This window comes from Dermacentor variabilis, chromosome 2 (assembly GCF_050947875.1).
Source record: "Dermacentor variabilis isolate Ectoservices chromosome 2, ASM5094787v1, whole genome shotgun sequence".
Classification (NCBI taxonomy): domain Eukaryota; kingdom Metazoa; phylum Arthropoda; class Arachnida; order Ixodida; family Ixodidae; genus Dermacentor; species Dermacentor variabilis.
Genome location: NC_134569.1, coordinates 96325685 through 96382137, shown reverse-complemented (window position 1 = coordinate 96382137; position 56453 = coordinate 96325685). Strand labels below are relative to the sequence as shown.

Sequence of the window (56453 nt, the reverse complement as noted above, 5' to 3'; positions counted from 1 at the left end):
GCGGCAGAAAATTGTACACTTAAAAATATATATATATATATATATATATATATATATATTCCTTTCGTTCTTTATATATATATATATATATATATATATATATATATATATATATAAAGAACGAAAGGAATGAGGGAAAGAAAAGGGAGCTTGTAATATTATTGACAACCTAATAACGAAAGAACTAAGCAGCACAATGAAAAATGAGTGCTGTTCCCTAAATTTATCACAGCCAATAGATTCTAAAGCTCCCTTTGAAACATTCGTTGCCATTGGTTGCAATGTCCTGAAATTATGGATGAGGTATATGATTCTCAGTATTTTCCGTCTCGCGCAGAACGGAAATTTCGCTGTATTATGTAGAGTTTAGGTTCATCAAAGTTATGACCTGGCTGGTTGAAAAGCTCGGCGACAGCTTTGGGAAGTTTTTTAGCTGCGTCCGCGCGATGTCTATTTAAAATCACTTTCACGGATTGTCCTGTTTCGTCGATATATTGTTTCCTACAGAAAGAACATTCAACCATATAAATTACATCGGAACTAGTGCAAGTGAAGCTAGTTTTCAGTTCGTCTGTATAGCTATTTGCGGTGCTTTTAATTTTAACGTTACTTTGAAGGTGCTTGCAAGTTTTGCACCTAGGGCGAAAACATGCTTTTATTACGAGTGAATGATGTTGGCTGACTTTTGCATGCAGAAACGTGTCTTTAAATTTTCTGTTGCGGCGTTAGGTAACCCTTGGTGTGTCCGGGAATGCTTTTTTCAGACGCTCGTTACATGATAATATTGGGTGGTATTTTCGTAGGAGGCTGTTTATGTTCGGGAGGTCATTAGAATATCTTATTATCAAGGTTGGCCGTCTCTCAAATTCTGGTGTAGGTTGTTTCTTTGCTGATTCGGACTGCATCTCTAATCTTGACACGACGTCATAAGCGCGGCTGAGAGGAATGTGTGGATAGTTTCATTCCGCAAGCGTAAGTTTAATGCCATTGATGTTGTGGTGGATATAATCGTTGTCTTCGCTACAGATCATTATTCGTTTCGCTTGTCCGACAAAAATTCCTCGCTTGCAGTGTCGCGGGCGATTACTGGTGTAGTCTAAGTACTGCTGGCTATCCGTTGGCTTCCGGTAAAGGGTCGTTCTCAGTTTTCTATCTTTTATGTAGACCGTCGTGTCGAGAAAGTTTATTTGGCTAGAAGGGTGGTGAGCAGTAAACCTAATACTCAGGTGAAAGCGGTTGAAATGGCTATTTAGGTCGGTTAATGTGCTTGCGCCGTGTTCCCATATTATAAATATGTCGTCATTGCGACAGAGATAGGTGTGGGGTTTTAAAGGGTATTATTTTATTAGCTTTGCTTCAGCCTGTCCCATGAAAATCTTGGCATACGTAGGAGCGACTGGTGCTCCAATGCTTTTGCCGAAAGTTTGCACGTAGTGAATAGAATCGAATCCGAAATGGTTCAGCGTGAGAACTAACCCAAGAAGTATTTGGAGATTAGTCACATTGGAGGCTCTTTGCAACTTTGGAGGCAGGCCACCAATAATGAGCCAGGTAAATCCAGGCTACGGCTTCGAAGACTTGCTTATTTGGTGCAGTCGTGAATGACACAGGTTTGTCACCATCATGCACCCTTCGATGTGTTGTTTCGCTCCACTGCCAGGCATGATGTGCATATCATGCACATCATGCACATCATCATGGAAAAGCAGGAAATGTTAGGAGAAGAAAAAGACGGCAGGACAGGAAGGACGCTGGTCCCTGTTCACCCTGTCCTATCGCCGTTTCTTCTCCTAGCACTTTCCTTTTACACCAAGCGCTGGAAATGCACTAAATGTAAAAATTCAAACCAGCCCAGCTCTCTGCCCCAAATGCTGGCATGATTCGCGTTGCACAGTAAGGGTGTCGTGACGCCAGCACCAGAAAGGATTTCTGCAATAGGTATGGCGTCCACGGCGCATTGTTTGTACTTCAGCAGTTGCATATGACGTATTAATGGGGTGAGGGCATCGTTTTATACGTGGTATTAGCGTTGGGGTATGCGTTTAGAAGTGGATCCCGTTATGCCCTTGTGCGAGGTTAAGCGCATCGCATGAATACAGCCCAACAAAGCAGTTGCATCGCTTTGCACATTGCTCAAAGCCGAGGGGCGTCTACGACTCGCATCTCCTTTGGCGTCAAGGTTGCCTATACCAGAAGCACACAGGGGTCACGTGACTCTTTGTTGTCTGTTTGCGTGGATCAAAGCGGAAGTGATGGTACACACCTCTTTACGCCTGAAGTGAAGCTCACATATATAGGCGCATGCAACGGTGTACGTACGCCACGCATACATTTGTCACTCCGCGTTATGGGCTCATGATCGACCGATACGAGTGAGTCAAGGTTGCCGATTGTCGCCATTGCGAGTCAGGTTCATGGAAATTGGCGCAGTGGTGTTACGGCACCGGAAGCTGCGGCCGTGTAACGCACACTTGTGCGCGTGGCTTTGCACGGGGCGCGTTAATCTGCATGCGATGCGCTTCGGCGCCTGTGCGCTGCCATCAACACGGTGAATAACAAACGAAACGAGATTGTTGTCGCTGTCACAGCGATCTGCGCGGCTAACGGAGGAGCTCAGCTGGAACACAGAAGGTAAGTGGGGTCCTTCTGGTCAGCTCTCCATGGACTGTGATGCGCGGCCTGCAGTGTCATTTGGCATCACTGTAAAGGCAGTAATCAGTGTAAATGCAGAATCAGTGTAAGGGCTTAGTTTATTTTATGTTAGTAATGCGCATTGAAATCTTGATTAACTACTTTTATTTGTTGCACGAGGTCGCGGGACTGAATCCCTGCCACGGCGGCCGCATTTCAGTGGGGGCGAAATGCGAAAACACCCGTGCACTTAGATATAGCTGTACGTAAAAAAGGACCCCTGGTGCTCCAAATTATTCCGGAGTCTCCCACTATGACGCGCCTCATAATGAAACCGTGGTTCTGGCGCGTAAAACCCCATAATTTATTTTTGTTCCTTAGAGATATTGATTGTGCTTCATATTGTACCGATGTTGAATACAAAAATGCGATAGGTTGTTCACATTGCTCTGTGTACCCCCCTCCCCTATGTTATGCCTAAATGGCGCTGTGGGTATGAAAGTAAAATTTAAAAAAAAATCGGGCCGAATCATTCATATGGTGGCGGGTCAGTCAGCCAAGCTATATAAGTGATTAGAGAGAGATAGCAAAGAGAGGAAAGGCAGGAAGGTCAACCAGACGAGCGTCCGGTTTGCTACCCTACACTGGGGGAAGGGAAAGGGGGGAACAGGAAGAGGAAAGCGGGATAGAGGGAACACTGTCTGTGCACGTAGCAAAGTGCTTGGAAATCAGTCAAGTCAAAGCAAGTGCTCCGTCGATACGTTCTTAGCTGGTGATGCACGTTGAAGGTACCAGTGAAGACCAAGGATCCGGTGGGCGTCAGCAGTACGTTGCAGTGCGTGGCAGTATATTTTTAAGCTAAACCCCAGCCGTTCTGACTTCAGTGCGAATATAATGATGCGGGTGAGCCATGATGCTTACTCAAGAGTTGCAAGTACTGAATTGAGAGCATCTAGCACTTGCATTGCACTTCGCGCTGACGGAGTGTGCAGGTTATTTAAGAGTATTCGAAGGGTATTCATCAGAGACCGGAGCATCATAATGACTTGCCGGTCTTCTTCAGGCTATTTCTCAGGAACTCGCGCTGTTCGCTCTACAGCCGTGCGCAGCTGTATCACTTGACGTGGCTCCGGCTCTGGTTGTGGCATCAGCTGCGGCATCGCCTCCGGTTGTGGCATCGGCTGCTGTATCGCCTCCGGCTGTGGCATCTCCTCCGGCTGTGGCATCGGCCGTACCACCGACTGTGGCATCGGCTGCGGCATCAGCTGTGGCTTCGGTTGTGACTTCCGCTGTTGTTCTGGCTTTGACTGTTGCTTTAGTAGTGAGGACCAAGTTGTATTGTTCTCCGCCATGGCCTTGTCCGATTTAGATTGGATTGCCCCAGGCCTACGGGGCAGAGGAACAGGTGATGTCGGATGGGGCGTACTCTTCATAGAGGTATCAGCGTTCTTTGAAGTCCGGCTGCGTCGGGAACGTCGCTTTCTAACGGCCGCAACAGCTTCCCGACGAGACGAATGGTCTCTCGCCATCTGCTTCAAGATCGCCTTCTTAATTTTGGGGCAGTCCTTCGAGGAAGCATCATGGGACCCAAGGCAATTGGTGCATTTGAGAACGGTGGCTGCACAAGAGTCTGCAGCGTGGGGCTCGCTGCAGCGTGAGCAAACTCTCGTGTTCTCGCACACGGCACTCACGTGTCCCAGCCTCATACAGTTGCGGCATTGCAGTGGCCTTGGGATGAATGGTCGCACAGGGTGTCTAAAGTGGCCCACCTTGACGTGTGAAGGGACAGTCTCGCCCTTCAATATAATTTTCACACAGCGGGATGTGCCGAGGCGATACACATGTGTTATGGCGACGCCATCAACGGCAGGCTTCACTAGGATCGGCAAGTCGGCGCTGGAGATGGAGACGTCCACATCGTAGATGACACCAGTAGTTGAACCACTGTTCTGGTGGATGTACGAGCGGAGCTTAACGCCACCTAGTTCTGTAACTGTAGTCAAATTTCTCAGCGCAGTCTCATGTGTGACGTCGATAGCCAACACATTTTTTCGTGTGTTGACTCTAACGTCTGCTATCTGATTTGGCGCCACCGCTTCAAGTTGCACCGATACGGACTGTCTGTTGAGTCGCCTCAGGTTGTTGGTAGCGAGTTCTGGTACAAATAGAATCGTACTGACTGCGGTATTCTGAGTTGGTCCTACCGTTGGCGTGCTCGAAGACATGGATGCCCTGGTGGTGTGTCTTCGTTTCCCCTTGCGGCTCCGCACAAGCTCGAAGGCGTCATCGGAGAAGTCCTCACTGCTGAGCGAGTAGACGCTGGTGTCATCGCCGTCGGTGTCGCTCTGGAGGCCGGTCCGCTTCCTAGACGCAGCCGCCGCTGAAGTCGCCATTCCCGGCAGAGGCACGGGGACGTCAACTTGCATTCGCGCCACGAACCATGCCGACTCTCCAAAGATGTACGCAGAAATAAGGAAAAGACAGCTGAGCTAGAGAAATGATTAGGTTCCCATTATAAATCGTACATTCACCCACAAGTATGCATCTATATATAATTTTTATTTATCTTATTTCGAAACGATGGTGATCACGGCTTGTTCTTCGGCTCTGCGCACAATGCATGGTCTTCCCATTTTCCCCATTTTTTTTTTGCTCGAGTTACAACTGTTGCAGTGGTCTATACCTCTGCAATGCACGATCTGGTTGTTGCACACCTCGGCGGCTACCGCGGCGCACATTTCCGTGTTTTCCCGCCACAACTGCCGCGCCGTTGTACTGAGGGCAGACGACAGCAGAACTCAGCCGGCAGCAACGACGGCCTGAGCGGGCGCACTTCCCCACTGCGCAGGTGCGGCGCGCTGTGAAATCTCGTGTCCCTTTTCCCTTCTGCACCGTACTATCGTTCGCTATCTTTTTTGTTCACTTTTCGGACGTTAGCCAACCCAGATACTCCCCTACGAGACCACGCAGCGCAGACATCTTTTTTTTTTGATCGCTTCACGGACGTTAGCCAGCCCAGATAGCCTCCCCCCCCCCTCCCCCACTACTACCCCCTACGAGACCTGCCTACTACGAGACCACGCATACGGCTCGTTCATACAGGTCCGTCAGATAAACAGCTTCGCTGTAATAAAGGGTATCATGGCTGGGGTATCGCGAAAGATAATGTTCCGGACGGCACAAGCTTTTATGATGAACATGTGCTAAGAAGACATGCTACAACTTATGAAACTAATCGCCTGTCAGAAGGCGTTTAGGAACGACTTGAAACGTGCAAGTATTAGCTGGCAGTAACTTTATATGTCTAATAAAGCTGAATAGGAAGTATAGAATAAAGGAAGTACAAACCTATGCTCCAAACTCCAGTCACGATGATTAAGAAATATAACAGTTTTATGAAGATGTTGAATTAGCGTTGCGAAAAGTGCGAACTCAGTATACTGTAGTCATGGGCGACATCAATGCAAAGGTGGGAGAAAAGCAGGCTGGTGACCAAGCAATTGGCAATTACGACGTGCATTCTAAGAACACTCTAGGAGAGATGTTGGTAGAATTCACGGAAAGAAATAAGCTGCGAATAATGAACACCTTCTTCAGGTAGCGTAGCGACAGAAAGTGGACCTGGAAAAGCCCTAATGGTGAAACAAGAAATAAAATTGATTTCATACTTTCTGCCGATCCCAGCATAGTGCAGGATGTAGAAGTGTTAGGCAGGGTAAAGTGCAGTGATCATAGGTTAGTGAGGGCTAGGATTCACCTCAATTTCAAAAGAGAAAGAGCAAAATTGGTCAAGAAGAAACAGGCTTACGTAGACACAGTAAGGGTAAAAGCAGACTAATTCAGTTTGGCACTTGCAAACAAATATGCATCCTTAGAACAGAGAAATGATGATGATGACATAGAGATAATGAATGAAACCGTAACGAGGCTGGCTTCAGAGGCAGCAATTGAAGTGGGAGGTAAGGCAACAAGGCAACCAGTAGGCAAGCTCTCCCAAGTAACAAAGAGAGAGAAAGAGATAATATTTAATGGCTGAAAGGTGGAGAGGTCGGCCTGAGTTAAATGCCTTTAGGCTGCTACTCCACGCTGGGGAAGGGGTTTGGGGAATAACAGAGATAGGATGTGAAGAGGAAGGATGGCGGTGGTATGGTGAATATTATGAGGGCTGCACAGCACAATGTTTCTGTGTAATGCGTACGTGTACACTTCACAGCACAGCACAGTCATCTTCGCGGGCAGAGGTATAAGTTACTGCAGCGTAGCCAAGAGACTGTCTATAGCGTTCATAACTTTTGCCGCTGTCAGCGGCAAAAATTATGGACCTAGTAAAGAAACGACAAAGAATGAAAGTGTCCAACTCAAGAGATCATACAGAAATCTCAGAACTGTGAAAACTAATCAACAAGGAGAAAATAGGGGATATTCGAAATTATAAACTGAGAAAGACTGAGGAAGCAGTAAAATATGGACACAGCATGAAATCAGTGAGAAAGAAAATTTGCGTGGGACAAAACACGACTTATGCACTGAGAGATAAGCAAGGTAATATGATCAGCAATCTCGAAGATATAGTAAAAGCAGCGGAAGAATTCTATACTGACCTGTACAGTACCCAAAGCAGCCATGATACCTCCATTCGAAGTAGTAATGAACAGGCTACAGAGGCTCCTTCTATAACTAGCGATGAAGTTACAAGGGCCTTGCAAGAAGTGAAACGGGGAAAAGCGACAGGAGAAGATGCACTACCAGTCGATTTAATCAAAGATGGTGGAGACATAATGCTTGAAAAACTAGCGGCCCTTTATACGAACAGTCTATCGACTTCAAGGGTCCCAGAGAACTGGAAGGATGCCACCATTATACTAATCCACAAAAAGGGAGACGTTAATGAATTGAAAAATTATACCCCAATTAGCTTCCAGTATTATATAAAGTATTCACCAAGATAATCTCCAATAGAATAAGGGCAACACTGGACTTCTGTCAACCAAATGAAGATGCTGGTTTCAGGAAGGGATACTCTACAATGGATCACATCCATGTCATCAATCATGTAATTGAGGAATCCGCAGAGTGCAATAAGCCTCTTTATGTGGCTTTCACAGATTACGAAAAGGCATTTGAATCAGTAGAGATACCAGAAGTCATAGAAGCATAAAGTAATCACTTACGTAATCATAACGTAAAAACTTACCTAAATATCTTGGAAAGTATCTACAGAGATTCCACAGCTACCTTAACTATCCCCAAGAAAAGTAGGAAGATACCTATAAAGAAATGGGTCAGACAAGGAGACACACTCTCTTCAATGCTATTCACTGCGTGCTTGGAAGAAGTATTCGAGCTATTAAACTGGGAAGGCTTAGGAGTAAGGATCAACGGCGAATATCCCAACAACCTTCGATTCGCAGATGGCATTGTACTGTTCAGCAACACTGGGGACGAGTTAGAACAAATGGTTGAGGACATTAACATAGAGAATATAAGAGTGGGGTTGAAGATTAATATGCAAAAGACAAAGATAATGAGCAATAGCCAGGCAAGGGAACAAGAGTTCAGGATCGCCAGTCAGCCTCTATAGAGCCCGTAAAGGAGTACGTTTACCTAGTTCAATTACTCACAGGGGACCCTGATCATGAGAAGGAAACTTACAGAGAAACAAAAATGGATTGGACCGCATGCGGCAGACGTTGTCAGATCCTGACTGGAAGCTTATTATTATCATTAAAAATAACAGTGTACATCAATGCATGCTACCGGTGCTGACATATGGGGCAGGAACTTGGAGACTGACAAAGAAGCTCGAGAACAAGTTAAGGACCGCGCAAAGAGCGATGGAATGAATAATGTTAGGCGTAACGTTAAGAGACAGGAAGAGAGCGGTGTGGATCAGAGAGCAAACAGTGATAGCCGATACTCTACTTGACATTAAGAGAAATAAATGGAGCTGGGCAGACCATGTCATGCGTAGGTTAGATAACCGGTGGACCATTAGAGTTACGGATTGGGTGCCAGAATCGGTTGGCGCTGGACATGGGTAATTGGAGATCGCAGGGAGAGGCCTTCGTCCTGCAGTGGAAGTAAAATGGGCTGACGATTATTATTATTATTATTATTATTATTATTATTATTATTATTATTATTATTATTATTATTATTATTATTATTATTATTATTATTATTATTATTATTATTATTATTATTATTATTATTATTATTATTATTATATGTCCCGGAGGCATCTTTGGCGATTTTTACCCTTCACTAAACGACTGCCGTACGTTACTTCCAAGGCGAGTTGAGGTTGATTTCACTTACCAAAAAGCAATAGGCGAGAAGCATTGACAGTAATAAGTTTCTGAAATCTCTCTAAACTTTGATTAGAATGGTGCTTGACGCTTAAATTTTGGCAGTCTCTCCAGGGACGATGTCTTATTCAGTCCTATGAAGAAAAGTTCAGTGTTGTCGATTGCTCACACGGGTTTAACGCTTTGCTGCTTGTTGGGTTCCTTTGTTGCAGGTCCCAGAACAGAATTCGAAGGTATAACAGCTCGTCGACCCCCAATTCGCTCAAAGAAATTTACAGTCGAACGGCGTTCTGCAACTGAAGAAAGAAAAAAGACGCCATGGACAACGTGACCCTTAGTACGTCGGCCGAGCTGGTGGCTAGATTCACGTCCTACGATTACGCCGTGTTCGTTTGCGCTCTACTGGGCTCGGGCGGAATCGGTCTGTACCAGGCTTTCGCCGGTGGCTCTGGAGGCAGCCAGTCTCTGCAGGACATGTTGACCGGCGGCAGAAACCTGCCAACTGTTCCCGTTGGAACGTCGCTTATGGCGAGCTTCATATCTGCGGCCTATCTGCTCGGCAACGCATCCGAGATCTACAACGACGGCACCATGTATTTCCTGGTGTTCATTTCGTACTTTCTCGTGATTCCGGTCACGGCGCACCTGTACATGCCCGTCTTCTACAACCTCGGAGTGTGCACCGCCTACGAGGTGAGTCACTGTGCAGGCTTCAACTCTGGCTGTAGCGAGAACGGCGGACCACTACCTTTTTCTCATATTGAAGTGCTACTTTTTCTTAGTCGCCACGTGGTGCTGGTATACAACATCTTTTCTTACAACAGAAATAGAAGAAAGACGATGACGTGCGACGGATGTCTGGTCTGAGATAAATATGATAAGATATGATAACTATAGATAAGCTAAGAAAGATAACATGGGAAAGCGAACGTTTAAAAAGTGATATAACAACCTGACTTCTTCGATACCTTATGAAGCACTTCAGCTCGAGAAATGCGTAGCTGCGTAAATAAGTGCACACAAACACACACGCACGCGCGATAACAAACCAGCACGCGCACACGAAAACACGCACCCATAATAGTAAGAAATTGAAAAGGCAGGAGGAAGTTTAACAGCAGAGTAATTCGCGATGTTGCCTTCCGATCTGCTAAGCTTTTTATTTTCCCGATAGAGCGATATTTTTAGTTAGCAGTGCGTGCCATTAACACTTTCACAACCTACCTGTGATTCGTGTGCATACTGCGATTTGTGTGACGACATATTCAAATTTAGGCTTTTTTCCGCAATAATCGGAGCGAAAAATTGTTTAGATATTCATTTCTGCCTCATGACACGAAGCTATTGGTGTTTCATAGCGTAGAGGGCTGTTAGTTTGCAGCATATATGGCTGCAAACATAATTAAGAATGCTCTGCTAATAATTTAGGGGGGGTGTAAGAGCAGTAACGTCAACCGTTTAATCTAGCTTTACGATTTTATGGCATTAGCATAATTAGCATTTTATGGCAGTAGTAGTAGCGTACAGAGCTTGCTTTGTATACCGCTGCACAGAACGACATGCGTGTCCATACAAACGAAGCAGTTCACAGATCTCATCCCAACATTAGTATCCCGATATGCTTGTAAATGGATTGCGAACCACAAAATGAAGACCATGGGGCCAAACGTTTGCAAAGGACGCCGAATATTTGTAGTTTATTGTATGCCAGGCTGAACCGAAATTTACTGCTCGATTATAATTTATATCTAACACAATGTTTACCTACACTGCAGAAATGCAGTGTAGTGGACTGTTGTCAGCTATTGGTAAGCAACCTTTGCAGTCATTCAGGGACACGCGATAGGGACGTGGCATATAAATGCGCAAAATAAACTTGACAAACATGGCCTCCTTTCGACCCAACAAAATTTCTTGATGCAACAATGTGACCCAACCAGAGTTATTTAGCCTGGTGTTGCTCTGACATTCTTTACAACTGTCATTACATTCCCCGCAGTACCTGGAACTGAGGTTCAACCGAGCAATACGGTTCATCGCGGTGGCGATGTTCACTGTACAAATGGTAAGCATGTAACTTTGTTCGTGTTAGCTTAACAAATGGATATATATATATATATATATATATATATATATATATATATGTATATATATATATATATATATATGTGTGTGTGTGTGTGTGTGTGTGTGTGTGTGTGTGTGTGTGTGTGTGTGTGTGTGTGTGCGTGCTGGAAAGAGTGACAGGTGAGCGCGGTAGCGATTATGCGCCGGCACTGGTGGGAAGCGGACGACAAATGCGGCTCTAGCTGTAGAAAAGCAATATTTTGCTTATCAAGCCGATGTTCCTGCGGGTCATGTTTTATGAAACATTGAGTTATTTCTACAGTAATAGGTAGCGTCCGAACCTACGCCCCAGCGACTTCTCCCTCCAAATAACATACGCTGATCTCAAAGGTCATGGTTTTGCTAGCTGCATGCACCAGGCTTTCTTTCTTAGCCAGCTAAGCTAAGTGGCAGTATGTGCCAACAGGGCTCGCAGTGCTGACATCCATTCATGGCGAATTCATCGATGGCATCTTCCATCTCACTGAGGTCGCAGGACACGGCGTGCAAACTCGCAAACTCGCGCGCGCACAGCAACCCTCATGTGCGCCGCGATGCACGCAACTGCTGTGCTCCGTCTACCGCTTCGCTCGTTACCACGAAGGGAGCGTCGCTCGCTAGCGTGCACTTCTTTACTTCGTAATGTGCATAGAATAAAGCGCAAAAGCCGTATAATATACGAACTTCAATTTTAAGCAATAAGTATGCTGTACGTAATAAAAGCCGACTCACGTACAGTAATCTCATATACTCCATCCGAAGTACCGAGACTTCACCGCCAGGTAGCGCCACTACCTGGTTTTTGAGACTTTCTTTGCCAATTTAAAATTATAATTCCTACTTAAATCGCGAACATGGTGCTCGATTCTATCACTATAAATCGTGGTCGCTTAATTTCCACCGACGTCTCGCGACACATTCTGGCCAGTTGTCAGTCCTTTTATCGTGCCAGACCAACGCGAAAGGTCAAACAGGTTGGCGAATGGTGCTACACTGAGACGTGTGTGTGTGTGTGTGTGTGTGTGTGTAGTGATTTTTAGAAGAAAGGAAGAGAGAAGTGCAGTGCCGTAACTGTCTCTCAAAGGAGGACACCTCAACAGCACTGCACAGGGTAAGGGGAGTGGGGAGAAAAGGATCAGGAAGAGAAGGAAAGAAAGCGGCAAAAAAAAAGGACAAGGTTGAAGAAGGAGCGATGCGGGGCTTATAGCCGCGCTCTCAGCTGCGAAAGTCAAGGACTTTCGCAGCAACAGCACGCAACGACAGCCACAGACGAGGATTCAAGCTCAACGTATTAGTGCGTCAGCCTTCTAGGGCTACCTCCCTCGGAAATCTGTCCGTCTGTCTCCAACGTGTGACGATGCGCTCCACAGGTATATATGGGGTCCTATGGCTATATATGAGACTGCCTTATGACTACGTATATGACTGCTAAGATTTATGATTATGACTGTATATAGTGTGAAGGGGTATCAATAGTAACTAAGGTAAATAATAGAATAATAAGATTAATTATTTCCTAATGAGACTTCCTAATTACACTGAAGGCCAAGGAAGCCCAATGAAGACTGTGAACTAATTAATTACATTTCCAATTAACCTAGCCAAGGGTAGTTAAGGTTAAATCAAATAAGCCTAATGAAGAATAATTGATGGTGCTTAAGGATAATTAGGCCTAATTTCGATCTGGTAACATTAAATTGGTTAAGACTAATCTGGATTAATTAATGATAATACAGATGAATCCGGCCTTATTAGGATTAATTACTGTTACAATATTTCGCCCAATATGATTAATTTCGACAAATTGCGTTCACCAGTTAAGTATAGTTGCAACAGGTCATTCCAATACTTGCGGCACCTAGCATCACGCTTGGCACAGTGTGCCCCGGTGTGCGTAACTCGGCCACTCAGTCAATACTTCGCTGCATGAGTGCAAGATGAGCGACTAGAAATAATACTCACGCATTATCTGACAAGCCCCACTGGGGAGTTTCGGCAGGGATTTTTTGTTCGCCTTTGTGACAACGTTTGCGCTCGCAGATATAGGAGGCATAAAATTATTCAGTGAAAAGGGGGCATGACGACGCTTCTATTACGCCATACCCTACGTGATTTTGATAATATGACAGTCATAACACACTGCCTTTGAAAGAGTTCCTCTTTAATTGAAAATATATTGTTTTGTTACGGGTTCAAATATTTCCTTCACACCTTTAATGTACCATGGGTTCTCCATTAAAGTGAAAATAACTCCGCCGACGCAGACTGGGACCCGGTGAATGAACACAAGAACCAGATTCCGTACCCCATGATTAAGCCGTTATTGTGCCGACAAATATGTCTTTACTCACTTCATTGTCGGGAAGCTGTGTTCTGCAGCTGCTGTCGTCGCTGGGAGCGTTGTCAATATTTTGAGGTGTGTGTGAACTCTCGGGAGCAGGTCTCTGTCACGTTCAACTAGAGTGGCCGTCGCGTAGCGTGGCAGTTTTCTTTTAATTGCCTGCCATTCTGTCTTCTGGATCTCTACTCGCCTTTTAGCATAGGGGCATGTGCTGTTCTCATATTTTTTGCGTGAAATTTTAAAGCGGGTTTAACAGACTTAACGTAACAATTGTTGGCGTGCCTTAATTAGTCGGAAAGGTTGCAAGCTCTGCAGTGTTGTCCGGGGGCTTGTAGAGCGGCGCTCAAGAGAGACTCTCAGATCATAGAGGGCTATGCTAAGATCGTCTGTATAGGGAATGAACGTGGCTCGCCTATGGTAATTCTCTGTGGAACTAAACGAATAATTGGCCCGATATTTCCTTGCGTCCACCGTGCACCCGTGGAACTTCGCAGTTCCCTCCAAACTCGGTCACGTACTCGTCGTGGTTCGAAAACGAAACTCTCTTGTTTGTCTCGAGGGGAAAAATTAAATCGCGAGACTGACACTAGACTCGCTTTTGGCGATTTTGGCGATAATGTTGTTCAGCGGCCCTCTTATGGCAATGTGTTGTGGAAATTAGTTTATTTGCACTGCCAGCAAGAGAGCGTATATTTAGCGGGAGAGAAAACTGTGAATCACTGCGCTTTTTTGTACTTCTCCCTCGCTCGCGAAATTCGATCAAAAAGAAAGAAGGGACCTTCAATACGTGGCCTCTTCCGTGCAGCAATCGACACAATGCCCCATCTGCAACAATGACATCAAAGTTATTTGTATTTGGTTTCCCCGCGCTTGCGCGTGTGCGAATGCGTGTCTGAATGCGTGCGTTTGGGCGTACTTGCACGACGCTGAGCTTGAGTGTGGTGGTCGATAGGGTTCGATGTATATTGTGCCATCATTTCTCTCTTGTTCCCTGACCCAGGCTCTCTATTTGAGCGTCTCCCTCTACGCTCCAGCACTGGCACTATCGAAAGGTGAGTCAAGAAATTCAACTGTTTTAAAAGAGAAGCTCTGAACGAACCCAATACAAAACGTTTTTGTTAACTTTGTGCCTTCAGTGCAAAATACTTCCTTGTATGAACAACGGAAGACTGGGGCCAACCTTTCAACAGGGGCGCCTGTCTTCTCCAGGGCGACAGAAGATAAGTCCCCTTGTAGAAACGTCGTATAAATACTGAGGGCCAAATTCACAAATGTTTTTCGTTCGTAGGTGCTATTTGCCATTGGCCGGTTGCATTCGTTAATTAGGTGTCTAGCATCAAGGTTGGCTTAAGTTTTAACTTACGAACGATTTTAGAGTAAGAGGCTTTCCTTGTTCGGCCCACTACTGATCACTTCAGCTATTGATCTTCCTCTGAACCTGGGCCAGTAGTCATAAAAAGCTTGTTAGGATTGCAAATTGGGCAAGTTGGTAACGATTCATCTTCGCCATCTTAGACAGAGGCAAGAAAAAGAAAGCTGGTCCCTATCGTAAGTGGTACTAGTAAAGATGGATTGCAAACAAGGCTCTTACGCTATAGAGTTGTCCGTAAGAGAAAATTTCAGCAAATCTTGACGTTGCGCATATAATTAGCGAAGGCGATCGTTCAATGGTAAATATCACTTAGGAAAATAAAAATAAATGAAAGGGTTAACCAAGTGTTGACGCTTAAAAAGACACGCTCGATGTCTATGGTGATTCAAATGATTGGGTGATTAAAAGCTGATTGTATCTCTCTTCACTCATAAATATCTTATTCATATCGGAATTCGCGCAATATTACGGCAACATGGGACCCTATAACGTAAAACTATTCCAATCTGCTTTTATTGCGCTCTCCTGACGCCAAATTTACGTAACCACCGATGTAAGCATCGGGCGGTAACCCGAAGCGTTGTTTGAAAAGCCCAATCAAACGCGCTCCTCGTTTATAGGAGGTCACTTTTTTTTTTTCAACGCAAATGGCGTTGCCTACATTGAGCAGATACTCTTATCGAATTAGCTGAGAAGAGGCGAGGAGCACGCTCAAGTGGAGAGAGAGTTCGATAGGGCCGAGCCAGTACAGTGAAAGTAGATAACCGGATGAAGAGGGTGGTGCCGGCGTCTGGGATTGATCCGCTTCCCCTTATAGTTAGCTTGCGGTGGCTGGTCAAAAATCGCGGATGCGTGCAACGGAACGTTAAAAATGCCGCCAGAACGGATCCTCAGCAAAGAATAGTTGGCAGAACGAGGTTGTAAACATGACGAAAGTGCTCGAAAACGTTACACGGCCACGCAACAAGCTTTATTGTATGTAAGTATACCCATGCTCCTGGATTCTCCAAGATAGCACAAGGCTCGGTATGATATACCATCTGGGCCCGGAGATGATGAGCGCCTGCAGAGAGCTAGTGCCGCCTCGAGCTCCTCCATTGAAAAAGGAAGGTCCATGCGGCAATCACGGGAATGGGGGACGTCATCTCGGGCTGGAGGGTCTGGACGTGTCGCTTGGTCTGCCATCCGCGCACAAAAGTCTTCTGCGACATCGATGTCTTGCCGCCCTTGGAAAAGCGCGAGCGCCTTGAATGGAAAACGCTGTTCCGGAAGGCAATGCAGACCTTGCACCGTTTTCCAAATGTGAGACAGCGGCTTGCGGGGGTCGAGCGTCTGGCAAAACGTTGCCCAACGTTCAGACGCTAATCTATCCATTCGACGCTGAATCTTCTTTTGTATCCTCCTGGCTGTCCTAAGGTCATGGATTGATTTTGTGCGCCGATATCGACGTTCCGCCCGCCGATAAAGCCGCTCGGACAGCTCTTGAAGACACACAGGAAGAGGCCATATCACTTTCACGGTCCGACGCAGCCAGAAGCCTTCAAGTGCTTGCACGGGAGATCACGCTCTCTCTATGGTGCACACCAAGCAGCCAGACCAACCGCAGCAATCATCAACACGACCTGCCCTCATTGATGCATCTGTGTATGCCAACTGGACTCCGCCGAAGTGAGGCCACCCTGCTTTATCGCTTATGGCTAGGGGTGGCCTTCACGAAATCCTACTCGCTTCGCATTGGAATGGCCGACAACGCTCTCTGCAATGCCTGTCTTTGCGAGGAGACGCTGGAACACATTCTGTGCTACTGTCCTGAATATAATATTCAGAGACAGTCCATGGCGTCCGTTCTAGCGCACCTGGACAATAGACCATTGTCAGTTGCAACCATTTTCACATATCGCCGACAGAAGACATCGCAGCTGAAGGCGACGCAGGGACTACTTCGGTTTATGAAGGATACGGGCTTGGACAAGCGGCTGTGACAGTGATGTCGCGTACCGCGCAAGAGTGACGGACTGTAACTGACGATGTGTTTGCTGTGTTATGTGCTCTCTCTCTCTCTCTCCTCCTCCCATCTTTCATCCCCCCCATCCCGCTCCCATGTGTAGGGTAGCAAACCGGTTACGCTACACTGGTTAACCTCCCTGCCTTCCTTCTCCACTTTTTCCTTCCTTCCTTCCATGCTCCCGGGCCACTCCAAGTAGCTAGTGCCAGAGCAATCGGCAGGTGACCATCTCATATTCCTTTCGGAACGGGGCAGTCTCCGGCTATTCAGAAAAAGAAATCAGTTCTGTTCGGCATATTAATGCGTCTTTAGCGCGTACGTGTCACTTTGACGCAGTGAGTTATCGTGGTTTTGTGACGTCGCCTGACAGACAAGCGAAATGGGCGTAGCCCGAGAACGTTTGATCGACGGCACAGTATTATGGCGAAAAAGGCGTCGAATGAGAAATAATTATTTTTCTTTCGTTCGGTCTAATCACGCATAATCACGGCCACATAATCACGGCCACTAATCACGCATAATCACTGTGCACACATCATGTCAGATGGGGTGTTCTCGCGGTTTTCGTAACGTCGCTTGAGAGACAGGCGAGGTAGAGGTGGCTGGAAACTTTTGTAACCGATCATGGAAAACTGATTGTAGAATTGGAATAGGAAAGCTTGGAATAGCTTTACATTATAGCGCCAATGGTCTTCTTTTTGAGCATGAGGACAGGTAGGCCGATTCCGTTAATTTACCCACTCTTAAACTAATTCTCGTTTGGTTTGGGCACCACTGAAGCCGCCTCGGGCGAGCCGTGCTCAGTCCAAGCGAACTCGCTCCACTTCCAAAAAGTGTACCGTACGATGACTTTCCCTCAACTTGTTGATATCTACGGCGGTGGATCCATTGCAGGGTTATAATGCAATGTGGTTAATTTTCGACCATATCGGCACTAATTACGCTCGTTACGGTGACTGCACCTACTCCGCGACTGATTGTCGCTTCTCGACTCGTTGAGTCCTACATTTTAATACCTCTTGCGACTCTTTATGACGCTATAGAGGCCCAAAAGGGCCGTCTTTATCTCGAAGAGGTTACAATATACCCAATCCCAAATACACCAAACCCGTGTGAAGACAGCTAAGACCTTGTCTTCAAGAAGGTTTGTGAATTCGGTCCCCATTCTTTTATACATCGGCTGCTTTGGTGTAGAAATTAAAGCAAAGGGTACCTCTGCTACTTCGTTTCTCTTTATTCTGCAATAAATAAATAAATAAATAAATAAATAAATAAATAAATAAATAAATAAATAAATAAATAAATGTAATACCTCTGTCTTCGTTGAGCACCTGCAATTCGAGGACAGAATTCACAAAACCTTTCTTTCGTAAGGGCTCTTTGCCACTGGCCGGCCAGCGTCACTAATGATGTGTTCAACATCGCCATCGGCGGGCGTCTGTGCTTACGAACAGTTTTTGCGTAAGACCATTTTTGTGAATACGGGCCCAGTAGCGATGCAGTTTGAGGCAACTTTTCTCTAGCGCCTCATTCACTCTATACGTCTTCGTGCAACTTGCATTGTTCGCGGATTGTGTGCGCGCGCTCACATTATTATTCCAGGCGTACGCATGGAGTGAGGCTACACAAGTTCAAAGATATGAAACGCAAACATGCGGGTCAAATGGAAATATTTCAGGAATACGTAATCGAGACCTATAAATTGCTGAGGTTTTATCGTCAGCAAATCAATGTATTCTACTTCTCAAGATGTGAAGTAGCGTGAGTTGCAGGAACTGAGCAAGTAGCATGTTTTAAGATGTTGGGGACAACTGTATCAAGGCTAGGAATTGCTACAACATGTAGGGGTCCAATGACTGCTACTAGAGTTCGCTTTTGTTCTTTCTCTCACAGTGATGGGATTGCCACTGTGGGCAGCAGTAGCTCTACTTGGAATTATCTGCACCGTATATACTAGCATTGTAAGTACAATTTGGTGATTTCTTTCTTTAGTGCGGCATTACTGGGTTTTTTTTTTTAGAATAGATGTAACAGTGACTCAGTGACCCTTGCAGAAATGCAGTGAAGTCGAGCTTCCCTGTTTCAAAGCTCAAGCTGTCTCCGCGATGTTTCATACTACTTATGCTTCATACTACTCGCACATTTCGCTATGCATCGCTATGTTTTATACTTTTCTGTACTACTCGCACCTTTTCACCCAATGCTTCTTTCGCCGCTAGCAAAGCGCCTCATTAGCCTTAAAGTCATCGATGAATACAGTTCGCCTGACATGAAGCCATGTGAATTTGTGTTCGCGCTTGCGCACAAAGTGTAAACAAACGCACAAGTTGAATTTAAAGTATAATTGCACGCAGTATGCGTCTCTTCGCGTAGTGTTTAATTGTAACAATTCAAGAAAGGTTCCTTACTGAAGGGAAAATCGAACATCCACCTATTCGTAGCAAATGCTACAAAGGAAACCCATGCGGCTTCCTCGAAAGAAAAGCCTCGCAGTGAGACATGTAAAGTCTCAGATAAAGGTAATTCGGTAAAGGTCTCGTCAGATAAAGGTACTTTAAACTGATACTCTGCTCAGAGGGAATGAGCAGAGAAAGAAAATGGATATGAGAATAAGCTTTTGATAAAAACTCTAAGTTGATAATGCAGGCAAAATGATAGGAGGTAAAGGACTTGTAACAAATTAGGAAGGCCTTGCCACTTCTCGTAAGCAGATTAAGCAGAAAAGCTCATGCTGGACATTCGTGGTCACACAGCCCAGAAGAAGCTTCCGTCACTTTGTTCAGATGGCGCGTATGGAAAAGCTGGCACAGCTTCTCAGAGCCGCATGTAAATAGTTAACGTTGCTACGAGCACTTACTGACTTTTCCTGGTGACCGCCTTTAACCGGCTAACGAATATTCCAGTTATCGCCCAGCACAAGACGTGTCTTTTCTGTATCGGAAGTTCCTCTTATGTTTTCGCTGGTTGTAACTGCTGTCATGGTTGCTGTCGCCGAGCCTTGTGTAATCAGATTGCGGGCGCGACGAGAATAACTAATGAAGATTCTAGGACTTAAGCGAACGCCAGCGATTACGCTGGCAGGTTCAATGAGTCATGTGTAAATAGCCGACATGTCCGATCCGCATATCAGATTTCGAGTTATTTTTGCTGGGCACAAGTTAGTCCAACAAACAGTTAGTTTGGGGACTTGCGTTGTGTGACTGTGGTTGTTCACCGTCAGTACAGCGGGAGTATATAATCAGCCTTGCGAACAAAAGCCATCAGGCTCTATTCTCGACAAGCATGGCGGCAGCATGGCCGCCATTTTTCGTTATGTTGGCGCTCTGCTTGGCTGCCAAGAGGTCGCGTGTTTTGAGATTTCTGCCGGGAAGCGAAAGTTTTGCAAAACCCAATTTTGTGGCGTTTTCATCGAGATGACGAACGTGACGTCGAGCTGCAGACTATTTCGAATAAATAGCTTTTCTGATCCTTGGCAGCTGTTTAGTGATGCTGGCGATTAAAAAAACAAAAGAGAATGGTATCATGCACAAGCCCGCGCAGTGCATCTACCATTTCGCGAATATGTGGTGGCGGTCCAAGGTATCCGCCATGTCACCTTGTTGAGTGGCTGAATGCATAGAGTTTCTCACTATAACACCTAGAGGGTAATCTGGCGCCACCGTCTATGGGAGTTTCTTAAGGGGGCACCGTGCCGTCATGGGAATGACGGTATATGTGTCTGCGAGGCTCGTGTTGGCTGGTGTTGTAAGAGGCTTCGTCTAAAACGTGGATATGGCTACGCAAATAACGCGTTCTCAAAGTAAAATCTTCATAAAATGTTTCCATTCACGCATATTACGTCTTTACTCACCCACGATGCAAGACCAAGCGAAGAAAAGCAAGAACAGACGACCAACTGTTTCAAAGCGAGCGCGAACCTTGTCGTCTGTCCTCCAACTTTAGCGGCCCGCTGATACTTTTTACGTAACATGTAGTCGTACACACAATAACAAGTTCTCATAGTTAAACAAAACATGTTTTCGTGTAATAACAAAGCTAAAACAGCTTTTCACGTGCTGTTCTAGTAGAAAATGAATCATTATGACAGACGGAACGGTACTTGCCAAGCGCGTCTTCAAGGTGTCCTGTCTCTACGAGAACGATGCCAATCCGAAGTCACAATATACCGGCATTCCCATGCATACCACAGTGCAGCAGCGCCAGATTTCCCTCTAGGTAATGTAGTGAGAAACTCTATGGCTGAAGGAATAACACGTGAGGAGCGTCACTAGAAGGGCCGTTTCATAAACGTCAGTTTGACGTTGCCTGACGTTGCGCTGGACCGCCATCGCATAGATTTTCATTCCATAATCTGTGGTGCGACGAGCCGCGCGAATTATGCTTATGAGCAACCATATCCAATGGCGGCCGGGCGGCATGCGTATGGTCGCATTTCCCCTTCCGTTTGGGGCACTAAAGAAATATTGTGTTCATAAGGAGTGCTCATAGCATTTGCATCGCTGTCGGATGGTGTTGGTATTCGTGGTTCGGGCAATCATTAAAAAAGAAGAACGCGTTTATTTGAAATAAAATTGGTTGTACATTACAAACTTTCCGCAACTTCTTGCACTTTTCACTGCTGCGTCCGTTGCTATATACACGGAGTTTTAATGGCATAACATATTCCGCATTCAACGGCAGAACAAGGCAAAGGGGCTGCCATGTCTTTGACGAGTGAACGAGTAAGAGGAAAGGACGCACGAGACAGCCTAACCGTTTTGTGAATGAAGGTGTTTCCATTGGCTAATGCAGAAGCGTTAAACAACGTTTCTGAATTCGTGCCACTCGTAATAGAAGATTTGCGATTTCATAAGCAGTATGGTTTACCACCGTTTGCATCGACAATAAGCTTGTAATGAAAGGGATTATTCCAGAGTTCCACTTTTATATCATGCTTCTGCAGTCGCAAATAAATGTAGCAGTTTTACCGTGACCGGAGGCTTCGTAAGCCATAAAGAAGCTGCAGCGTAAAATAAACGACATGCCGAGACGCCACGTTTCAATTCCCGCATCTTACCGTGACGTCACAGATTTTGGTAGCGACGGGCGGAGGCTTACCAAGAGAAAATAATTACGTAGATTCGAGAATAAAAGAGGAGTCGCGGCCGCTTTCTTTCACGAAATCAGCCCCAAGTACGCACAAACAAAAAAACTAATAAATCCGTAAGGTCTGTAATGCGTCAAATAAGGTATATGGTACGGTTCAGGCTGAAAAGTGGAAAAGCGCAATTTCCGCTTCTCTTTCTCCTCTAAGGAGGATTCATTTTATGCCCAAGAAATGCACAGAAGGTTTTGAAAGAGCAATCAACGAGCTGCTTTAGTGTTTTTAGGCACTCCTCGAGCTTACAATTTACTGCTTTGTGTTCAGTTCACACATTTTTTTTCAATTGCATCTACTATTTAGATTTCTATTGATAAGCACCAGTTACGATTAATTTAATAGATTCATTTATATTAGCTTAAACGAATTGCTAAAATTTGGTGCTAGGAGAGCAGCCAATCTAGGGTTTTTTGTTTGCGCTATCAAACTGTAGCTATTCCTCGATATCACACCGCGGTTTTCTACAGTTCTTTCGCAAGAGAAAGTTGAACGGGCTCGTTTGTACGCAGGGCGGCATCAAAGCAGTGGTCTACACGGATACCTTCCAGTGCGTCGTCATGTTCATCGCCTTAATTGTGGTGGTTAGTATGGGCTTCAAGGAAGTTGGCGGATTCGAGAACGCCTGGAACATCGCCAAACAGGGAGGACGCGTCCAGTTCAACAGGTGAACTTAGCTATAACTTTTAACTCTCTAGTACAGTTTGGGGGCAAAACATGCTACTTAAGAACAGGTAATTATTATGCAAGAAACTTCTTAAGAATTCATGTTCCACGTTTAGTATAGCATGCCAACACATGGCCATGTTTAGGAAAACATTGACGACATCACGCGCAGTAAGCGTCTTGGATTTGAAGTGCTCAATTAGCACACAAAAAGTAATCTTCATTCAGCCCAGACCTTAATGGGATATTGTTGACACAATAAAACAGCGCTATCGGCAACATAGCATGCATAGTTAAACAAATAGGGGCAAAGGCACCCATCAAGGGAAACAAACCGTATTATCTTCAGTCCGTGCCCTGCCGGTTAGGAAGACACAAAATAAACAATTAAGGGAGTCACTGTGGGTAGAAAGGTAGGTCAGTACATCGCAAGGATGTGGATAGAAACTTCACGGGGTTTTATTTCAGTCTGAAACAGGGATACACGAACACTACTTTCTTTTTTTCAATCGGGAGGATATGCCGCAATGCATAAAGAATAAACGAAAGTTAAATACTTTGCATTGCTTGGTTGTGTTAGAGAGAGAAAAAAAAAGAAAAGGGAGGGAGGCAGGTTGCACTCGGTTTGCTATCTTACACAGGGGGAGATGGAAGTCGGAAGAAAACGCAAAGGGAGAAGAAGTGACGCACGCGCACTCATAACTGTGTTTATCGCGCATTCAAAGGCTGTCGCAGAGCTCAGCCGCCGTTAAAAATTTCAGAGGACGCTTAAGCTTCGCCCTTTAAGAGCGGAACGCGACAGCATCCAAAGGTCCCTGACTGCTTCTCACGCTTCCCACCAACTGCTGCTTGTGTAACCGTAATGTGTTCCGGGAAACGCTGGCGGCGAAAGCGAAAGCGAGCACGAAAGCGAGCTTTCTGGTTTTGATGGTGTCGCAAGGAACCGAGCAGGCCGCGCCGCTCCTACTAAGACAGACCTCAAACGGCAGCTGGAAAAGGCGTTTGAGTTTGAGTTTCCGCGCAACAGAGTTGCGTTTTCTCGTATATTCAAGTTATAATCTGACGCTATCATGTTTGTAGGTTCTGTGTAAGTTGTAGTTTACGAATTTTCTGACGCATTTTACTTTTAGAAATTAAGTTGGTTCACTAACGCCTATGGCGCAACGCGGAGGGCCTGCGTGGTTCGGGATGCGTGGTTGGGGATGATTTTCTCGGCCGCGGACGCCGAGGCCGACACCAGATTTTCTGCTACACGGGGCCCTTAACGCGTTAAGGGCAGCAGGGCTCTGGTGGCTTTCTGTGTATATGACTGCTTGTCCATGATCCCAATATTTTTTTTCCTCCGTGCGCACTCTGTCGTCCAGTCGTCCAGTCGGCTTAAGGTGGCACGCGAATTCTCTCTTTCATCACGAAAAGAAGGACAGTAAATAAGGAAGATGTACTATATGGTCCCGTCGCAATAATTAAAGTTGCACGTTAGGACTCGTGATGAAGAATGGTATTTCGCAATACTATGCGCCGTTGGTGACATCAGCGAGACTCGAAGAAAGGTTGACTGAAACTTGCCAGAGGTTGCCAGTTAGCAGATCACACTTAAAATCACGGAACAATCGGAAAAAGTGACGGAACTGTGAATTTTAGTAGTGTGACTAAAGGTAGACAGAAGAACATCAAAGAATTCGTAGGACTTCTAGACGTGACTAAGGCCCGTCAAAAAGCAAGAAAAGCCAAGGAAAACATCCGCGCTGTTTCTTTCCAGTGCGAGCTACAAGCTGAACGTCCGGCATACCATCTGGGGTGTCACAATCGGCGCTTGGTTCGCCAACTCTGCCAGCTACAACACGAACCAGATGATGGTGCTGCGCTACCTCACAGTGAAAACTCTCACCAGGGCAAAAATGTACGTATTCATTGTGGATGTTACAGTAGGCCAGAAGCCATCGAAGACAGGCAGAAGAAAATTATGGTCTTTGGCCTGAGAAAAAATAGGCAGACCTTCATGCGTAGCGAAAAGCCTATCGTCAGGTGCAGTGGTTTCAAAGGTGGAAGCCAAACTGCGATTTCACTGATTATCGAGAAACGAGCTGAATGAAGATACACGCGTTGGCTGGTTTTGCGACGGAAGGGACTGAAGGCTTCGGGCGATAACTATAGCATTTGAGCTTGCTACTGAGCCTCGGAGGAGTGTGCGGGTATACCTGTTGATACAGACGGCCGGAAAAGGAGGGACAATGACGGGAATTTTTACGTTGTCCCAATGAGGAAGTCTCGAGCTCTCAGGAGATGCTTAGTTCGCCTGATTACCGCGAAAGCTAACGAATTCATTACGTTCAAATGCTCATTTAAAGGCCTTCAATTCACGGAATATATTCCAAGTCAGCGGTACAGCGCCAGTCGCCCCGTTTAATGCACCGCGCTTATTTATCCGACGAGCTCGTAATTAACACGAACAGGCCGCGTTCCCGATAGAGCGACGGTGGTGGCTAAGTGCTATTTCTAATGGCCCCGACAATGCGCAATACTTCAACTTCCTTGCGCTGCCTAAATTTCCAAGCAAGAGGTCGCAAAACAAAGCTTTCGAGTGCAGTGGTGCTAAGGAAAGAACTCCCTTTTTATTATGCGTGGATGCAATTTAGCCTTTGGCAGGAATAAATTGATCTTAGCTAGATTATGCCGATAAACCTTATTAGCTTGTCTGTTCAAGTAATAATCGTACTGATACAACTGTAAGCAGAGATGAAATCTTTATTGCGAAAGTTTGAGGCACATATGCTCTCTTGGCGTCGTTGACGGTGTTGTCGTGCTGTTATGCTACCGACGGAGCATGCGGGGGATCGCACGTGGAGGATTAGAAGGCCTCCAGAGACGCGCTGGCTGCCAGATCGACTATGCAAAAATGGACGCCCTGTCATGCTCCGCTCAGTCGGCTCTGCTGGAACCAGGACAGCGTTCTGGCTTCCACTGCTGGCATGAGCTTTGTGCACACACACATAAGCATTCCTGCTGAGTATAGCTGTGTGAATACCACACAGTGTTGCACACTGGTCTGAGCGGAACGGTCCGTTAACGTCAGGGTAAATCTAGCTCATCCTTTCTTTGGACGCCAAGAAGCGCCGACGGTTTTCTTTCAGTCTCATCTTGGCCGTCATCTAGATGACGGCCAAGATGATGATGATGATGATGATGATGATGATGATGCCTGCAGCGCCTCTGGACCCTCCTCGCGGTAGCTTAGTGGATGTGGCGCTGTGCTGCTAAGCACACGGTCGTGGGATCAAACCCCGGCCGCATTTCGATGGGGGCGAAATGCAAGAACGCCCGTGTCCTGTACACTGGGGGCACGTTAAAGAACCCCTGGTGGTCAAAATTAATCCGGAATCCCCCACAACGGGGTGCCTCATAATTAAATGGTGGGTTTGTCACGTAAAACCAAAGAATTCAATTCATTCAATGCATCTGGCACAGTCCTCATCACGCAAGCGTTCTGAGACGCATTCAGCACAACGTTAAACCTTGCCTTTCTAGTTCCCTGTAACCTTGCTATAGGTTTCAATGCTTCGCATTCAGGCGAAGCAATTGTTGTTGTTTTTTTCGTAAACATACGTATTGTTTACGGCAGTTGCGCACTGCTCCTAACATTCGACGTTCAGTTGAAAAAACATTTACCTCATGCAGAGTGGTGTGGCTGAACCTGCCGTATTTGTGCCTAATCCTGCTGTTGAGCTGCCTCTGCGGTCTGATGATGTACGCTCGCTACGCCACATGTGACCCTCTGTTGACAAAAAGGATCGACACACCCGACCAGGTAGGTGTGATTCCTCTCAAAGGAAGTACTGGATACGCTTGTAGAAGTGTGTCGTTGAATGCCCATGTATTTGCATAGCTGAACGGGAGCGACTTATTCTCCAATAGAGAAACGTCGTTATCATTCTGGAAAAAAAAAAGGAAAGGAAACGCCCCAGCAAAACCGATCTCGTCTCCAATGCCCCAACCAGCTCCTGACATGCCCCTCCCCAGCATGCATACTATGCAGAGAGAGAGAGAAAGAGAAGGGAAGACGGAAAGGCAGGGAGGTTAACCAGACTGAGTCCAGTTTGCTACCCTACACGTGGGGAAGGAAATGGGGAGTGAAAGAGAGAGAGAGAGAACTTAGGTGTAGGATGTCTATAGTCGGGCACTCAAGTCTGTTGCCCTCAGGTAGCGAAAAAGCGCTCGAACTGCTTTCTGGGCTATACTATACTATGCAACTAAGACTTTTACAACTGCAGGTAACAGAAAAACACTCACTAATACCTGTTTTTCTTTTCTTTTCTTGATTTTTTTCTTGTTCCCTTTTTTTCCTTCTTGCTCTTTGTCGTCTCTTTACAACCCCTATATCCCCCAACCCAATGCAGGGTAGCAAACCGGAAACTCGCCTCTGGTTAACCTCCTTTGCATTTCCTCGCTCTCTCTTTTAAGAACTGCATCACCCTTTGCTTCCTAGACTCTATTTCCGTCTCCTTGGTTAATCTCTTAATCTAAGATGCCGAGATATAGCTCTTATTCGCACCAGACATCTCCTTAAAGTCTGCTGGCGCTTGCTTTTAAGTAAAACACAAACAGATTGTATTTCATTGTTCTTCAGAACGCGGCAATCTTCTTGTCATTTAATGATAAGCCTACATTTCATTCTTTCCCTCTCAGAGCATGCACGTGTCGTAAGTACCAGACTCACAATGCCGCACGGAGGTGCCTTGCTGACGTAGAATATGACGTAGACTAGACGAAGGCCGAATGTTCGGCCCCACGGCAGAAACTTGGTACTAGCGGCATTGATCTTCCACGAACGCGTCTCTAAGCCCTGTGCTACGCTGTCTGAGACGAATTGCGGCAGGGAAGCGGTCTACTTTGTAAGCCTTTGTCGTGGGCAACTCGCGAAGACAAACAGCAAGAGCGGTGATGTCTACTTGTCTTCTTTGTTCATTGCCTTAGTTCTAGTCACTAGAGACCAGTGCATTTCCACAACGAGCTACGCACGTGTAGAAAGCTGTCTTTAGGCGCCATCGTTTTAGTGGCGACCATATGGAGACTGGAATTTGCGCCATCTTTGCTAATTAGGGAATTTTGAGCAGCAGGCTTTTGTGGCTCGATCAAGTGGCGTGATCGATTTATAAATACCGATGAAAACGAGTAGAAAAAGTAGAAGGAGGTATGACTCCACCTCGACGCCTCCGCGGTTATAACGCTTTGCTGTTGAGCAAGGTGTTACAGGTTCGAACCCATCTGCGTCAGGACAGTAACAACGTCCATGAGTGCAGATTGCAGTTCATATTGAAAGTCCAGGTGGACATTTGACTTGAGGCTTTGTGTAGCGGCCTTCCTTATAAGCAAGATGGATTCGATCGGTTGGTTGCTCGGCCGGTCAATCAGGAGCAGATATCTTCTTGCTCCACAGAAATAAGATAACTTGACGAAAGTCTCGCCTAACATTTCGTGTGAAACACTGTCCCTTAAAAGAACAGGAAAATGAAGTAAGCAGAACGAACATATTGATTCGGGCAGCTCCACGAAAAATTCAGAGGCAAAGGACGAATGAAGAATGAAGACTTATGAAGATTGACTTTGGTGCCTGACAACCATGTGGTGCAGTTTTTTTAATAAGATCATGAGGTCAAGCGTGTAACAACTTAAACGCTAGTCGTTATCAGGTGAAATAAAGCGCAGAGATAATAGCAGTGAGCGAGGCGTTCTCACCACAGATTGCTGTGCCCTAACTTCATTTTTTGACTTCGTTCCCAGTTGCTGCCATACTTTGTGATGGACGTACTCGCTGATACTACAGGGGTGGGTGGCGTGTTCGTCACGGGAATCTTCATGGCGTCACTTAGGTAAGAGGGTGATTTGAACTGGATCCTTAATTGCACGGATCCACCACGCTTCGTTTCACTTTGTTTCTAACGTTGCAGTTCTGTGTCCTCTGGAATAAACGCACTGGCAACTGTTTTCTACGTGGATGTTATCGCCGTCCTCAGGCCAGGCATCAAAGAGTCGACGGGTGCCCATATTATGGTCGCCCTGGGTGAGTTCGCGTCCATTTTCGTCTTCATGGAGTCTCTGCTAGGAAGAAGCTGTGGTGCGCTCAAATACACTCGTTAAAGAGACACTAAAGGCAAATATTAAGTGAAACTAAAGTCATAGATTAGTGCTCGAGAACGTCTAAGATGTCATCGCGAACAGAGCTTTTGTGATCGGGAAATTGAGTTAAATAGAACACACGATTGCAGACTCCTCCAGTACATTCAAGTACTAGCCCGATGACGGAGGCACAATTCTGTCACTAGTACTCAAACACCCGAAATAAGAAATGATTGCACTGCATTATAAGACACAAAAATACTACTTGTCCAGTTCTATTTGATGTTTGGAGAAAAAAAGAACTCGTTGACGTTACCCGTCACAACGACGCGTGTGTTCGAACTCATGATTGTTTCATTTTCTCCACATTGCTCCACCCGCACTTTCGCGTTTGAGTAGCTTCGTTATCGCGAAGTGCTGTCCTGCTTTTGCTGGCTGGCGAAACTCGCACAAACTGAAGCTAGCAGGGAATGCCGCATCCATGTGATGTCGCGTGATTCCCGAACGGTCCACGCCACTTGACCAAGAGCAGCTTCAGCGGTGAATCCAACGCGGTCTTGGCTCGATTTCTGAATGGCCGAGCATTTGCGTTTTTCGCAGAAAACCGTTGCGCCGTCTGTCGGGCGCCGTTTTACTCACCAACGGTGATGACGTATGCAACGTCCCCACTCCCCGGTGGAAGGCGGGAGTTTTGAACTGCGCTAAAGGGATGCGGACCTTTCAGACACAATTTGCTCGTAACCTAAGTCTTTTCTTGTCACGAAACAAGCTCTGCAAGTTTTCTGGAATGGTGTTTCAACAGTCCACGTCGACTTAGTATTTGCCTTTAGTGTCCCTTTAAGCCAGTGGTGCACTAAGGTCGCGGAAAACTTATTTTGTGTTCTCTAGAAAACATATGTTGCATTAAGCTTCCTCCTAATGCAAACGATCAATTTAGGCGCCCACTGATCCAAACAAATGGCTAGAAACCGCAGATATTAAATAGTTTTGCACACCAAGTTTACAAGTTTGCAGCTATAGAGAAGCGATGACAGGCAATCATGCAATGAAAGCAAACTATTGCAGCTATAGCTTTTCGAGAAGATAATATCCCACGTCACTGATCATCTGACAGATGTCCTTCCCAGCATATATTTGAGCAAATACGCATATTCTGTTGCGGTTTATATGTTACATCCCACCTTTATTTCATAGTCTGCTGTTTTTTGAGGTTCGTGTAGATGGCACGACTATTGCACATTGCGCGTTGTCAATGAAACAGCATCAACCGTGACTGTGCATGGAAATACTTTTCACTTGAGGTTACCTTAGGGGGAACGACGTAGCACGTGATTGTATGGTATCCACATGTTATCTACAATCTATAAGAAAATTCACTCAATAATACAACCTCAGTGAAACCCGCGCCGAAAGTTACGTGCTCAAATTATCGTGTACTGTAGGCGGTAGCCATTATATACTAATGAAACAACTAAATTCTGAGCTTTTACGTGTCAGATCCACGATCTGATTATGAGGCACACTGCAGTGAGAGACTCCGCATTAATTTTTAGCATCTGGGGGTTATTTAACGTTCACTCAATACATGGCGATTTTGCATTTCGCCACCATCGAGATGTGGCCGCCGCGGCCAGGATTTGATCCTGCGATTTCGTGCTTAGCAGCCCAGCTAACTTTAGCCAGAGTTTAAAAATATCCAAATGCCACGTAGCTGGATAGAACAAATGCAATGTTGTTTACCGTCGCTAGGAGATACTCAAACTATTTCTTTTCATTCCACCTAATTAGATATTGTGTATTAATTAATTAACTTCTCAAAAATTATAATTTGATGAAAAGTGCCAATGAGAAAATTGTAGAGTGACATGAAAAACTCTCGATGCAGCCTTCTGTTCCTCAATACGTGCTACATAAAAATGTTTTTCCTAGCGTAAAAGAAGTCCGCGAACACACGCAAAGGGCCTCGAGCGGCCAGTCGCGCGGCAGCACAGTGCGGCTCCATACGAGCTCCATACAAGAGCGGCTCCATACGAGCTCCATTTTCGGCACCACGCACTGCAAGGTCTTCGCCGCGAAGTCTGTTCACATAGTTTTCGCGAGAACGATCTGAACTGTCTGGCATCCGAAGGCATCCCCTGCGAAACGGGGTGGTGACAAATAGTCACCTAGCCTGCTTGATTTAACCAGGTCCAGCTACATGCCGCATGCAGCTGCTGTATGAAACTGCTACATGTCGGGACACCTGGTGGAATATAACGGAGCTGCAATGCAAAGTTTGTGCATATCGACGCTAAGCAGCGCGCATATCACACCGCGTGTAATCGCGTGTCAAATGGTAGGATACGATGCTAATGAAGAAGATGATGATTCAAAGGCATTCTCTTTGAAACGGGACGGTGACAAAGAGTCACCTAGCCTGCTTGAATTATTTAGGCATGCCAAACAGGTTTTTCATTGCATCAATATTTATACTTCTCCATAATCTTCTTTTCCTTCCTCAAGACTTCTCTCTCTACCTCTCTACTCTCTCTACCTCGTACCGCTACCTATGCAACTGCTGCATGGCGGACCACCTGGTGCAATAATATGCAACTGGAATGCAAAAGGCGCACGTATAGACGCTACGCGGCGCGCATCTCACATAGCAAGGCAAGAGCTTGGTAGCGCCACCCACCGCCCCGTTACAAAGGGGACGCTCATAACATTCATCCATCCATCCATCCATCCATCCAAGGCAAGTCGCACGATACGATGCTGCTGCTAATGATGATGCTTTAATGGCGTCCTCTTTGAAACTCGGCGGTGACATAGTCAGCAAGCCAGCTTGATTTGACAAGTGGAACGATACGATCTTAATGATAGGGATGATGATGATTTATTGGCATCCCTTTGAAACGCGGCGTGGCATAGTCACAGAGACAGCTTGATTTAATCAGGTACACAATGTATATTTTTTCTAGCATCCTTGCATACATCTCCTTAAACTTGTTTTTCTTCCTCATAACATCTTCAACTACCTTGCACCGCTTCATGAGCATCTGCTACATAGCGTTATACCTGGTGTAATAATGTGCAAATGAAATGGAAAATGCGCACGTATCGACGTTACGCGGCGCGCATGTCACGTCGCGGTCTCCTCACACGCTAGGACGCGTTTATAGGGCAGTTTTCCGCTGCGCGCTGGCAAGCATTGGCGTACCTCATTTCGGTTCCATAGGTTTCCATAGGTTATGCAGGCCTATCAGCAAGAACAAATCGTATGGTACGTCACCACACGAAAGAACAAGATATCGGATACTGTGAGAATTTAGATCACAATATTTTAGCAAATTTGTATGAATGTCATCCCGGAATAAAATGGCATCATTACAATTAATAAAACAGCGTTCAATAGCACAATTTCCTCAAGACCGCATTTCGTTTAAACAGTTACGCACTTAGAGGACATTTACGATCAAGAAGAATGTCAGCCGGATTGGTACCAACTTCCGATTAACCCGCCGTGGTCGCTTGGTGGCTATGGTGCTGGGCTGCTGAGCACGAGGTCGCGGGATCGAATCCTGTCCACGGCAGCCGCATTTCGATGTGGGTGAATACACCCGTGTGCTTAAATATAGGTGCACGTCAAAGAACCCCCAGGTCGTCCAATTTTCCGGAGATCTCCACTACGGCGCGCCTCATAATCAGATAATGGTTTTCACCCCATAAAACCCCGTAATCTAATTTTTCAAAGCTTTTTATTATGTGTTTAACTTCTCCTTTCAAGTTTTTGTTGTGATGGAAGATATTGCTTTGTGTGGCGTTTTCTTTGTACGTACTGTCCGCATACCTGCGATCGCTTATGACCGCCTGGTGCTCATATTATTGCAAATAGTTCCTGTACATACGTCATTTCATTAATTGTAATAAATACCATGTTTAAGAAGAAAGCGCTGGCGTGACTCAGTGGTAGAATAGCTGACTCCCGCGCAGCGGGCCAACGTTCGGTCCCGGCGAGAACTGGGGCCCTATAACGTAAAACTATGCCAATATGTTTTTATTCCAATCTCCTGACGTCAAATCTTCGTAACCGCCGACGCAGGCATCGGGCGGTCACTCGCAGGATTCTCTGAACAAACCAATCAAATGCTCCCCTCGTTCATAGGAGGTCACTTTTGTTCGCTTGAAAAACGAATAACGTTGCCTGCACTGAGCGGCTTGTCTTATCTAATTGGCTGACAAGCGGCAAGGAGCATGCTCAAATGAAGAGGGATTCGATGCGGCCAAGCCACTGCACTGAATATCGATAACCGGATGAAGAGGGTGGTGCCGGCGTCTGCGATTGGTCCGCTTTCTCTTACTTAGCGTGCGATGGCTCGTCGACAATCGCGGCGGCATGCAACGGAAGCTTAAGAATGACGCTAAAACGGATCCTCAGCAAAGAAGAGTTGGCAGAACGAGGTTGTAAACGTGTCGAAAGTTCCCGAAAACGTTACACGGCCACGCAAAAAGCTTTATTACACGCAAATAAACCCATGCTCTCGAGAAGGGTCGAGTAGCCAGTGCGGGAGCGATCGGCAGCAGCCATGTTTTATTCCTTTCGGAACGGGGCGGCTTGCAGCTATTCAGAAGAAAATTCAGTTTTGTTCGGCATATTAATGCATCTTTAACGCGCACGCGTCACTTTGACGCAATAAGTTTTTGCGGTTTTGTTACGTCGCGTGAGAGGCAGGTGAAGTGGGTGCAGCCCGAAAACTTTTGACCAGTAGCTGAGGGCTAATGGCAAGAAGGCGTCGAAACAGAAATAACTATTGTTCTTTTGTTCGGTGAAATTATGCATAATCAGTGTGTACACGTCATATCGGATGGGGAGCTATCGCGGTTTTCGTGACGTCGCGTGGCAAACAGGTGAAGGGGGGGGGGGGGGTCCAAAAATGTGTTTGACCAATCGCGGTGGGCTGATTGCAGAATTGGAATAGAAAAGTTTGGAATAGTTTTACGTTATAGCGCCCCTGGTCTTTTTCTTTTCTCTCTCATTGCCGGCGATAGCTGCTACGGACACCGGCGGTGGAGGCGGCAGCGGCAGACGCCATTGCCAAGAAAACGGCTATTGGAATTATCCCATAGCAGCTTACGCTGTAGGCAGTAACACAAACCTGAAAATGATGTCATGTTTTGGCGCTGCTGTGCACTACCACCGGGATCGGTTCACGCGAGAGACCGCGTTTCTACCAGAAAGCTCGCTTTCGTGCAAAGCGTTTGGTGCCAGTGTTTCCCGGTGAATATTACGGCTACGTAAGCTGCAGTTGCTGGGAAGCATGAGAAGCAGTCGGGGATCTTTCGATGCTATCGCGTTAGACTCTTAAAGGCGAAGCTTAAGTGTCCTCCAAATTTTTAACGTCCCAGAGCAAAGACCGGACTGCGTGGTGACACCCTAATGGAGAACTGTAGATTAACTTAAAGCTCGTGTTCTTTTTTTTTCATGGACACCTCGGCATGAGCACACGGCTACTTTTGCATTCCGCAGCTCTATCGAAATATGACTGCCGAGGTCAGAAACTGAACCCACGACATCGTGTTCAAAAAAAGAAAGAAAGAGAGAAAACGCCGCCGCCACTAAACCCTCTCGAGCGTTGTTTTATATGTTATAAGCATTTATGTACGTGCAGGAGCAAGAACGTTAAAAAATGGCAACGACGACCGTAATTAAACGAAATAAGAAGCAAACGAAATTGCGGAGCCACTGCATTCACCTTGGGCCGTTCCGACCAAATGCGCGCATGGTTTGGAGAAAATAATGTCTCACCATGCAGCTGCGCGATATCAACGTCGTATCCGATATGCTTATCATGATCGCAGTGTTCAGAAGTTACGTAACAAGTAGGCCAAATTGAGCCGCTTGCAGATAGAGAAAATCCACGTAACAAATTGCGGGGGCGAGTCCAAAGCCTTTCGCAAGACTGACAGCGAATCTAATGCACATTTAAAATATCAGAGAGCTGCCAAACATGGTTCAAGTGTATTTAGTGCGTTGGAGAACGATGGTGTTGCAGAGATTTCTGTGACGGGGCACGGAATGTTTCGATCAGCTTTTTGCTATCGACTGTCAAACTCCAAGAATAATGTAACTTGTGGACGATCGAAGCTTTTGTTTGAAATTGTAAGGCGGCTTTGCTGAGTTAATGCGAAGGACGCAGTTAATTCAACTATTTAGTGGCTGTATAAGTAAAGAAACGTAGCCGATAATTAGTTCTTACTAGCGATCTTTTCAACGAAAAGGAAGGCGGCGATCGCAGGCAGTGTGGTTCATTCTGCATCATTATTTTCACTGATACACAGTGAACAATAACGTGTAGCACATTATAAACCTATGTCAACACATAGCAACTAAAACACATCTTGCAAAGTTGTGCAATTGAAAGCTTAATTAATAGTTATGGTTCCTCAAGCCAGTGAAATTAAACTTCTTTTCTTTACGAGTACATACTTGACTTAAAGCGCAAAAACAGAGGACACAAGAAGGAAAATCAGACAGGATTATCGCGACGAGAAACAGCAACTAATAGAGGAAATTACTTGTGCTTAATAAATGAAATAAAGAAATGATAAATTGATGGAAATGAAAGTGGATGAAGAAACAGCTGTTGTTTTGGTAAGTTGTTTTTCATCCACTTTAATTTCCATTAATTTATCGTTTCATTATTTCATTTATTAAGCACAAGTAATTTCCCCTATGTTGTCCTTGGTGTCAGTGTCTGTTGGCCTCTTATGATATGATTAATAAAAATTGGGCCCCTTGGTTAACCCCCTTTCTTCTCGTTTATTACATAGCGAGGTTCTCGAATCCAGCAACATTGATGCCTTCAGGTAGCATGTGTGGGTTTATTGACCAGTTGCCTTCACCCAAAAGATCATGTTCTCGTGACGCCTGGGGCAGAAAGGATGTTCCACATCCGCCGCTAAGGTTTGTGAGTGGTGGCGCTGGCTAGCACTTCCAGGGTTCTACTATGAAACATAAATCCCCAAAAAAGTGGATGGGGAAATGGCGCCGCGGAAGCTCAATCGGCAGAGCATCGCACGCGTAATACGAAAGACGTGGGATCGTTCCCCACCAGCGGCAAGTTCTTTCTTCATCCACTTTCATTTCCATCAATTTATCATTTCTTTATTTCATTTATTAAGCACAGGTAATTTCCCCTATGTTGTCCTTGGTGTCAGTGTGTGTTGGCTTCTTACATTTTTAATAAAAATCGGGCCCCTCGGTTAACCCCTTTCCTTTTCGGAAATTATACTAGACTATTTACTGAGACAGGAAAGCAGGATATCTGTATTTCTGGTTATAGGGCGCGTGTTCGAAGCGACTCTTCGTTTTGAAGTTTGGCTTATCAACCATGATCTTGTAGAATGCTTGTGAAGAAGACTCAACGTTTGAATAACATCTTTTCGCAGGTGTGTTCTTCGGGATACTATCGATTGCATTGGTTGCGGTGGCCCAGCAGTTGGGAGACGTTCTGGCGGTACTGTACGCTTTCCTGTTCTCACAGATAACCAAATATATTCACATTTATTAAGCCGAAAGTAACCTGCAATCAGCCCTTAAGCGAGAGCAGACGATACATGATTTATTAAATTTTCTGTCCACCGAGTAGCACATGCGCAAGTATTGTTATAGGACGCAACACATGTTTGGACGGCAATAAATAATGGCAAATATTTCATAACAGGATTTCTAATAACGTGGTTTTGGTTTCATTAAGCACGATGTGGTTATGGGCAGCGTTATGCAGGTCTTGAACAAGCTGCCCTATCGTCTCGTATGGTCACGTCAATTCATGGCTATCGGTATTGTCCGGCTGAATGAATCCGTTCTCGTCACACATATGAAGTAGAGCAGCGTTGACCTGTATTACTGCTTGGGAAGAAGACCATGGGGGAACGCATAATCCTCTTGTGCCCTCCTCCACTACAGAATACATCGGCCAAGATAGATACGGTATCTGCGGCAGGGGATATCATAATGGAAACACTTGCGACGCCCAACAGGGTAAATGTTGTCGTTAAACTGGCACAAAAGGCGCTCGTTAAAAAAGAAAGAGGGTTAAGAATGCGTGGTTGGCCACTAAACGACGAGCTACGACATTAGTACCGGCATTTATTTCAATAAAAAGAAATAAAAATATTAATCGTGATATCATATACATCATTGTGTATAGCTTGCGAATGTCAGATGTAATACTTCAGCATCTCAGAAAGAGATGCATACCAATGCATGCATACAAGATATGCGAGGTTAATTATTAGCTAGATGGCTCGGTTACAAGTGTATCACCCGGTGTAATTTTTATACAAGCAGCAGGTCTGTCCCTAGAATATTGGTCTGGGGCGGCGTAGTCTGTGCTGCTAGGTTTTTTCTTCTGCATTGCGCCTGTGAATAATGCTAAGCTAGAAGGAGCATATGATTTCAAGGTATTTTGTGTATGGCGGTCACATAAATGTCCACTCGTAACATGCTTATATTCGTACCTTAAATTGGGTATCTGTGAGACCGTGCAACAACGTGGATCTATCGCCTTGCAGGCACAGTCAGCAATCAACAGCGGACTTGGAGGGCCACTGCTCGGCCTCTTCTCCATGGGGATGTTCATCCCGCATGTCTCGTCAAAGGTACGATCACACGAGTCATTAGCGCTATTTCTTTTACGCACACTACATGGAGGCTCTTGCAGACAAATGTAGGGCATGACAGGGGCTAGGGTGTTTTGTGATGTGCTTGGTTGTCTGGATTATAGCCAATCAGAGCAGGCTGCGCGTTGCCTTCTGCATTATCAGACGGAAGCACTGCGCACCCAATATCTGCGTATATGCTCTGCACCACGGTGCTCTACACTAAACGCCACAGTTTCCTTTCAGCAACAGGTCTACTCAAACTTCAGCTAAAAACACCGCGAATTCGCAGCGCACGATGACAACATATAACACAGAGCGGAATCTGAAACAGCCTGTCCGTATATATACGCACCATGCATGCGCAAGGTCGTTTTCTCTTCATGGAAGATAAGCTCACCTTCTTCTGTGACACATGATCGCGCCAGTACTTTGCTGCTGCCCCCTCAGCGAACTTTCACTATCATCACCGTAATCTATACCCACAGCACCTATAGTAGCAAATAAAATGGCGCCACACGTTTGCAACGCCCACCTCTTTGTCTGTCATCTGTAACCTACACCCATCGAAAGTACGGTACAGAAAGTGTATTTTTCATGTGACACTTCTGTTATAAAAAAAAATGCCTTGGTGTAAGTGGGCGAAGCTACACTTTGTCCTGGCAGATTAAAATAAATGGCAAATTTTCACACCATCTTCACTTGTGTAGCCAGCATAGATAAAAATATAACCTTATTATTATTATTATTATTCGCGATCTAAAGTTATTGTTTTCACTTCAGCTAGTATGTCATAAGTGTTTCCGAGATATGCATGTCACGCATTATTTCACTTCCGATAGCGAGTTAAACTTAATGTTTGTGCCGGTTAGCATAAGCTTGTTTGAAGCCACTTGCGTGTCATATGTCTAACCAAGCAAGAAACTATAAAGATTGGCGGGAAAAGGCGGAAAGGTGTGAATCAAAATCTTGAAGGCACAGCCGTAGTTCGTCGAATCCGGGCTACGCGGCACCACAATACCGCACTGTTACAAAGAGAGGCCTCACCGAGGCGCGAAGTACCTGCGGCCTGCCTAGAACAAGTTGGCCAGCGTGGATTTGAAGTGCCGAGCGATGAGCAAAGAGCACGTGTGCACGTATACGCCTGCTGCCCCGTATGCAAGATAAACTTAAAAGTTGCTATCGCAAGTCCTGGTGGGCATCTTTGACAATCTTTCAATGGAGCTTCGCGCACACAATGCGTCAGAACCGAGGACTGCAAGCCGGCCGAGGGCCACCGTGACCACACCGTGTGCACGCGCGGTGAGCCATTGCATTAGGAAAATTGCTGGAAGAGCTGGAGTTTGTGTGGTTTTTTTCAGCATGGAACAAGCTAGGCGCGTTGTGCAGGGAGGTAAACCGGACGAAGCCGAGGAGCGAAGTTTGCGGCAATTAAGCACGCGCAACAGTTCGTCGCCTGTGCGGTTGGCGTTGTGAACGAAATCCCGCTGTCCAATGGGCCGGAACCACGTGAGACAGACAGGACTGTGCCTCAATGAACGCCTGCGAGAACACGCTAGGTCTATCGCCACCGGACGTGGTCGCAACATAGCCATTCATTTAGCACCGTGCGGTCTTACGCCGGCATTTAATAAGTGTCGACTCCTGAGGCGACACAGAGATGAAAGAAGGCGCGAAATCGTAGAACCATACGCGATACATATAAGAAGGGCCTCTCTTGCGCAAGCGTGCATCATTAAGTTTAATCGACAATGAGCCCAATTATCTGAACAGTTTGATCGTCTGATCGTCTGAAATTACTGTGCGCTAGGGTTGCTCGAGGCGTTGATCATTTGGCGTCGCAGTAAACGGATTTTAGCTATTTGCGCATGGTGTTTTAGTACATATATTCCTTTAAATAAAAACTGGTTGTTAGTCAACGAAATTGTGTTGTCTTTCCAATTGTTTCGTCGTTTAGCGCTCCTTCAAATGAATTTCAAAATGTACCAACACACTCAATTTTCAACCCATCAACGCTAAAATGTCCGAGATTAAATAAACAGCTGTGTCGGAGTTCTGCTGCTCTGGTCTCACGCATTGTATAGCGCCTCCTCAAAGCGTGCACTGTAGAAACAAAGTAAAACATCAGAACGGAAACTGTTTTTTTATACGGCTATATCAGCGTTCTGTGAGAACTGCGAGCAGGTAAATGTGGCATGTTGTGCATATGTCATTTCGTTGTTCAAGGTATACGAATAAGAATAATTATGCTTAGTATTAGGTATAGAATTTGTGTATTAGGTTTTCAAGAAATTTGCCTAATTGTGAAAGAGGCACTCAAAGTGCGCCATTATTCATTGCGCTGAAAATATTCCGGATATTTGAACATCTTATCTTTCGCTCATCGTAAAGGACCTCCATTTTAGTTCACTTAAGAACCTGCAGAACGCCTTTAAAATTTTGCTTCGATCGTTAAGCTTGTCACTTTCACTTCCTTGGTTTATTTCATGACGCTCATCCTGACTCAATTAACTAAGCATTCACGCCGTGAGCCGGCAATGAGGTTCGACCAGTGCGCCTGTCAATCATTCACTTCCTCGCTTGCTCGCAGATTTGCCCACTCGTTCCGAATCACGACGCCCTGAATGCATAAAGTTTTGCTTGAACACATGCACGCTATAGGAACGTAAATTTACGAAACCACTTCCGTTTCGACGCAGCAAGCCTACTTTATCGCTCTAGGCCAGCTCCATAGATTTGACTTCCACGAAGGCATACTGGTATAGATTGTGAAGTTGTGCTTGCCGCACGCAGGGCGCCATGCTGGGCCTGCTTACGTCACTGGGCATCACCCTGTGGATCAGCATCGGAAGCCTGGTTAACCCGGCCACGTACCCGTCGCCGCCCCTCTCAGTGGACGGCTGTCCCGCTCTGTACCGAAACACCACCAACAGCTCCGAGCCATACGTGCACCCGACGATTACCGACGAGTAAGCGCTGCTCTTCGCAACTGAATATAACCCGAAAGTGGAGACGATAGGTTTAAGCTTACCTACACTGTTGCGAAACTCGGGTCCCGTTAAATTATCTCCGTCCCTTTTGCAGACAAGTGCTGCCAAATGCACGACGATGCGTTTCGCAGTCCCATCGCATGAAATGCCGCATCAAATATTGATGAGAGCTCGGATTTCTCCAAGCGGGCGCGTGCGCCCAGAGGCTCTCCGCCGTATCTTCAACCTACCTAATTGGTGAAACGGTGCGATGAATTAATTATTCACTGAAGATTTTGTGTTTCTTCTTTATCAATTCCAGAGACGTCGGTGACGACGTCTACTCGATGTCTTACCTGTGGCAAACGATGGTGGCGTTCCTCATAAGCTTCGTGGTTGGCATTCCTGCCAGCTTCTATGCAAGTAAGACATACTTTTGCATTTTAACTTTATATCCCTGCCCAAACGTGTAAACCTCTATAGTAAGCTAGCAGACAGAAACAGCGCAATCAAAACTACATCTATGCTTTATTAGAAGACTAAACGAGAACGAGAGCAAGTAAGGACGAGGAAGCCGACTGTCTGGGGCAGCACTCGTCCAGACCTCTTGTCTATCGTTGTTTGGTCTCGTGTTGGTTTTGCCTCATAAATTTGTTCTAGTTCAGTTGATGAGACAATTCACTTTAATTACGTGGCTGAGCTGAATTGAGGTCATCGATGAAAGAGCGTAGTCTAGTCATAAAGGCTGAAAACGGTTGGTTTTAGGGGAGCTGTGTGAATTTTTTTTCCTGTGAGGCATTATCCTGCTACTTGGCGCATGACTTACAAGATTTTTGCTTAGTAAGTACTATAACTGAGTAGTCACCCACTTGGCCTTGTTACCTTATCCTTGCTACCATATAATCTTGTTACCACATCTTTATCTATATTGGCAAGGTAACACAAGCATAAGCATAAGCGAGTTGGTTCATAACTTCGGAGTATAAGCGGTAGTTGGCGTAATTATCTTGGTCGGCGCAGTTGTCGTCTCGTCATCTGGTTTTCCCATGAAAGGCTGGCGTGGCTACCTTCTCGTTATGATCTTGTCGGCCATCACGGATCTCCGACATGTTTGGTCTCCCAGTAATGACCTTATTGACTAAAATCTCGTTCTAAGTGCTTTGGTAGTCATGGACGACCCACACGGCTAACGTCTTCGCTGCTATGGAAGGTCGCATGGACCCGCCGTGGTTGCTCAGTGGCTATGGTGTTGGGCTGCTGCGCACGAGGTCGCGGGATCGAATCCCGGCCACGGCGGCCGCATTTCGATGGGGGCGAAATGCGAAAACACTCGTGTGCTTAGATTTAGGTGCACGTTAAAGAACCCCAGGTGGTCAAAATTTCCGGAGTCCTCCACTACGGCGTGCCTCATAATCAGAAAGTGGTTTTGGCACGTAAAACCCCAAATATTATTAAGGTCGCATGACTATGCTCACGCTATCATTTTTTAGCTATCATGGTAAAGGCCATAATAAAGACGCGCTAAATCTGGTTGTTTGTTGCGGCAGGCTAGAATAGTTGTCACCTCATAATATTTTCGTTTGCCGGCATAGCAGGACAGCATGACTATTCTTTTCTTACCTTTCTCTTGGCTTTCATGGATAATCAGCACACCAGCGCTGCTAACGACTATGGTACGCTCAACGTGATGGCGTTGATCTAGTTTGATATTTTTGGAGCGAATTCGTGCAGTTTGGTATTAAACTTAGGTGTGTAACTATATTTAGGTGTTATCGGCATCAGAAGTCTGCGGGAGAGGGACGTATGAGTAAAAGCTGATTGGTTCTGCAGCCTGGGCCCAAATAGCCTGGTATTCAGATTTCTAGTGTGCACTAATGTAGGCGATCACACAGTGCCGTACAATTCCCTGGCTCCAGGCACAAACTGTTGCGTAATTAAACGTTCTTGCGGAACTCACGCTCTGTAAACCTTTGGCACCGACTGTACATAATAAGCGAGGTTCGCGAATGTTCGCGAAATTCGCAAATCGCAGTAATGTTACATGTATAATTGCTGCACGAACAGTGGGACAAACCAGAAAACACTAACAAAGGTGCTCGACAAAATTACGTCCACACGCCAAAGTACCCTGATTCCGACCCAGATTTTATTCCCCTCTCGTAAGGAAGTTCTCAAAAACGTAAAAGCTAGATTCTGTTAGTATTCCTACAATGTTTCAACGAATGATAAATGTGGCATGAAATTGGCACATCGTCTAAAAGCACGACTTGAAGAACTGCCTCGGTCATTTCACGACCTCTTTCAAAGTTTTCACGTGAAAAAAACTTACTCTTGCAGCTGTGATGCTTTGTTTCTAACATGCCTTCAGACATTCATTTGAAATCAAAGAAAATCAACTGTCATCGCTTAAGCACATCTATTTAAGCATCGCGCTACACATATGGCATCAGGAGACTGACATCAATGTAGCTAAGCACAGGAAAGTTTATAATAAACGAAATAGTGGACAGTGCTTACCAATATAACATAAAGTCCAGCGATAAGGAAAGGAACCACGTTGCTATAATTCCTGGCTGTAAAAGAAAGGCTGCGATTTGATGTCAGTGGCCCTTTTTTTATCAGTTTAGGAAGGGCAACGCTCCTGTCACGTGCCCTTAAGATTTTGACTTGATACTTGTTCTTGGTGAAGAACTACCCCCTCCCCCCTCCCCGAGTTTGTACGCAGTGTGACTATTCAACCAATTGATCATTCCGTGTTACCAAACGCTGAGCAGCGCAAGGACTGAACCATCTAACTTTGTCGTCGTTACTCTTTATTCTTTCCTGTAGCTGCAAACGATCCCAAGAAAATGAACCCCAGACTGATTTGCCCCATCGTGGACATCCTATTCCCGTACATTCCAGACCGATACAGAAGGCCGTTCAGGTTCAAGCTGGGAGAGGAATATGTGAGTATGGCGCTCCTTATCGCCCAAATATCAGCAGCAACCCCTCGCGGGCTTTTCACTTGTAGGTGGCAGACAGTGTCACTCTCGTCGTGTCAGCGAAATGAACGAGAAAAAGTTTTACTGCAAGCGTGAGACTTCAGCCCGATCACTTATAGTGCTTGTTCAGTTCCATATGAGCAGCATAATATGTTGCCTCAGACTAACGCTGTTCTTTAAGTTATACGTGGTTAGTGTTGCCTGAAGATTTAATGTCCAAAAGCAACGCAGAGGCTATGGGAGATGCCGTGGTGAAGTGCTCCAAATTAGATTTTACCACCTGAGGTTCATTAATGCGCTGTTAGGAATGGCGTGCCGGGGTGGCAACGTGCAAGTAATTTCAGCCCGCTGCACGTGTTTCGATCCACCCGCGGTGGGGGCGCCCTTCAGAGAACCAGAGAGGACAGCGCTAACCAACCGTGAACGTCCTTTGGAGAACTGCGGACTACGGCAGCTCTGGAATTTAGAGGCGCCGGCTGGGTTCGGGCGTGACCACCTGGCTGCGGGGACGCAGGACAATGGACACCACGACGACTGCGCTGCGAAGGTCGTCTGCCCGCGGAGAGGGGCACTGAAACCTATGTGCGCGTGTGTGTGTTTGTAAAACGTCCCGCAGAGAGGTGAAACGTCCCGCAGAGAGGCGGCTTGTTTACGCTGACGTGGAACGTTTTGCCTCACCTAGGGATCTATAGGAACACGAAGTAGATAAAACCAGCTGTTGTCGGCGGCTAGAGTGTGCTCGTCGTCGTGCTCTGTGCTCGTCAATGTACTGTTGAGCTGTGTGCTCGTTTGCTGTATGCTTCGTCTTGCGGGCTCCATTTGGGAGCCACGCTAGACTGTCGATGTATCTCTTGTCTAAAATGTAAATACTGTAAATACATCCTGTTCACCTAGTTCCGCCCCAAGTTCCTCCGACCGTCCTGCAAGCCCGACTCCAAATCTTACATATGGTGGCGGCGGCGAGATCGTCCGACAACTCCTACAACTGGTAACGGCGGTGGGATCGTCCGAAGAATCTAATAGCGCTCCCAAAGCGCGGTACACGGACGCTTTTGCATTGTGCCACTGTCGGAATGCAGCCGCCGCTGGCGGCATTCTGATCCATGGCCTTTTAGTCATCAGTGGAACCCCACAGCCAGAGTGAGCCAGACAGACTGAGCCACTGCGATAGATTTGTCGACATAGCAACCCGTCACGGTGAGCGTGTGGCGAGCAGGCCAGTGGCAAAAAAAGAGAAAGAGAGATTGGGGGGGAGGGGGGTATTACGTGCCAAAACCATGATTTCATTATGAGGCACGCCATAGCGGGGGACTCCGGATTCATTTTGGTCGCCTGGGGTTCTTTAACGTGCACCTAAATCTAAGTGCCCACGAGCGTTTCTGAATTTTGCCACCATCGAAATACGGCCACCATGGCCGTGATCTTACCCGGTTTTGTTTTTTCGAACTTAACACCGCAGCGTAATAGGCACTAAGCTAATACTGCGGTGGCTAGACAGACAGTAAGACAACTATGGTTGTCATACCCATACTACGCGTTAGTCAAAAATGGTGGGTCGGACGAAAATCCGCAGTATAGAGGGAGGAGGAGGAGGAAGTAAACTTTATTGCCCTAGAAAGAGTAATTCAGCGGTCGGGCCGGATGTCTTGATCTTCTATTGGTTGATGAAGATCTCCGGCCTGCATGGTTGGCGCCCCTATTCCAGGGCACCACTGAGCGTGGCTGCTCGTCGGGCATGATCCACCAGCCTCCGTTGGAGGCTAGGGTCGCCGCTGGAGAGCACGCTCTCCCACTGCTCCGCACTCGGATTTTCTATTTTGTGGAATGCCTTATTCGTATTGCACTCCCATGTGATGTGATAAAGTGTGGGTATTGCGCCACACCACGGGCATGTGTCCCTGTATTGACCTGGGAACATTTTGTATAGTGTATGTAAATTTGGGAAAGTTCCTGTCTGCAGCTTTCGCCAGTAAACTGCCTGTTCTTGAGTGAGTGTACTGTGAGGCGGGGGATATCTGATCCTCGTCCCTCTATGGTAATTTAGTATAGAGGGGCTTCACTGATGTCTAGTCACTTTGCAGTTATTTTTTTCAACGTCCGTAATTCTTTCCTCTTTCGCGCTCACAGGTTGACCCTCAGCTTCAGCAGCAGAGCCATCGCAGAAGTCTGTCACAACAAAGCGCCAAGGTGGCCGTCCCACCCATCGAGCGCGACCCCAAGATCCTGGGCCAAAACGTGTCCTACATCCAGGCGCTCACGGATAAGCTCTTCCCGAATGCAGCCTTACGTCCCGTGGAGCCTCTGCGCTATGACTCGACGTTTAATACTAGTCAGTACTCCTCGCACTTATAGCGCGCACATAATACTTATCTAAAGGGAGCAAGTCTCTACCGTGCAGCGCAAAACAAATGTGCATCGATTCCAGTGCCACCGATGAAAGCTTCTGATCTGATCCACGTCTCTCCTTGCGACCATATTAAGTCGAAGGGAATGAGTCGCTCGTACAATTACACGTGACTATGAATGAGTGGTAAAATGGCCGCTGAACGTACAAACTCAAATGGGAGAGCATATTTTGTACGACGCAAGCTGTTTTTCCAATAATTCTGGGCGGGAGCAACAGGGGGCCACACCACAGGCTTCCCGCCATAATGGGTCAGCTTGGCAGTGAGAAAGAAAGATTAAGTTTTAATGATTACTGCAGAGGTTTGCATATTGAGAGGCTCGACATTCTACTCCAGGTAGAATATATGGCGAGCGGTGAAGAAAACGAAAACGCACACTCACACAAACATGCGAAACGCAGTAGCCTACAAGTTATTTACAGAGCCTGATTTAGGCTTCCATTAGTGGGCAAAACAGAGGAAGTAAGCATCAACACTCTTTAAGAGCTTCATTGTCAAAATACGCAGAGCCTGCCCGCGTAGTACACGACCGGCGCTCACCCACTACATCTGATCTCAATACACATGGTGTCTTGGTTGTGAAATCTTCAATGTGGCAGCACTAAGCGTGTTCACGGTCATTGACATGGTTACGACGAGAGCCTTGTTCAATGTGTGTTTTGCGACTGCAATCCAGGACTCGTCCGCTGCACCTTTGTTCTCCCACACTTCACATTACTTTTACTATGCCCTTTAGTTGTCAACTAGGTCGCCTAACGCTCCTATGTTTACTCGTATATTCTACCTCTATGCAGTTACGTACACTTGCGCAAGGGAAACATCTGTGGTACACGATAACCTTTTTTTTACTCTCTACAATAATCTGGTACGGAAGTGGAAGCTGCAAGGCACCTTCCAGCACTCGAGAGTGTGGTTGGCACTATGCGGGCAACACTGACGTGGAAAAGCATGCGACGTGTTGGGACACGTGCCGTTGCACGAACGCGCTTCTGATTGGCAGTCGCCAGCTGCAGCCTCGACTCCGGCACCACTTTATATTCGAACGAGGAATGTCCGCAACAAACGCTTAATTTTCTTACACAGTTATTTCATATTTCACCATTGCCTATTTTTTTCGTACTTTCACCTTTCGACAAAACGCGGTTTTCTACTCATTGCTTTCATTTCCCCGTTTGCACTTTTTACACTTCGTTCATTGGGCGGTCATTGGGCGGAATAGAGTAATATAATTCTTGAGATTCCGTACATACACCAGGTATCATATAGCCTAAAAAAAATTGGAAGTCACGCCAACGTACGGGTTGTTTTTTTCAGCTCCAAATAGGCTGGGTACCTTGCGCAAAACCACGAACCCAATGAGGACGAAAAGGCTGGTGTGTGATAAGAATCACAAAGATCCGTTCGTATACATAGGATACGCGGTGAGGGTGACCTATCGCATTCCGCTGTCATGCGGTAAATCCTACATATAGGACAAACCGGAAGATGCATCAATGAGTGCCTAAGAGAGTACAGAAATGAGTGTCACAGTGTATAAGGCGACGGTATTCTCGCTTTCCATTGTAAAACGGGCCCATGTCGGCCACGTCACCCACTTCTAGAAGATACCACTGTTATCGATAGGGATAATCCCGAATGTGTAAGACTAATAATAGAAATGGAGCTGACCCTCTCGGCCGCTGACCAATGCCTCAGCAAACCGCCATTGTTATTGTCCGCGAGAGAGTTGGATTATTTGCGCATGGCATAAAGGCTGAACTGCATTTTCCATATGTCATTTAGATTTTCTTGTGTTTTCCTGTTGTATCGGTTTTAGATTGTTTTCATACCATCATGTACGTAAGTGCATCCTCATGGTTGATATCATAGTGTGCACGTGGTTGTTTGGCGGTATAAGTATGACCGATCCCGGAAGTAAAATGTTCGTTGTTTATAGTTAGCGCTTGACTTCGTCTTGGTTTCTTCTTGTGTCCTTGTTTTGTTGCGCTATACAGATACCTTTCAATGATGACCGACCAACAAGCCCATATCGCCACCCTCGCCGTCTGGTCTGGATGAAACATGACAAAGAAAGACGTACGCCGACCAAGTAAAACTTATTTAAAAGACAAGACGTTTCGGCTTCCACACGAAAGCCTTGTTCACAATCTGAACAATCTGTACAAGCCCTGTTCACAATTGTGAACAAGGCTTCCTTGTGGAAGCCGAAACGTCTTTTCTTTCAAATAAGTTTTACTTGGTCGGTGTACGTCTCTCTTCGTCATCCACCCAGGCACACGTCATGCGCAAGAAAAAAAGACCCGTAGCAATCCATTTACTAATCAAACTAATCGCATTATCTAACTTCCTAGTTACCGACATTGCGGTCCGTGTTTATATTGGAAAGTTGAAGAGAATACCCATAAAAGGTATTCTTGTTCCTTGTTTCTACATATCAAGATCACCACGTCGACCGAAATAATTGGTGTCAAGATGTCCGTTCGATTTATCGCATTACGCACGCCGCACCGCGAAACGGGACTCTCTGCTCCAACCACCGTGTGACGCGAAAGCGTGCAGTTAACTGAAGCTACCGTCGCACTTCCCTTTTCCCGCGATCTCGTTCCTACTGGCGCTGTGAGCCACTCACGACTGGATGCATCGTTACTCGAGCAGCAGGAACGAGGCGGACCGCTTTATCGCACCGTGTAACCGAGCTTCATTTCACACCGCCCTGATACATGGCAGGGAGGTTGTTGCACTGGGAGCCGAGATTCACAGTGCGGCGTACATAATCAGGCGTATTGAACGAATGATTGCGGTTCACATGGCCATTCCCAAATGTATACGTGGAACTAGAGTTTTGTGGCGATTCCCTTCAACTTTCCTATAACAACATGCGCTGTAATGCTTGTAATTAATAAATTGATAAATTTGAATGGCTGACTGAATTAATGGATTTCTTGCAAATGTCAGCCTGCGCTGATAATCAATCTTTAGCGACGTCACTTGATGAACTTTTGTTGGCTATTTTTTTAATGTGGTAGAAGTTGAAAAAAAAATCACTGTATAGGTGAAATGCGCTGATGCAGAGGAGCCTGAACAGCAAAGCGCATTGAATTGCGGAATTAAGATTGATTTTTGTCCTTTGCCACGCTGGCAATACACTGATATATTTCCGTGCACCTAGGGAGGATCGCGGTAGCGTTGCTGTCTATAAGAGTTGAGGATCGTGCGATTTCATGATGTGTCTTCTCCAAAGTGGCTAAGTCTTGTCTCTATTTGTGCTTCACTTACCGATGTTAGATACAGTTTAATGCAGACAACACGCGATAAGCTGGACAGAATAGGTGAGGCTGTAAACGGTGGACAGCAATGAATAGAAAAAAAAAGAAGGGGCGACTTGGGCACAGGTTAAAAGTGGCATTACATTGCCGATATCATAGGCAAAACCACTTCCGACAAGCAACGCCTCCTTTGTAATGCAAGATAACGTCATTTACCCATAATACTGCGCCGTTCGGAGAACCAAGCCAAGAAGACAGACGGAAGCAACCATCTGACCCCTGAATGAACGCAACAAGTCTATAGATAAGTCACCTTCGATAGGGTTTAATGGGACACTAAAGGTTACCAGAAAGTCAAGTTAAAGTGGTAGAGCAATGTTCTAGAACGTCTAAGGCGTCAATATAATCGCGAACAGAGCTTTAGTAACCGAGAAATTGAGGTAAATGCATGACACGATTTGAGACCCCCCAGCGACATTCCGGTACTAGCCCGATGACGAAAGCACTCCTCATAATTTGTGTTACTAATACTCAACTACTCGTATTGAAAATATCATTTCATTCGATTACAAGACGGAAGAAAATGCTACTTGTCTACGTCTATTCGATTCTAAGAAAAAAATAACATTTTGGCGTTACCCCTCTGTAGTATGGGTGGTCGAAAGGTTTCGTTTTCGCTCGACTCTGCGCGCTCGACTCTGCGCCGCGCACGCTTTGGAGTTTCAGTAGTTTCGTTATCGCGTCATGCTGTGCGAGTTCTGCTGGCTCGCGAAACTTTCATTTCGAACAAGCAGTGAGAATGCCGCGTCCTTGTGATGTCGTGGGAAGCCCTCGTTGCTTTCCCGCTCCGGAGAGCCGGTGTCGAGGCCGCCGTCGTAGTACGCAACGACGCCGGCAGCGCGAGCCCTCAGCAGCAGGTCGCGCTCGTCAGTGCTCTAATCGCTGAAGTTGAGCCCAGCATCGCGAGCCAATCTGTCGTTGTGAGGGTCCATTGCGACGAGCGTCGAAGTTTGCGTCATAGAATAAAGTACCGGCTTATGGTCGCGCGTTTCTCCTTCCGCTAGCCACCATACTCCCGCTTTCGCTCTGCTGTCGGCTCTGTCTTGGCTCTGTTTCTGGCCGCGTGTTTGCGTTTTGCGCGGAAAAGCCGTAGCGCCGTCTGCAGACGCCGTTCTACTCACCGATGGCGCAACGTCACTATAAGACCATGATGTCAGTACTCCTCGATCAGAGGGCGGGCGATTTGAACTGCGCGAGAGGTACGCGGACGCTTCAGAACGCATTTTCTCTTAAAGTAAGTCTCTCCTTGGCACGAAACATGCGTTTCGAGGTTTCTGGGATGGTATTTCAACAGTCCAGGTTCACTTAATAGTAACCTTTAGTGTCCCTTTAAAACCAGCAAGAATTGACAGGAGCGTGTAGTCCTGATAAAAAAAAAAGAACCATAACCGTTTATGCTCTGTCCACTGGGGACCATAGAGACAAGATGTCAACGCTCCAGTGCTGTGGCACCCTTCAGCCGAGATAGCGCGCTACGCTTGTCACACACCGATTCCGGTCGCAATGGCATTGGAAGGCTACGTTATTGTTGCACACGTTTCCCAGGCCGACGACCGGAAAGAGTACTGCCAAAGGTCATAATGTTGAGTGCACGGCCAGCGCTTTTACCAGAACTGACGCGGCCGGATATTTAGAGGCAATGAGGCAGACGTGCAGGGACGTCTGGCCCTTCACCTACGTGCACCCGTCGTGCACTAGGTACGGAAGCGGATGCCCGAAATAGACTAGACCGTGCGTTTATGAACAACCTCTGGCTATGGGGCATGGAGATTGCGCGCACCTATACATTATGCCCCCCACCCGATCAGTAATAAAGAACTTAACTCAACCCGAACTCTAGTATTGCGCCTGAGAGCATGTGGCGTAGCGAGAACGCAAGGACGAGCGGAAGGGCATCACTAAATAGAGATGAATAAGTTGCAAACTTAATATTTACGCTCCGTGCATGCCTGAAAATGTAGCGCGGGAAAAGTTGGTCGCGAAATCTTCCTATGCTTAATGGCAGCGAGAGTCGTGGCATTCCTGCTCCTCCCTTTCCCACGAGCCTACAGGCGATCTTCGTTAATTTCTGATAAAAACGTTTGTTGTGACTTACTGACAATCAATGAAGACTTAGAACATTAGGATCTATACTAGCAACGGAATTACCTTCCAAGGCGCACTGGAGGAACAGCAGTATATCTAGTACACTTTAGTTATGTGGTGCTTTCAGCCTTTCTGTTTGTAGAGTGATTACATAGTTACTTTTGAACGTTTCAAGAGTAATACTGGTATGAAGCAACCGCTATCCACCCCCCACCCCTCACTTTTTCTCTCTCTCTCTCTCATCTGCAAGGCCCCAACTGAAGCGCACGTCTAGTGCGATGGGCCTGGATCGCAGAGGTCGCACGACTAGGCGCCCTTGAACTTTTCGCCCGTTGAGTTACGTCAGTGTTCCCTGAAATGCGCCAACGGCATGTAAAGTATAAATTTCTGCCAGTGAATACTGCGGCATTCAGCCAAAGAAAATGAAAGGAACTGGTGCAAAGGATGGAACTTAGAGAATAAAACGCTGAGTTATCTGCACACCTACCGTGTAAAGAATAAAAGACAGGCACATGTTGCAGGGAACAAACAGTTGTCAGCATTAAAACTGCGTCGCAGCGGTTAATGGGAAACATTTTCCGGAGGAATGTCGCTGCCTGAGCGAAGCGGCGTGCATCTGCCTCGCAATGTGGGAATCGATGCGAGAAAGCTTTATACGCGTGACTGCTCGCGACCCGGCTGGCACACGGGGCGTTTACGTAGCAGCGACTACGTTTCGTGTGCCTTCGGCAGACACCACTTCGCTCGGCGCTCGTTCGGAACATCGATTCCGTGGCACAGCGGTGACGCACGGGGCCTCAAACAAACCCGCTTTTAGTGGCACCGTCAACCGCCAAATACAAGTTGGCTGCTTGTGAGGTCATTTTAATATGCGGTGTTGGTCTGCGCCTGACGCATTGTGTGCCCGTGAATCAGCAGCTGCTGACTAAGCGGAATCGACGGTGACGTTATCGAACAAGAAACCGTGAAATCAGTCACGTCACAGATTGATTACTTTCTATTGCGGATAACTATACAGTCCCGGATCCTAGCTATAACTTGTCACAGTCCGTCGCCACTCTATAGTTGTGCCTTCCGTGCCTTCTTGTCCGCGATCTCGTTGTCGGTGTACAGCGCGTCGGCTGAGTGGGCGCGAGTTCCGGCATCTGAGTCCCGACCAATATTTTCGCTTTGAAGTAAACGACACGAAAAGATTAAACAAAACACGGACAAGAAAATAAGACTGACGCTTGTCTTTTCTGCCTCGTGTTTCACTATACTCGCCTTGCCTTCTGTGGGGTCAGAATTTATCAACCAGCCTTGTCTGTCCTTCAGCAGTGTGCTTCCTTGGAGGGTCGCCTTCGTATAGCGATAAGTGCCTTAGAGTCTAAACAGATTCCCGGTGCGTTTGCGACGAGTGTCTTGAGTAGCTTGAGCATGCGTCGCATAGAGAGCTCCTTGACAAGTAACTCGCTCACCGGCAAACAGAGAGGCGCCTTTTGATGCGTTGCTTATGGCTTCATTCTGTAGCCGACGGTGACAAAATATCGACTTGTGGCCGATCGTTGAACAAATACTTTCCCTATAAGTGAATAAAAGTGCCCCGCGATCCTGTCTTTCACAGTAACCGTAAGACAAAAGTGCCTTCACAGCTTTGTGGGTCGACGAGCGATGGGGACGGTCTTCAAGTAGCCCCTGCACAGACGACGGCCGACCGTCGAGTTGTCGCAATGCGATAGATAATGTTTGTCTTTCCGACTAAAATCGATGACATTGGCGCAATAAATGCTCGATGTTCTCTTCGACGACGCAGACGTCGCATGCAGCACTGTCGATCAGTCCAATCAAAGTAGTGTACGCCTTCGTGAAAGCCACTCCCAGCCACAGCCGGTACAGAAGCCGTGCCTCACGTTGGTGAAGCCCGGGTGGAGGTCGGAGTTGGAGCGAAGTGTTCAGTTCGTACAACCTGGTGCACCTTATATGTGGGGTGTTCCACTCTGTTAAAGAGAGCTCGCGCGCCAGGTGACGAAGCTGCCTTGCATCGTCTGTGCTGGAAAGAGGAATTCGAATGCTGTGTTGTTCTTCATGTAACTCTCGGGCAGCTTTGTCTGCTTGATCCTTTCCAGTAATTCCGCAGTGGCCTGGTAGGCAGTGGAAAATAATTTCGTGGCATTTCTGTTTTACGTCGTGATGAAGTTTGACGATTTCGTATGTTAGCTGTTTGTGAGCTCCACGTCTGAGAATTTACTGCATGCTGTGTGAAGCCGGTCTCGAGTCGCAAAGCACGGCCCATGTACCAGGACTTTCTGTGTCACTAAATTGAAGCGTACTGCGCAGAGCCGTGAGTTCTGCAGCCGTGGACGTCGTGGCATGTGTCGTCCTGAATCGCAGCGTTATTCATCTCGTTGGCATAAACACAGCACCACCAGAACTGGTCGATGTAGTCGATCCATCAGTATAGATTTGTACGTGGCTACTGTATCGCAGTATAGATTTGTACGTGGCTACTGTATCTGTCGTACAACAGGAGTAAGCTCAATTGTTTTAGTGCAGACGGTGGTAGATCTGACTTTTTCTGAAGTCCTGGAATTCTAAGATGTACTTCAGGACGGCACAAACACCATGGAGGAGACCCCGACCTTGCCGCAGGCGTGTACCCCGATGTAAGCGAGGCAAGATATGAACTGACAGTTGTGTTAAATGTCATGCGGGGTCTTTCCACGTTGAGTGCGGCGAGGTAGTGGCAAGGGGTCCGGGCAATGTGCCTGACATGTGCACACATTGTCTCGATGGCGAGGTTCGTCGTGATTGAATAATCTTGTGCAAGGACAATAATTTCAGCAGACGACGCACTGTGTAGAGTAGCAAACTGGACAAATTCTAGCTATCCTCCCTCTGGCTCTTGTGTTTTCCTTCCTTTTCTCTTACTCTACCTCATTGAACGTGATGGCTTTTTTCCTTTATTTATTTCAGTTTGTATGTTGATACCACTGTTCATTTCATGTGACGCATGGAAGGAAAAGAAAGCTTAGTTCATCTCGCAAAGAAATACCCCCCATTTATGGTTGTCAATAAATAGTTTTTAACACGGATAACACGTCATTCATTTTCTTGCTGCACTATGCAGAAAGTGGAAAGTTGTTGAAAATTTGTTAGTGTTTCTTTTGATGTTTCTTCCGTGATATCTAGGCGACCATCACTTGGTGCAGGTCAAATTTTAGATGCATGGTTGCAAGATTACACTCCGGAATAGTTCTTATACCCATAACACTGAGATCGCTGCAGTTGCAGCCATCGTTCTAAATCGACAATACGAAATGACCTACAGGTGAAACTTGCTACAAAGCTGATTCGCAAAAGCGAACACAGCTTTTTAATGTGCTTAAATAGCAAACCTTCTTGAAAGTAAAATTATTACTTTGAGATGAGGTTTTAGCTCAGGACCTCCTAGTTAAATAAACTGGAATGGATAAATAATTTTCATTGGCAGCTAGTGCACCAATTTTAATCAAATTTGGTGCAATTGAGAGAGGGTAAAATAAAGTCACTGTTGGAATAGGACTTCCAGTTTGAAAAAAAAATTTGTTTATAGAAAAAGTCTTAAAAGTTGCAGAATTGTAAAAGCTCAAGTATCAAATGTTTCTCGGTTATAAGAAAGGCGTTGCGATTCTTTAAACAGGAACCAATAAAACATCTAAGATGGTCAAACATGATCTATTATACACAAATCCTACATATGCGAATAATTTTCTGAGTAGGGCTTTCGCAAAACCCTTGTGAACAACGTAACAGTTGGAAGTTGTAAACTTATACATCAAATATTCCCGTTTTAGATTATCTAACGGGTGCAGTTTACAGAACTGCGACATTTGTTTCTGGTGCAGAATTAGACTTGTAAATTTTGTGCTTCAATTTCTTCTTTATTTTTCCGATTTTCGGCAATGTTTGTAAACAACTCGAGATCATAAATTGCTATTCTGCTTCCTAAAGCTGCTATAATTTACTTTCTCTTTTCAAATTCAAACCGATTTCATTTAACTGGGTCCGTCTGTTGTTTCGTAAAAGCATTTATGCGTGTTTACCTGTACTTGAACATGGAAATCGAAGCTGGCCCAGAGCTGAAGCTTGCTCTTAGGGAAGACTCCTACTGGAAGGTTCCTTCCACTATAGGGGTTAAAAAAAACAATAAAAACAAGCACAGCGGGGCGTATAATAGTTTTCGTGTGGTTTTTGGTAATATGTCCCGGTTATGATAGCCAGCCCATTTTATGAACTCGTTATATTACCGGAACTTAATTGGTCCTAGATCTTAGAAAGATATTGATTATCCAGTCTTCATAAGGCACCAGTGCAAGTTATATTTTTAAATTTTTTTGTGTTTGGAGAGAGATCAGCGATTCACATATAGAGATAACAGAGGTGACATGTCGCATAGGTAGCGTAAATCAACTGTTTCTAATTGAGAAGCTATACATGTGACTTACTGCAGTGCCGGTGCCTGTTGGCATCATCTTACATGGCGTAAAATACAAGTGCCTCCGGCGTCTGATACACGGTTGCATGCGTTCTCTGGCTTCCCGTAGGCTCACCGTTCCCGCCTCCAACCGATGTCGTGTTCCAGCCGCAGTCATTTGTGCCTCCCGTCCCACGAAGAAGGCACTCTAGTTACCGTGGCAGCAGAGACGAGTCGTCGAAGATGTAGGACCACCCTCACGTTTTCTGACCTTCGAGGGAGAATAAGGGGCAGTCAAGCGACTTGAAACTTCGCAGAAAGCTGTCCTTGGAGTGCGGAGCCACCACCAGCTGCGAAGAAAACAATAGCGGTCGTGGCGGTGGTGGCCCGTAGACCAGTATGACAATGGTTATCACTGCCAAGAAATTGCATCGTCTATTGATGTTCCGGGTGCGTCGAAAGATGTGACCTGCAAGCTTGTCAAATGATGGCTGTTTCCTAAAGCGCACGACGCATGTCGAACGAACTCCTTTAGGCATCGCCATAAAATACAATTTACAACCCGAGAAAGCAAATCAAGTCGAACGCGTAAGAAAAGGACGATTCTTCGGTTTTACTGTTTGACCATCAGACATTGTGCGCCCGATCGATTTGTGTGATCTCAAACAAAATAAAATTTTCGACCCAAAACACAATTTTAAGGGACACTTGATCTGCGTGCACTCATGTGTGACTATCCGGCTGTTGTAACGCAAAGAACACGTCAGATTACTGGTACACGTTACAAGAAAGCAACATCAGTTACTAATCCCCTGTAGCTGAGTTAAAATGTCGCAGTTTCGTGCGAAAGGCGCAGCATCGATTATGGTAGCAAATAATATGACAGCTGTACAAAGTAAGATTAGTAGTTTTATCGGCTTTATAAATTG

General features: G+C 46.1%; 1 protein-coding gene across 2 annotated transcripts; it reads left to right on the top strand.

The window, feature by feature from the left end:
* The first annotated feature begins 2554 nt into the window (after positions 1-2554).
* Positions 2555-56236, top strand: LOC142572346 (sodium-coupled monocarboxylate transporter 1-like). 2 transcript variants are annotated; one of them, XM_075681392.1, is made up of 17 exons: positions 2555-2631; positions 9152-9632; positions 10939-11004; positions 14387-14438; positions 18657-18724; positions 22413-22567; positions 24326-24466; positions 26242-26371; positions 28345-28433; positions 28512-28624; positions 36109-36176; positions 37237-37323; positions 40117-40292; positions 40615-40715; positions 43122-43240; positions 45404-45605; positions 55655-56236. In XM_075681392.1, the coding sequence occupies exons 2-17, from the start codon at positions 9258-9260 to the stop codon at positions 55771-55773; spliced, it is 2061 nt and encodes a 686-aa protein (XP_075537507.1). In that variant the 5' UTR covers positions 2555-2631; positions 9152-9257; the 3' UTR covers positions 55774-56236. The 2 variants fall into 2 exon arrangements, with proteins under 2 accessions (XP_075537507.1, XP_075537508.1); XM_075681393.1 differs by lacking the exon at positions 2555-2631 and adding an exon at positions 2682-2737.
* Positions 56237-56453: the final 217 nt, after the last annotated feature.

What these genes read in the sequence shown, in the direction of transcription:
- LOC142572346 (XM_075681392.1), top strand. Translation starts at nt 9,258, where the DNA reads ATGGACAACGTGACCCTTAGTACGTCGGCCGAGCTGGTGGCTAGATTC. An exon ending in AGCACTGGCACTATCGAAAG is followed by an intron (nt 14,439 to 18,656) that starts GTGAGTCAAGAA and finishes TTTCTCTCACAG; the next exon opens with TGATGGGATTGCCACTGTGG. An exon ending in GCACCGTATATACTAGCATT is followed by an intron (nt 18,725 to 22,412) that starts GTAAGTACAATT and finishes GTTTGTACGCAG; the next exon opens with GGCGGCATCAAAGCAGTGGT.